At 34.2% G+C, this 72,089-nt stretch overlaps 1 protein-coding gene and 2 long non-coding RNA genes across 3 annotated transcripts in view; 2 read left to right on the plus strand and 1 right to left on the minus strand.

The window, feature by feature from the left end:
• Window positions 1–5,346: 5,346 nt before the first annotated feature.
• Window positions 5,347–7,001, plus strand: LOC148780117 (uncharacterized). The gene is made up of 2 exons (XR_016042758.1): window positions 5,347–5,598; window positions 6,622–7,001. It is a non-coding gene; the product is annotated as an uncharacterized LOC148780117 (long non-coding RNA).
• A 4,998-nt stretch (window positions 7,002–11,999) lies between these two features.
• LOC148780118 (uncharacterized) lies at window positions 12,000–14,453 on the minus strand. Its single transcript, XM_088849699.1, has 2 exons — window positions 13,937–14,453; window positions 12,000–13,654 (listed from the first exon to the last, which is right to left on the minus strand). Exons 1-2 carry the CDS (start codon window positions 14,211–14,213, stop codon window positions 13,188–13,190), a joined length of 744 nt encoding a protein of 247 aa, XP_088705825.1. The 5' UTR covers window positions 14,214–14,453; the 3' UTR covers window positions 12,000–13,187.
• Window positions 14,454–70,438: 55,985 nt separating this feature from the next.
• LOC148780119 (uncharacterized) overlaps window positions 70,439–72,089 on the plus strand; it is a 1,690-nt gene continuing 39 nt past the window's right edge. Inside the window, exons 1-2 of the long non-coding RNA XR_016042759.1 lie at window positions 70,439–70,724; window positions 71,749–72,089. The exon at window positions 71,749–72,089 is cut by the window's right edge and continues 39 nt beyond it. This is a non-coding gene — a long non-coding RNA (uncharacterized LOC148780119). The remainder of the gene's footprint in view (window positions 70,725–71,748) is intronic.

The following is a 72,089-nucleotide window of genomic DNA, read 5'->3' on the forward strand; positions in this document are numbered from 1 at the left end:
TCTATAGGTTGGTTGTATATGTGTATGTGTGTATGTATATGTATGTATATGCATGCATGTATGTATGTATTTAGGGGCGGGATGTGAATACTTGAATACACCTTTGAACTAATTTCTCCAGCATTAGCTGATGGGCAAAAATTCCTAAAAAAAACCCTTTGAGCCCAAATTTTGCGCTCACACTCTCTTGAACCTTGGGGACAAAAAAAAAAGGTTACGCTGGATTTCCTTAAGAAAGAAATTTAGTGGATGTTGGCTCTCCATTTTAGATCTAGGCCTTTAAGAACTTAAAATTATATATATATATTAGAATTATTTATTTAACGATGATAAGATCTAAAGAAAAAGCTTATGATAGAGTACCTCGAGATTTGATTTAGTGGGTGTTGGGAAATAAAGGAGTCTCCAGACACTACATCGACTTGGTGCGAGATATACGAGGGATTGCTAACTAGTATACGAACAACTAGTGGAGAGATGAGTGAGTTTTTATTGACAATTGGTCTACATCAGGGGTCAGCATTGAGCCCATATTGTTGGAACTATGTCCTTTCAAGGCCTTCAAATTCTGACATTTAAATAGCTCTTAACTTTAGTGCGAGTATTAGAGCAACATGACTCTAGTGGGACCAGGAGTCATAGAACCCCGAGTGAGTTATGAGGAGAATTTGTATGGGTTGCAGCTTACTGCTTTGTCAAGATGGGTTGTTATGATTGAGCCTCATAATTGTGTGATGGGCCAAGGCAATGTGATTTATATGATTGATGATATAAGCTCAATGACAAAATAGCCTTGTATGGGAAGGTTGGAGTCGATCAAACGACATTGGCCTAAATCTCTGACTCTTAGAACCTTCTTGTAGCATGTGCATAAACAATCACAATGCATGGAAAGGCGCTCTTCTAGGGATACATTAGTGAGAGGTATGCACTTGCCAAGAGAGGAACCCCTGCACCATGTGTGTGCATTTCCTCTAGGGGGTGCACCTGGAATCCACAATAATTGGGGATTTAAGGTCGCTCATTGATTTGACTTTGATAAATCACATTATGAGCCCCTGATTATACACTGTAGGTGACGAGTTTGTTGGGTCACATCGAGAAGGTGGCTTCAGATTTCAGCTTTAGTTGAGTGGAGTGCTCTGATTCCTAATTCAACTCCATAGGAGACTAATTTCCCTTGGAAATGTTTTATATAGTGTTGAAGCATTTTATTTTGATAGAAAATGATTAAAATGATTTTTTTGGATTTTGGGAATTTTTTTTAACAAAAAAATGAGCGTTTTGGAATTATTTTTGTAAAATAACAAACAATCCCTCTATGAAACACCCAAATGGCCTATGGGTGTGCACGTGGTGCCACGGGGGTCCCACATCAGCCCTGCGTAGAGGTGATGTGGGGGTGACATCAACCCCCCATGGAGACGCCTTTGTCCTTTGTGTATTTGTCATTTCATGTTAAGGGGCATTTAAATGTGTTATTTTGTGATATTTTGAAAAATTAGAAAATTACTTTGAGCACATGTTAGATGTAAAAAGCAAGTGTTTTGTGCATGTGTGAGCCTTCTAGAAGGGACATAGGGTTTGAAATTTCAACTTAAACCCTAAAGGTATTTGGAAATTGTGCACTTAACCAACTAGCTTATATTGCGCGATTTGATTAGCCCCTCTTGCTCTTAAAAAGTGGAGGGAAGTTTCAAATTTGATTTTTGCTAGTTGTCAAATTACCTCAAGGGTATTGCCCTCTAGCTTGGTTTTAAGTTCAATTATATGAAAAGAGCATGGGTATTTTAATATTAGAGAAACTGGAGTAAATTGTGGTTATTAAAAAGGATAATGATGCGTAAATCCATACCACACATCTTGATGGATGATGGTGGATGGTGGATGGTGGGCTAGGATCAAGCCTATCTTTGTAACCATAAGATGATGACATGGAGGGCCTAGATTCATCTATCTTGAAGCATCAATATACTTGGTGGCTAGAGGCCTATAAATACCCTCTTAAGCCATGCATTTCATTCACTTGAGTTCAATCCATAGTTATCGGAATCTCTCCATCGACCTCGCGTTTCTTGTTCCGAAATCTAATTCCGCATTTCCACTAAGAATATTTACGGAAACCGTGTTCGAAACCAAAGAAACTCGATTCCTTAATTTCAGAATCTCGATTCAACACATCTTTAGAAACCATCTATTGGAACCAAGGAAATTCAATTCCTTAAATTCTCGATCCAACGTATCTTTAAATACTTGAACCCATTAATTGTGAGTAGACATTCCCAAACATATTAAATCTAGATTCCATCAAGGATTAAATCTTGATTCTACGTCAATTGGAGTAGCAATCTTCCTTCGAATGCTTCTAATAGTTTCAGGGTTTCATTATTTTACTTGTGCCACCATGGATGGCCTTTACTTTAAATTTAAAATGTAACTAGTAAATACAACACATACAATTAAAAGTAAAACCATGGCATATATATAATCCTATTTTGTCTTTATAATAATGAAGTCAACATCACAATTTAGAAAGGGAAAAGTTTTATTAGAGCCTAGGCTCTAAACAGTCAAGTTAGATCCAACCCCAAAAACTTCACTAAAAGAGATTCTTTTGATGCCCAAATATCCTCAACTTGATCATCTCGCCATGAAGATGCATGGACATGAGAGAAAAAATGGATTTCAAGTTTTGGAAATAGTGTATTTTGTAATGAATTTTTGGATCATCAATTTTCAAGATTTTGAAGTTTTCATTGATACATCGATCTACACTTTTTGAAGCTTTAAACTTTATAAAAAAAGATGAAAATATATTTTAAGGCTATCACAAGGATTTCCGGTGTTGAAACCACATTTCTCGAAACTATTTGAAGGTAGGCTCTAATTTGATTATTTAGAGCCTAGGCTCTATACAAACAGCACCCATTTAAAAATACTTGTATTTTGTATATAATGACCGCAAGTTCAATATTCAACACAGTCACTTTAAAATTTGGGAAGCCTTATAATAAAAAACATCCAATATAGGTTTTAAAGTTGATGGGGCTGAAGATGTGTTTGTGGCTTCCTTCTCCATAAAAATTAAATCTTGATTCCTGGTAGGGGTCGTCAAACGCCTTCCACGTTCCATATTATTGTAAATCTCGATCTCAAACTGGCATGAATCTCTGATACATATACTTCAAAAATTTGATTCCAAATATATTAGAATCACGATTCGAAACAACAACATATCTCTATTCCTTATGTGTTAGAAACTCGATTCCTCATATTAATGAATCTTGGCTCCTGAAGTGTTGATTCCAAGGGCTTGCGAATCTCGATTCTAAGGAGGACGAAATCTCGATTCCATATGTGGATGGAACTTGGATCTATTTCGGTTGAAACACGATTTTCAAAAACTAAGAATCTCGTTCTTAGCGATTCCTATTGTATGGACAACGATACCTAAGATAGGAATCTTGTAGTCGGCCACAATTCTGCGATTCTAGTTCCTGAAACGATTCGGGTTTCAAAGTGTTGCCAACAACTATGGTTTCAATCTCTCTCTTCCTCTCTCTCTCTCTCTCTCTTTAAGTGGCACACCACTCTCTCTTTGGTCACACTTGTGTGGCACACCCAAAGCTATTCCTCTTCCTTTCTCTCTCCTCCATAAGATCAAAAGTGTGTTCAATTCAAGTGAGAGAAAGCTCCATTCATGATGAATTCAAGCTTAATCAAAGCCATGGATGATCTAGTTTTGAAGACCATCAATTGAGTAAGATCTTATCATTTGCTATTGATTTTAGTATTTTCTTCTTGCTTCCTAATTACAGCAAGGTTCCATTATCCATTTGATTATTGATTCATGAATTCTTGATCAAATTTAGTCCATATAGTTGAAGGGATCATCTGTGCATAAATTGATCTAGTTTTCATGACCTTTTCTTTGAGATTTTTGGAGGATAATTGACTGATATTTCTGAGTTTTTCACATCAAAATCAGTCAATTGAATAGCATTTTTGATAGATAAAATTCTTGATTTTATGAGAGGAGACTATAACGAATTTCTATGGCACGGTTTTGTGAACTCTTGAGACTGTTTTGTGATCTAATCTCAAGATTTCTCCCACGAGCTCCACTTATGTTTTTGTTTATTTGATCTCTGCAAATTCTTCCATGTTTCTAGTGTATATCAGTAGTTGATTAGCTTCTCACTCTTGACATGATGAATTTGGCTGAATTTTGAGATATGCCATCAGATGTCACTTTATGGCACATAGCTAAGGCCTAGGGCCGTGAACTGGGCACCCGAGAACTGCGATTGGCTTCCCATGGACATGCTACATTGCATAATTCATTTGAGCATTTATGTATTGTAATAAGGGTGATCATGTTTCGTTGAGTTTTGTGAAGTCATTTGATATATAAATTTGCATTAAAATTGAATGGTGTAGAAGTTTTAAAATCGCCTCATACTTGTCTAGTTCGTTGATATCTATGTGTAGTTTTGTTTTATGTTGGTCATGGGACCCTAATTGAGTTGTCTCCTCTTATTTTTGAGTGTATACTCAGTCATTTGTCTACTGCAATCACAGTTATGCTATTTGTAATTGAAGGTTGTAAGCTCATTTGTGGTGTATTGTACAAGAATTTTGAGTTGTATTCACTTGTATTGTCTCATTGCTTAAGTGCAAGTCTATGTAATTTGGTTTTTTTACAACCTCATATACCTCTTTGTCTTAGTTATGAACAACTTAACTAGGCACCTAAACGATGAGGTATCATGGTACATGTTGTTCGTGGGTGACATAGTTTTGATAGATGAGACCTTAAATGGTGTCAACACAAAGTTAAAACTTTGGAGGAAAGTTCTAGAATCTAAAGGCTTTAAAATTAGCTGGACTAAGACAAATTATATAGAATAAAAGTTTAGTAATTATAGGAGTAGAGATGAGGAAGTAGTTAATATTAACGGCCAAAAATTACCTAAAAGATTACACTTTCGATATCTTGGTTCGATAATCTAGAAAAATAAAAAGATTGAGGAAGATATTGCACATAGAATTAGAGCTGGATGGACGACGTGGAGATGTGCAAACTGAGTTTTATGTGATTGCCGCATACCAATGAATCTGAAGGCAGTTCTATAGGACAGTTGTGATACCACCTGTGATTTATGAGGTAGAATATTGGCAATCAAGAAACTACATACTCGTAAAGTGAGTGTAGTTGAGATGAAGATGTTGAGATGAATGCGTGAAAAAAAAAAATTGGTTAAAAATTCGAAATATGGATCGGTCTTCCAAAAACTTTTGGGTCATGTTGATAGTTTGTTTCATGAGTTTTGGCCCATTAATTAATGCCGCAAAAATTAGCCCAGGGGAGCATGTAATCTTTTACTCCACCACCACCCCCTCCCTTACCCCTCACCCTCTCTCCCTCCCTCCCTCTCTTTCTTTCTAATCTCAGCCATTTCCTCTCTCTCTCTCTCTCTCTCAGCCATTCTCGAGGAAGGCCTGCATCTTCTCCACAGAGACCACAGCAGCGTCTCTCACTCTCTCGCCACACCAGCAAAATCCACCACAGTAGCGTGTCTCCCTCTCGCCACACAGGTGAGTTTTTTGGCTTCACCTCTATTTTCTTTTTTATATGGATAATGGCGTGTTGGCTACATTGATGGACATGCAATCCAAGCATCAACAAGACGAGAGAGATGGGAAGAATCAAACCTCACCCTTTCCAATTAGAAAACCCATCTTACACCAGCTAGTTTTTAGTGAGAATTCCATGGCAGGGATTCTCTTCTGCCTTTGGTAATGACTCCATAGGTTTCCCTAGGTTTCCTCCTAGGTTAGAGAGATGGTTGACAGAGGGGTTGGCCCTGATATCCACACTTATAATTGTTTAATAGGGTCTCTTGGTAGTGGGAATCAATTACAAGAGGCATTAAAATGATGCGAAGCTATGCTGTGAGATGGATGTTCTCCTGATGCTTCTACTTACTCTTTGGTAATTAGCAAGCTTTGTGAATGCGGACTGAACCCTAATAAAGCTATGTTTAGCTCTTACCTAATTAAATTATTTAGATGGTGGAATATGGTAAGATTGGAGATACTACTATGAATTAGATGTTGGAAATTGTACTGAGCCTGAGAAATAAGGATAACTATTATGTTATCCCTGAATCTACTATGAATTAGATGCAAATTGTATGATCTGTTACCCCTGAATCTGTACTATTGCAGTGATAAAAAAAAGTTTTTTGATGCAATGTTAAAAGGAAATGAGGATAACTATTATGTAGTAGTTAGGGAGATATGTCAAATGTTCTATGCCTTATTATCCATCTGCTATTATAAGAACATTTTGAGTCGAATGTTTGAGATGCTAATTGTGAACAATTATGCTACAAAACTGATTTTCTTGTATAATTCAATTTTTTTTGTCTATTAAGATGTTGATCCATGTGTATGGACTTTAGAATTTTCATGATGGACAATGCTCTCCTACACATTCTGTGGTGTTTATTGACTGCTGAAAGTGAACATCGACTGCTGAATTGCCTGTGTATGTTATATGGGGGTTCTAAGTTGTTTATTGACTGCTGAAAATGAACATTGACTGTTGAACTGCAGGTGATTGCAGGCATAAAATATTGGTGAGTCGTCAGAGCAACGATTGAACGAAATCTCAGTTTGGCGTCTTGGCCTATACATAAAATCTGGTTTGCAGCATGAGCTTGGTTGGAAGCATTGATCTGCCCTATTTTCGGGTGAGTGTGATGTAGTTATCTATTGTGCCTGGTTTGATTGTGGTGTTTCCAATGTAATATTTTTCTATGCTTTTGTCATTGGCATGGTGATTGGGTTTAGGAAGAAGTGGTCTAACTTATATTGTGCAGAATTTTTGTTTGGTTTTTGAGGGACAATTGGAGTGTTGCTTGTCTGAGAAGGACTCCTAGATGTACATTATAGAGGGAATTTTTTTATGACAGTTTTTGGACATTTGGTAGAAATTCTCTTTCCCATTCTTTGTTACTTTTTCATTTTATTTTCTATGGCTCATGATTGTGGTATCTGCACATATTCACATTGGCGTAGGATTTGGCTTAATAACTGCATAATGACGGATGTGATGTAATATGCATTTATTTGAGAGTGAAATTTTGTTATTACTTAGCATCATATCATGCCATTATCGATGAGGAAATGAATGCTACTGTTAAAGGACAAGAGTACTCCAGGAGTGTTTCTCGGTCCTTTGTATGCATCAAGGATCCTGTAGATTGCAACTTTAAGCGATGTAGCCCTGTAGGTGACGACTCTATTGACCCCCAGTGTACACTTTTATTTGGAAAGAATGATTTAAGTGATATCTCAGTTTGGCCTCTTGGCCTATGTATTTGGTACAATTTAGTTTCCCTTTTATTTTATTTTTCGTCGTTTGGTCTTTATGCATTTGAAAATGTAGTTATTTTCATTAAATGAAGTATAAATTTTGGCAACAATATAAACAAGGATGTTGAAGGTTTTGATTGAGTTCAATGTGTTCCTGGTACTACTTGTCTTTTACGATGTTGAAGGTTGTGCTACTTGATGTTGCATTCATGGAACCCAAAGATTTGGCTCAATTGTTTGGTGGTCAAAACCAGAGCTTGGCTATTTGATAAGCTACTGGTCCGCTGCATAACCCAAAGATTTTGCAAGAGTAATATTGAATAACCCAAAGAATTTGCTATTTGATGAAGCCTCGAACATCTCTACTATTACTAGCCCAAGAGTAAATATTGAATAACCCAAAGAATTTGCTAGCTCTGTTACCACATGTTCGTCTGCAAGTATATTTGCAGATGAAGTTCCTCATGGGCTTCAGTGCTGATGTTAAATTAGTCATTCTTATGATTATATATTGGCATCAATTTGGAGATCTGGTGGTGCTAGTGGATTCTCCATGTATCATGAATCATTGATCTTCCATTGTAAGAGATGGGAATTTGTTGTGGTTTGTTAATAAAGAACGGTATGCGTTGTTGTTGGTCCGAAGTGGAGGCCAATTGTGTAGCTTTGACAATCAAAGGTTCGTCAACCACAATACTAGAAAATTATCAAGGTGCAATTACTTTTCATGCTAATATCATAGAAAAGGCTTTCCCATAACAAAATATTACTAAAGTTAATATCAACTAGAATAACTGTTTTATGAGTTGCGAAACCAACTCTTTAATCATGTCAAACACTTTTTAACATAAGTGGTACAAAAATAAACGTATTCATTACATACAAAAATAGGAATTGTTGCGTATGCCATAAGGCCTCAACAATTTGTTGTTGAATGACCGGTCAGTTCAGGCATGACCATAAGATGCTCTTGCGATACTTGTGAGTGATTCCTTTGTTGTACATTACAATGCCTCAAGTTCACATTGTAATTCATCACTTCCATATTTTCATTGCACCACTAAAAAAAACTGTTTGGACACCGATAATACATTCTTCCAGGGTTGGATGGGGAACTTGATGCGCTTAAGTTACATGGTATGTCGTGCTGCAGACAAGTATGACGTGGAATGCAATTGACTTTTTTTTCATAAGCACTCAAGTCTCTTACAGAAACAAGCATCCCACCTAGAATAAGGAAACGAAATTCTACTGCAAAAATACATCACAAACAAGCATCCCACATAGGACAAGGAAACGAAATTTTCTAAATCTATAAATCCATAAACCACAAACGACTGTCGCATCAATTCAGTATACCATAATAATCCTCTCATTCTCTTCGTTACATGGGAATTTTTCAGACTCTAACAGTTTGTTTATGGTTGTATGAATATATTGTATTTAATGAACTATATGTCGTTAAGGTTTTTTACTTTCATGAGGCCTCATTAGTATTGGAATTAGTTCTTGGATTAAAAACTCTCTCAAGAAAAACTCAGTGGAAACAATCATTACATCCAGAGGACTTATCTAGGAGTTAACTTTGGGGTGGTCCTATTTGGATTAGGATGGACTTGTAGACCCAAATTAAGAAAATGTTAAGTTTCAAATATGGAGAGGTCCTAGTGTACCTACCTTTCGGCTGCTTTTCACTTTTTTTTATAAAGGAAATGGTTTGATAGGGATGCAGCCCTATCTAAATAAGGAAATAATTCATCTATCCAGCTTGAATATAAAAGTTGTGAAAAAAAAAAGGAGGATTTTAAGCGCTAAAGACAGTGCACATTGCAACAAATCATTTAGACCATCCATTTCACCCAAAAAACAAGTGTTCACATATCCACAAGATTTGTGCAATTTTTTGAGTTTCAAATTTTATTGTTGGTATTGGAAATTAATTTTAGAGCCATCATAAACATTTTCAATGCCGAAAGTACTTTCCGAATGACAATTTTAGGTTAGGCTTTATTTTGTTTTCATAAAGCCTTGGCCCTCTAGAAACTTTATCTTTTTTATAATGGCTTATGTATAGAGAGAAATATATAAAAAAAGAGAGGGAAACCTTGAGCTCAAAAAGAGAAAATTATACATATAGAGAGGTTTTGTAAGAGATTGAGTTTGCTAAGTACCAACTCGTAATTTGTTTTCTTTATTATTAGTTAAAAACTGTCGATTGTCTTTTCTAGTGGATATAGTTACATCTATGACAAATCATGTAAAATCTTAGTGTCCTTTTTGCGTTATTTCTTTCTTGTTTTATTATTATTATTATTTTACTTGTTGCTGCTGGTTGTGGGTTGTATTTTTGCTCACTTTTTATTTACCAAAAATCATCCCGAGTTTCAGAGTTTCTATGCAAAACACTCCATATTCTGCAGGAATACGCACAAAAAGTGAGGAGTAATAACGGAAAGATCAGAAAGTATTGAGAAATAATCAAAACTCGTTTTGTACAATCTACTTTGAATCATAATTGGAAATGATTGAATTGTATGAAAGTATCACATGGATAAGATAACCACTATCAATGTCAGACTACAAGTTAATTTCTTTAGAGATACAAAAGCATGGTTTTGAGTAGCAAAAGGATTAAAGAATACATTTCTTTATATCCTTAAACTCTAAAAGCTTAATTCGATGCTTCTCAATATACTTCAAAAAATTCATTAAGAAAATTCATGCAATGCTCTTGTTACAGTATGTTTGGACCTCTAAACTCTACTGAACATTACTGCAATATGCATATTTTAAAAGAGTACAAGAAGACAAATGCATGAGCATTGGTGTTGCTAGACATCCTAAGATGCCAAAAACCTTCTTGAGACACCCATGTTCAAATAAACAGTCTGCCACAAAAGCAAAGGCTGTGGAAACAAATGCAGCATCTCTATGGAGCGTTTAGCAAGTCTCCAAGGTGAAGGACCTTTTCCCATGGAGCAACCACATAGCAAGTCAACGGTTTATAACATGCGAACTGAAGAAGCTACACATAATGAAATTGACGCCGAATAGAAGGGCGTGGAATTTCTGATCACATCAAATTTTCTAACAAGCTGAAAGAGCTGGGGTAAAGCAAGCCACTCCGATGTTCCTGTACAAACACTATTTGCAGTTTGACGGCATGACTCTTTGAGTCAAGCAAGCCCTTCCACTACAAGTTAAACCTTGGGGAAGAATAATAACATTTATTAACAGAACTTATATATGCAGCATCTTCAGTTTTCCAGACATGGTCTCCATCTATGTGTCCACCCGATCACATCCCAGTTGATCAGTCGAAACAATCTTGCATGGTCCTTTCAAGTTTACCTCAGATTCCAGTTATTTCTTCCTTCCATGCATATCATGGTTTGCTCACAAGTCCATAATGGCAATGCTGTTCCAGCTTTCATATGAATGTTTGAACCAAATTATAAAGGTATCATGACCATAACAAGCAAACTGGAGAAGAATCATTCCTTCCAAACTTCCTAATGAAGTTAAGCAGAACAAGCAATATAGTCCATTATTTCTTCCTCGCAACAAAAGGTATATATTTTTTAAGGAAATAAATGAGGCTAAAATTGATCGCTTAGAAGTTTATCTTCAGTTGCCAATCAATTCAAATATATCTGAAAATTTGATTAAACCTTTAAAGGAGAAGCTCACATTCCAAGGTCCATAGTGAACTCTGGTTTAACTGGGACCCTATACCAATAATTCTCATAACTCTCTATCAAACCATTCTAATGACCCTGATTTATAGATTAAACTTTACTTGGTTGCAAAAGAAATCCTGATTCTGATGTAAAATGAATTCCAATTTAAATTTAAAAGGACATGCCAATTTTATGCTTGATGGAAATTAAAAATTCCATAATAATGGCAACCACTTTTCCAATCTGCAAACAACAACTTAGGAAAGTCGTAACTTTTCACTCTATGTCACCTAGATGCTTCAGCATTACATTCCCAAATATATTCCTTACAGGGGACTAGAGTCACTAAAGTTCTGGCAACATTTTTCTCTAACAGATTCCTCATTCAATTCCCAAAAACAGCTTATCATCACAAGACTCTTCTCACCTTTTCCTCCAAGTAGATGACAATCGGACTAATAATTTGAAGTGACAATTTTTAGTCATACTAGTCAGACTGATTTTTCCATAAGTAACATTTGCTTAGAGCACAGGTTATAGTAGAATTAATCAACCAAGTATGTTCTGGATCTGATCTGATCTGGATTTGTTTCTAAATCCCATATATACTCCGAATCTGGATCCAGGTGCATCCGAACCTGATCCGATCCATTCTCAGCCCTCTCTTTCACTATTCCATTTTTATACTATCTTCTACTGTAGGACAGGTTCTTGGGAACAGGGAGGCTTCAAAGGCCTGGTCTTTCACTATCCCACATACAGTGCAAGAATTTTCTTGAGTGCTGGTATGGAAAAGAGATCCAACAGTAACCCATACAATGCTTTGATCATTTGAGGGTGGAGAGTCAATGAACAGCCAAAAAGGCACTATTGTAACACCAAAATAGGCTTCATAAATATAAGAACAGCACTGCACATGAACTTATAACAAATAAATTGCACAAAGAGAAATTATTCCTTTGCTCCCCATTGCAAAATGGCTGATAATTCATATGTAAAAGCAGAAACAATTCACAAACTAAATACCAGAAAGAAAAAAACAATGGCAAAGTGGAACCAATTCCGTAAACTTAATTACATTTAACAATTTGTCAGCTTAAATAACTTTCAAAAGCTCCATAAACATAATTACATTCAACAATTTGTCAGCTTAAATAACTATCAAGAGCAATGGAGATTTTTCCCAAAACAATTGATAAATTCATCACTCTATACAATAATTTTCCCCGTAGAAAACCACTGAACTGTGATAAAAAAATTCTGCAGGCAAAACCACTGCAATGTTACCCAAAGAATGCTCTCTAGTCTTCCATACCACGACCCCAAAGTCCTCTTTCTGTGGCTTCCCAAACTCCTGAATTATGCCTCAGAGATCATGAAAAGTCTAGATCTCACATAACCAGCATAAGCAGGCACCACCTCCAACATACTTATAGCAAATTTCAAATCCTCATCTTCAATAGGCATCACCCCATTAAGATCCATAGCCCCCATTCTCTCTTCATTCCTTCTCTCTGCTCCTCCATTCTTTCTTTCTCCTCCCAATTCAACTTGAGAACCCATCAACCTCTTTGAAGAATGATGAGCTTTCAATTTGGCTAGAAGCTTCTTTCTGTCAAAAAGTTTCCTCATATGGCCACCTAAAGCCTGACCTGAATTGAACCATTGGTTACACATAGTGCATATATGGCTCCCTTGCCTTTCTGGCGAGAAATTGTCAGGAATTCTGCTGATTTTTGGTCTTTTATTGACAGATACTTTCAAGAAGGCCACTGAAATCTCAGACCCAATTCCAGAAACTTGAACATCCTCTTGTGATACTTCCTCCTCCTCAGAGTTATTAGCGGCAGAGACTCCAATAAAAAGCTTCCTCTTCTTTGAATCATGGCAGTTTGAAATGATTTCACCTTCTTGGGGTGTGCCAGAATTAGCAGCTGTCTCAATAGCTCTCGCCTCCCTCTTCACCTCTGTCTTCTTCTTCCATTGGCCACGACGGTCAACTAAGAAGCTTTCATGGAGGATTTCACTCTTTTTGGGATCCGATTCCAGGCTTTCCTTGTCAGTTTCTTGTTTTTCCAAGAAACCCAATTCCTCCAAATTTCCATGAGATTGAGAAAGAATGGGTTAGTGATGCACAGTTTGTTTCATGCTTTTACTTTCGGACCTGGCAGTTTGGTTCTTTCTTGCTCCAGATCCAGTGACCAACCAATTTGAAAGGGGAGAGAGAGGATAATGTTCTTTCGAGCTCTCTTCTGTTATGGTGCTATTGGTATGGTTTGACAAACTTTCCACTGAATTCATCTGTGCGCCATTGCTGGAATATTTGACCTGCAGGTTCCTCTCATTCTTTCTGGCGAGTACAGGCTTTTCCGGTGGCTGAATCCCTCTCCAATCTCTCTTTGGGTGGTACCTCATGTGGCCAAACAGAGCCTTCCTCGAGGGAAATTTCTTGGTGCACAGAGCACACACTGGTTCTTGTTGGGTATGCTTTGTTGTTTTCTCTAACGTTGTGCTCTTTCTTTCTCCTCTGCAACCATCCTTTCTCCTCTCGTGCTCATGTTTCAAACCTATCTTATCACTGTCAGTGAAACCTGCAAAAACACAAAACCATGAAACTTCAATTTGAAAAAAACCCATACCATAATACTTTGATTACAAAAGAACTGATATCAAAAAAAGTTGATTCAGAAAGACGCAGACAAGGAAGTTATAAGAAAAAATCTTAATTAAAAAAGTACGCAATTCAGAAAGAACGCAGCAGGTAAGAAAAACATTAGGAAAGAACCCACATAATAAAATATTGATTAAAAATGTACCCAAAATATCTTGAGAGAAGTAAGCCATATCTGGCTAAAGAACCTGCAAAAATTTACCATAATTGGATGCATGGGCTTTAACGTGAGCTCCGAGAGATTGCTTCGAGCCTAACTTCAGGTTGCAGAGCTTGCAGCTATAATGGCCTAAAACTCCAGCGAGCTGATCAAATTGAGAAGCAACTGATTCGGGGGAACTGAATTCACATTGAGAGTCTGTTTTCTTGCCCACCTTGAGCCTGATCGTTAACCTTGGGGTCGATTGGTTTCCATCAGTGGAAACTGGTTTGGCCTCAGAGCCAGAGGAATTTGAAAAATCAGCGATGGAGGGTTCCATGGAATCAGATAAGGGAAGATAAGAGAGACCAAGACTTAAAGGGAGAAAGAGGCAGAGGTACGCAATGAACGAGGAGGAGGGGGAGAAGGAAAATGAGAGAGAGGCCTCAACTGTTGGCAAGACTTAAAATGAGAGACAAACAAACGAAAGAATTAGAGAGAGAAATAGAAAGAGAAAAAGAAAGAGAGGGAAATGAGAGAGGGGAAACCGAACTGTTTCTTTCCGCGCAACTGTCAGTCAGGGTAGCAAGACTTAAAGAAAGAAACAAATAACAGAATTAGGGAGAGAAAGGGCGCTCTAATTGTTTTTCTTCCTCAACTGTCAGGATCGACGGATAGGATCCCATTTCCCATTTCTTTATTTATCTCATTTAAATTTTGAATTTCCTGTCTGACGTTATGTTATTTTTCTACTTTTATACTAGAACATAGTATACATACTGTGCTCCTTTGGGAGCACACTTTACTTTTATACCCTCACTTATATGACTTATTTGGGAGGATTTGTTTTCAATCTGAAAATTGGGTAATCACATTAGAATCACTAGATGATTAATCTCATTTTTCTTTTTCTGTTTTTTTTTTTTTTGAAATTTGAGTTTTTTAACACTTAAATCTCACTCTCTCTAAAAATTGGATGGTTTCTATTCAATTTTAAGTTTTTTTTTTTTTGTTTTTTCAAATGCTTAGTTAGTATAATTAGAAAATAATTTGGGGTCCTAAGATTTATCCTAGGCGGGGTTCTAAATCAGGGAGTAAATACATAGTATGCTCTAGTGGGGTTCTATATCAGAGAGTAAATGCATAGTATACCCCCGAGGGAGCAGAAAGCCTTCTGGCTTTATATTATGGATGAGGTTTGTATAAGGTTGTCTGGCGCTTCTAAAATTTACTTTGAGATGTTTTCGTTCGGGAAATCTTATAATAGCTCGAAAATCTATTTTTATCTAAAGCTATAAATTTTATAATTCCAAAAATAGTACATATCAACATATTAATAAATATTTGAAAATTTTGAAAATAGATGGTCCATATAGTTTGGTATAAGATTAATATTTTTTGGATTTGGAATTCTTTTTTTTTTTCTTTATTTCCATATGTCTCAAGGTCGAGATGATCAATTGGATAGTTCTCAAACATCGGAAAACTATAGGTCCAGATAACTCGTTATAAGATTTACTAATTTTTGGATTTGGAATTTCTTGTTTTTATTTATTTCCATACATCTAGATGTCGAGATGATCAATTGGACGGTTCTCAATCATCGGAAAATTATCATCTGAAGGTTGCCTCCTTATATTATAGAAATAAGGCACACCTCTAAAATTTACTTTGAGATATCGTTTGGGTATCAAAACCTTATAATTGCTTGAAAATCTATTGGGTGTGGTTGGTCAAATTATAGCTCACCTTCAAATAGTGTCGAGAAATATAGTTTCAATACTGAAAATCTTTGACTAGCTTTAAATTATGAAAAAAATTTATATAATGTTGCAACCTTAAACTGTAGAATGAAGGATACACCTCAAAAATCTCTGGAACAACGTTGTTTTAATGTTGACAAAACCCTCTATTTGATCATCTCAACATCGAGATATATCAATATGAAAGAAAAAAAATTTTGAGCCTCAAAAATAGAGCATCTTGAAACACATTATCTAGACCGTCCATTTTCAAGATTTTCATATGTTTATAGATCTACTTGATTTTAACTATTTTTGGAGTTTAAAATTTTATAATTAAATAGGAAAATATTTTTTGAGATAATCCTAAGAATATTTTACACGAAAATTACATGTTATGATAAAATTTGGAGGTGCACCTTATTTGGATTGTTTAAGTTTGCAACCTCATTGAAACCACACCCTTAAAATATATTTTCATATTTAATTATCAAATTTAGAGCTTCAAAAATAATGTAGATCGAGTAGATCTATGGAATCATGAATAGCTTAAAAATTGATGGTCCAAAAATGCGTTACAAGGTGCATTATTTCCAAAAGTTGAAATTCATTTTTTTCTTTAGTCCATGCATCTTGATGTCGAGATGATCAATTCGAGGATATTTGGGTATCAAAACAACCTTTGCTAGTGAAAATTTTGAGTTAAGGCTCTTATTTGATTGTTTAGAGCCTAGGCTCTATATAAACTTTTCCAAAATCTATTTTCATTCATAGTTATTAAAATTAGAACTCCAAAAATAGTACAGATCAATCATATCAATAAACGCTTGAAAATTTTGAAAATAGATAGTCCAGATAACTTGCTATAAGATGTATTATTTTTTAGATTTGAAATTCATTTGTTTCTTTATTGCCATATATCTAGAGGTCCAGAAGGTCAATTGGAGAGTTCTCAAATGTCAAAAAACTATGGGTCCCAATAACTTGTTATAAGATGTACTTTCTTTGGGATTTGGAATTCTTTTTTTTTTCTTTTTTTCCATACATCTTGAGGTCAAGATAATCAATTTTAGGGTTTTCAAACATCGGAAAACTATCTATTGGAGGTTGCCTCCTTATACTATAAAAATAAGGCGTGATGTTGTTTGGTGTCGGCTTAAAAATCTATTTTCATCTGTAGTTATAAAATTCAGAATGATAAAACTGATATAAATTTGGATTTGTAATTTTTTTTTTCTTTATATCCATACATCTCGGGGTCGAGATGATGAAATGGGGGTGCTTAATGAAAGAAAAACTATCAATTGGAGGTTGCCTCCTTATACTATAGAAATAAGGGGTACCTCTAAAATTTACTTTGAGATGTCATTTGGGTGTCGGAATTGAAAATCTATTTTCATCCATAGTTGTAAAATTTAGAATTTCAAAAATGGTACAGATCAATCATATCAATAAACACTTGAAAAATCTTAAAATAGATAGTCCAAATAACTTGCTAAAATATATACTATTTTTTAGATTTTGAATTCTTATATTTGTTTATTTCCATATATCTTGAGGTTGAGATGATCAATTGGAGGGTTCTCAAACATCAGAAAAATATAGGTCCAAATAACTTGTTATACGATGTACTTTTTTTTGGATTTGGAATTCTTTTTTTCCTCTTTATTTCCATACATATCAAGGTCGAAATGATCAATTGGAAGGTTCTCAAACATCGGAAAAATATCAATTCGAGGTTGCCTCCTTATACTATAGAATTAAGGCGTACCTCTAAAATTTTCTTTGAGATGTTGTTTTGGTGTCGGCATGAAAATTTATTTCCATCCATAGTTATAAAATTCGGAATTCCAAAAATAATATAGATCAATCATATCAATAAACATTCGAAAATCTTGAAAATAGATGGTCCAGATAACTTGTCATAAGATATACTCTTTTTTGGATTTGGAATTCCTTTTTTTTTTTTTTTTAATTTTCATACATCTCGAGGTCGAGATGATCAGTTAGAAGGTTCTCAACCATCGAAAAACTATAGGTCCAAATAACTTGTTATGAGATGTACTATTTTAAGATGTACTATTTTTTGGATTGAAAATTCTTTTTTTTTCTTTATTTCCGTACATCTCGAGGTCGAGATAATGAATTGGAGGGTTCTCAAACATCTAAAAACTATCTTGTCTAGGAATTTTTAGGTGCACCTTACTTCATTGGTATAAGGTTGCAAGAATATATAAACTTTTTCCTTATACTATTCATGCACTAACACCTTAATATGGATAAAAAGTTAGGTCTGTACCATATAAAAATATACTAATTTCATACTGGTCACAAAATATGGCATATTTACATAGAAGTCTTTTCTCCGGAATTTTTATTTTTTCTAACTCTGCTCTTGCTCATGTTAATTCTAATAATTTTAGTTTTAAATATCCATAGGTCAATCTGAAGTAAAAAATAAAAATAAAAAATAAAATAAACATATGACCGCTCTACACTTGATATTAACCCCTTGATGATTTTACATAGAGAGACAGATTCCACTGACGAGAGAGGGTTTTCTTGCAGGGGAGTAATAAGTAGTGCCGTATTTTAGAGAAAGAGAATTGCTTCTTTTGGAGGCTGGAATAGGTTCTCGAGATCAGTTTTAGAGAGAAGAATCGCTCGTATTGTAATTGTAATGATTTATATAGAGAGTGAGAGAGGAAGATTATTTGAGATTGAAATGGGTTTTTTTGATTTTTTATTTATTTTTTATTTAAAGACATAGATAAGTTTCTTGGAGGTAAAAAAAACAATTACTCTTTTTTTTCCTTTACTGTTTCTTGGTTTTGGGGTAGGGGGTGTAGAACATCCATGGGCGGTCCGATATTTGAAAGTAGAATGTTTCAAATATCGGACCGCATCATAGTATGGGTATAGGGTAGTTGGCTGTTAAATACTAGACCACTCCTATAAATAGAGCAATTTGATTTTTTTTTACATTAGACTGCCCTATGAATATATATAAATAAATAGATAAATAACATTAAAACACATTCCCATGTTTGAAACATGGGGGCAAATTTGGAAAAAATAAAGAAGTGGGGATATATAAATCACATATGTAATTACCCTAAAAAATTGGGTGGCTGCAATTATTCCATTGATGAAACTCAAACTTAAAAAGAAATTTTCTCAAACTTTTTGACACATCCAAGCAATCAACTTTCACATGATTGTAAGGAATTATAATCATCTTGCCTCAAAGGTAAATAGTCTCATGGTATACAATCCCTAATTTTATATGCTACACATTGTAATTTTAAAATTATAATATTCATACAACTTCATATAGGCCAACTTAGGCATGCGTGTCTCTCTATAATATTCATTTGCGAAATCCTATACAGATGTCTCCCTTAAGCACTCACACAAATATTATTTTGGATGGGGTTTCTATAAGTCAACCGACTTATATATACATGTGCGGGCCTCTTTTAAAATTCACTTTAAATTTTTAACATTCATCCTCTAAGCCAAGCTGATCATATGTATATAAAGAGTTTGAACGTTAAAATGTGCTTTTTTTTAATAGGGGATTTTTTTGGCTCCACTCATATCTGATTTGACCATGTACACTTAATACAACATCCATTTTGAAGATACACGTTCAACAGTCATCGAGCTCTTGCACCCACTCACTCATGGAACACTTTACCTATTGCTTCTCCATCTAGATTGTATTTTCTCATACCCCTGTATAAATATTAGTTCTCATTTTGGATTGCTTTCTCTCAAGCTCTTAAGCGGGATTGTCAATGGTTAGGGATAGTGCGGCCATGTGATGCACGGCCCAAACCAAACCACCTAAGTTGCTTCTCTCTTTGTGGCATAAAGCCCAACTAGGAACAAAACCAAATGTCACATTGAGAGGACATACAAATGAATCCCCTCTTAAAATTATATTTTTGAGATGGATTTTTTGACCCAATTTTTAAGGATATATAATCTCAAACGTGGAGATCATATATATATATATATATATATATATGGATTATCTATAAAGAGGCTATTTATCTTTCTTACATAGAGGTCACAATAAGTCTCACTCATTAAATGTCAAATTGGATGGTTTGGGAGAGTCACGAAGTCTAAGAATTTTGTTTTTGGATCGTTGTGTTTATTAAAAGGTACTCTTACAACCACCCAATTTGAAATTCGAGTTGAGTCAGGTTCTAGCTAGAGCAAGGGCTGAAAAAACATTTTTCGGGCCAAGGTTGGGCCGGGTCTAAAGTAATTTGGGCTTTTCCTTGGTTCGGTTTTGGGCTAGCCCGAGCAGGCCCGATGGCGGCCCTACTCTTACGTAAATATTAACATATTACATATTCGATGAAAAATGGCCAAGGCATGTGATTTACTGTAGCAGACCCGTTTTAACTGTAGCGACCCACCATTTTACGACTAAAAAATGCCTATTCGGCAACAAACACAGGCGTTTTCCTATGTTTTGTGAGAATCAACACGGGATGACCGATTCTCGAGTGATTCCGTGCCAACATGTCTTTTTTTAGAACACTGCTTTATCCCACTAGGATGGACCTGCATATATTGTGTTTGCAAAACTTTAATTTATGCATGCAAAAGGAAGAAACATTCGGAGAAAAAACAACAACCGCATATGGAAAATATACCACAGTCAAAGGGACGTTGCATACTACCGACACCAGTAGTTCCTATCGATCTTCGAATGCTACAAGCACCAACAGTTCCTATTGAGAAACAGTTGAAGACTAATTTATAGTGGTACCCACAGGGACATTTCATCAGATCGATGGAAATGGATGGTAAGTATATCCTTGGAAACATATACCATACTCCATTGGACATATTAAATATAGGAAAAGTATACAAAGTGACCATCTATTTTTGGTACAATGAAATCACAATCACTCTTCTCTGCACATTTTAAGTCGGGTGGTTCTAAGAGTGTCATTGACCAAACTCAAAGTTCAATAAAAAGATTTTTCGGACTTTGTAATATATTTTGAGCCATTCAATATGACATCTAATGCCTAAGAGTAATTATGAACTCCTTGTAACAAATATAAATGGTCTCATAGTATACAATTCCTTAAATATACTTAAACCCATCCAAAATAACCTGGTTTGATCTTTTCTTTTAGATGCTTCCACTTTTCTTTATATATATGGATTATCTATAAAGAGGCTATTTATCTTTCTTACATAGAGGTCACAATAAGTCTCACTCATTAAATGTCAAATTGGATGGTTTGGGAGAGTCACGAAGTCTAAGAATTTTGTTTTTGGATCGTTGTGTTTATTAAAAGGTACTCTTACAACCACCCAATTTGAAATTCGGGTTGAGTCAGGTTCTAGCTAGAGCAAGGGCTGAAAAAACATTTTTCGGGCCAAGGCTGGGCCGGGTCTAAAGTAATTTGGGCTTTTCCTTGGTTCGGTTTTGGGCTAGCCCGAGCAGGCCCGGTGGCGGCCCTACTCTTACGTAAATATTAACATATTACATATTCGATGAAAAATGGCCAAAGCATGTGATTTACTGTAGCAGACCCGTTTTAACTGTAGCGACCCACCATTTTACGACTAAAAAATGCCTATTCGGCAACAAACACAGGCGTTTTCCTATGTTTTGTGAGAATCAACACGGGATGACCGATTCTCGAGTGATTCCGTGCCAACATGTCTTTTTTTAGAACACTGCTTTATCCCACTAGGATGGACCTGCATATATTGTGTTTGCAAAACTTTAATTTATGCATGCAAAAGGAAGAAACATTCGGAGAAAAAACAACAACCGCAAATGGAAAATATACCACAGTCAAAGGGACGTTGCATACTACCGACACCAGTAGTTCCTATCGATCTTCGAATGCTACAAGCACCAACAGTTCCTATTGAGAAACAGTTGAAGACTAATTTATAGTGGTACCCACAGGGACATTTCATCAGATCGATGGAAATGGATGGTAAGTATATCCTTGGAAACATATACCATACTCCATTGGACATATTAAATATAGGAAAAGTATACAAAGTGACCATCTATTTTTGGTACGATGAAATCACAATCACTCTTCTCTGCAAATTTCAAGTCGGGTGGTTCTAAGAGTGTCATTGACCAAACTCAAAGTTCAATAAAAAGATTTTTCGGACTTTGTAATATATTTTGAGCCATTCAATATGACATCTAATGCCTAAGAGTAATTATGACCTCCTTGTAACAAATATAAATTGTCTCATAGTATACAATTCCTTAAATATACTTAAACCCATCCAAAATAACCTTGTTTGATCTTTTCTTTTAGATGCTTCCACTTGACAATTGGAAAGTATCATAACTCCACCCCAATAATGTCGACAATAAAATGATTCAGGTGATTAGAGAATACAGTTTACATATGGTACGGAAAGTGGATGACAGTTTAGTGGTTTCTCCCACAAACATGTGGATGAAGATCAATACCCAATGCTATCTGGTTGAATGTCTTTGGGCCTAATCCAATTAATTGATCTATTCATGGGGACTGTCAGAGGAGAAAGTCATGGAGAACCATATAACAGAGTCATTTGATACATAAACTTTCACATATTTAATAATCTCTAGCACCATGGGAAATCCCATGTTATCCGTGTCATCAGCTTAGGATCACTAGGAATGGCTTGTAGGATCAGTTATGAACCCGTCCTTCATGAGTGCCCTCATTTTCCCTCTTACCAATGATCATTTGTCTAATACAAGAAGCAGGAAGGTAACCCACATTGAAATGTTGCCATATTGTACTCTCTTTCTTTTTAAAATAAAATAAGGGTTTACTGCTCATTAAGCATCAATAAAATACAAAAGTGCCACGTCATTAGCATTTTTGAAGCCTTATATTGGTCCAAGTCCTAGTTTTGTCTGATTGCTATAGGTTGTCACAATTTTGCTTTTTTTTACTTCTAGTAGAAAAAAATCTTGGAGTACATTCCATTCTAGCACAGAACTAATGGGTAACTGGTTTGACCAAGCAATCCATTTTTAAAAAAGAAATGTATACAATGTGTTTACACTCGAATTTAGATCGATTTCTGAGTGAGATCAACTCAAATCTCTTACGAAACGAGTTAATTTTTTTAGATTAGTAGAGAGAATGGGGTCGCTCAAATTATAAATTTAGGAACATCACAGATCTTTGCAGATCGAGTTCTCCTCTAAACCTACTGGCAACGCCAGCTTCAGAATCCGTTATTAAACTTTAAAAAGTTTAAATTCTACTTACATTTAAGAAATAAATAAAAAAAACTAGAAAAATAAATTAGAAAAATAGAGATATAAATAAAATAGAGAAATATCACATACCTAGAAAGCCTGAAGTTAGGACCCACATCAGAACTACGGGTTCATTTACACCTTTGAATGCCTTCTCTTGCTTTTTTGATAAATGACTCTAAGGTTTTGGATCTTTTAAAACTTATTCCTAAGGTTTTTCAGGAATTTTTGCTAACTTTCTAGAGATTTTCCCTAATTTTCTTGGGGTTTTAGGATTTTTCCTATTTTCCTAAGTAGTTTTAGTCAAATTGTCTATTTTTCTAAGCTTTTCATGTTTTTTTTTCCCAAATTTTCTTGGAATTTTGTGGGAATTTCCTAATTTTCTAGGGATTTTCAAAAGGATTTTTAGACTATTTTTCGATGATTTTCCAAGGAATTCCCGAAATTCTTATTTTGGAATGCAAACCAGATAAATTATTAGCCCTAGTGAAAGAGCCCTTTGAGTTCAACGGCCAAATCCTTTCATCCTTCTTGTTGGGGTTAAGAAACAAATTGTTACGAATCAGTAGGAGTTGAAATCATTTCATCGTTGTAAGTCTAGCCCGTTATTTTGGAGTTACATACTATCTTTCGATCGGGATTTCTTTCAACCACTGGCTATGTAAATTTCAATATAGATGCTTCACGATCAGATGTGCTCGATGGGAGGCTGGGGATGGAACGACTCTTCCTTTTTGGTATGCGAAGTGGGTTGGGGAGTGTCCTTTGAAATATTCGTATCTATTGATTTTCAATGTAGTAAGTTATTTGTTGGAAAAAATCAGTGATTTGTTTATTATGGAGAGGGGGATTTGGGATGTAAAGTGCTTTTATAATACGGTAAATGATGCCTTTGTCAGCCAATTGACAGATCTGTTAAACTTGCCAGATAAAGTTAAATTTTTCCAAGGCTTTAAGGATGAATTGATGTGGGAGGCAAATGTGATGGTTATATTTCAGGTTAATCAGCTTATCATATTTTGTTGCATAAAATTTGGTCTTAGAGAGTTCCAGAAAAAGTTAAAGTCTTCTTTTGGGTGCTATTTAAAGGAAAAACTTTGGGAGTTGACAAGTTGATTAATAGAGGAAGGATTGTAACCATTATTTGTATGCTTTTCAAGGAATGTGATGAAAATGGAGATCATTTATTCCTTCATTACCTTTTTACCTATGACATTTGGTGTTGGTTTTTAGGTAAATTGGATATTGTTGGTACCTTGCCTCAAAATCATATTCACAATCTTGAATAATTGTCTTTTGATGGATTACCTAAGGTGGGTTGTATGATTTTTCAGATTGGTAAGGTTGTGCTCTAATTGGAGGTATGGTAGGAAAGGAATAGATGAGTTTTTGGAAGTGTTTGTTTCTGAAAAATTAGTGATTTAACAGAGGATTTTACATACCTTATGGAGCTGGTTTTACAAATGAAGGTTTTGGAGTCTGTAAATTGATTTGGAAGTGCATGTTACTAATGTTATGGCACAACGGATAAACCAATCAAGACCCACTGAGCGTTGGGTAGCGCGTTTGGAGTGTGCTATTAAAATTAATTGTGATAATAGTTTGATGGGTAACCGGTACCGAGGGGGATTGGGGGGAGTTGTGAGAGATTATAGAGGGGAAATATTGTTTTGTTATGCAGGTCCATGTGGAATTAGAACGGTTAATGAAGCAAAGTTGCTAGCAACTTCAAGGTTTGAAACTTATCACGGATCGTAATGTTCAACACCAGTGCATTGCCGAGGGGGATTCCTTGAATATTATTAATTGGTGTAACCTCATATCAAGGCTCCCATGGAGATTGAGATTGCAGTTGATGGAGATCATGGATCTGGTGCGTGGGAAGAATGTCACCTTTCAGCATGTGTGTAGGGAAGATAACGAGTTTGCTGATCTCTTGGCAAAGAAAGGCGTTGATTTGCTGAATTTGATAGTTTTGCATGATCTTATTGTATTAGATCCTTGTAATTCTCCTTTATAAATACATTACAGAACATTGTAAAAAAAAAAGATGCGTGTATTGCCATAATATGATATGAGGAAAAAAAAGATGCGTCTATTGCAATAATGGAAAACGTTATTCAAACAGGGGGAAAAGTTAATATAGGGCGGCAACCTTGTCTATAATTAGTTTCAGTAATCTACACCGTTCAACTTAGTTTGACAATATAAATTTGATATCGTCTTAAAAGACATATTAAATCTATATCTTCTAATTAAATAATAAATATAGAACACTGCAACCTTACTTTCACAAAGAACCTAGTCTATCTCCACCTATTCCCAATTTGGATCAGCTACTCCTGATCCAACACATTGTTCTTCAATCAATGCTTAAGTTGAATGATAATTACGAACAGGAAAAAAAGGAGAATCATGGAGCATTGACACACTATGTACCCTTGAAATAAAATATATGATAATATTTAGGTAAGAGTAGGGCCGCCACCGGGCCTGCTTGGGCTATCTCAAGACCGACCCAAAAAAAGGCCCAAATTACTTTAGACCCGACCTGACCTTAGACCGAAAAATGTATTTTCAACCCTTCCCCTAGTTGGAACCTAACTTGACCCGACCCGAATTTCAAAGTGGGTAGTTGTAAGAGTGTCATTTAATAAACACAAAGATCCAAAAACAAAATTCTTAGACTTCGTGACTCTCCCAAACTATCCAATTTGACATTTAATGAGTGAGACTTATTCTGACCTCTATATACGAAAGGTAAATGGCCTCTTTGTAAATAATATCTATTTTTTTTACATCTATGATTTCCATGTTCGAGATTATATATCCTTAAAAATAGGGTAAAAAAATCCATCTCAAAAATATATTTTTAAGAGGGGACTCATTTCTATGTCCTTCTCTCAATGTGACATTTAGTTTTGTTCCTAGTTTGGATTTCTACCAGAAAGAGAGAAGCAAGCGAGGGTGGTTCCATTTGGGCCACTCGTCATGGCTAGACTAGCCTGAAAAGAAAATCCTTTTAAACATGGCCTAGGTCCAACCCAAAGCCTGAATATCACAAAAATATGGGCTGGTATTCGACCCAAACCATTGACAATCCCGCTTAAGAGTTGTAGAGAAAGCAATCCAAAATGAGAACTAATATTTATACAGGGGAATAAGAATATACAATCTAGATGGAGAAACAATAAGTAAAGTGTTCTATGAATCTATGGGTGCAAGACCCCGATGACTCTTCACCGTGTATCTTTGAAATGGAAATTGTGTTAAGTGCACAGGGTCAAATCAGATATGGGTGATGCCGAAAAAATCCCCAATAAAAAAGAAATACATTTTAATGTTCAAACTCTCTCTCTCTCTCTCTCTCTCTCTCTCTATATATATATATATATATATATATATATATATATGATATTATAAAACGAAGCGATTTCATCCACCCTCATCACCGTCCAAAGTTCATCGTACGGTCACGATTGTCCGGTAGTGTTTCATTTTTTTTTACAAATCGGAATGATCTGAAATTTGGAGCTTGTGTTCATAAAAAATAACCGAATCTAAGAAAAATATCAAAAAAATATTTCACATGAAATACTTTCGAAAATTTTTCCTAATGCCTATAGGTGAAAATGAACAGTGATTTTGCCAACCCTCATCACCGTCGAAAGTTCATCGCACGATCACTATTTTTCGATAGTGTTTCATTTTTCATTGTTTTTCTACCAATCGAAATAACCTGAAATTTGGAGCGTGTGTACATCTTAGTAAGGTGCACCTAATAAAAATATAAAAAAAATAATTCGCGGAAAAACAATTGACCAAATAACCTCGAAACATTTCAGGAGTATTTTGATTAATGTTTTATGTAAAATATTTTTTTTGATATTTTTTGTAGATTCAACCATTTTTTATGAACACGCACTCCAATTATCAAGTTATTCTGATTGGTAGAAAAAAATGAAAAATGAAAAACTACCAAACACTTGTGACCGTGCGATGAACTTGGGACAATATATATATATATATATATATATATATATATATATATATATATATATATATATATATATATATATATATATATATATATATATATATGATAAGCTTGGCTTAGAGGATGATTTCCAAAAATTTTAGATCATAAATCCATCTTTAAGGTGAATTTTAAAGGAGGCTTGCACTTGTATACATAAGTTGGTTGACTTATACGTAATAATATTTGTGCGAGTGCTTAAGAGAGACACGCCTGAATAGAATTTCACGACTGAATATTATTGAGAGAAATTTACGATGTGTAGCATATAAAATTAAGTATTGTATAATTAAGTATTGTATACAATGAGACCATTTACTTTGGACATAAGGTGGCCACAATTCCTTACAACCATTTTATGTGAAATTTGATAGCTTGGATGAGTCACAAAGTTCAAGAAAATTTCTTTGAAAGTTTAAGCTTAATCAATGGAATAATTGCAAGTACCCAATTTTTTATGGTAATTATATAGCCCCCACTTCTTTATTTTTTTTTAAGTTGCCCCCATGTTTCGAACATGAGATTACTTTTTTATTTTATTTATTTATAGATATTCATAAGGCAGTCTAATGTCAAAAAAATCAAATTGTTCTATTTATAGGAGCGGTTAAGTATTTAACAATAAACTACCCTATACTAATACTATGACGTGGTTAGATATTTGAAACATGCTACCTTCAAATATCGGACCGCCCATGGATGCTCCGCACCCCCTACCCCAAAACCAAGAAATGGTGAAGGAAAAAAAAGTCATTGTCTTTTTTACCTCCAAGAAGCTTATATCTCTCTAAATAATTAAATAAAAAAATGAAGAAAACCCATTCCAATCTCAAACAATCTTCCTCTCTTACTCTCGTATCAAGCATTACAATTATACTACGAGTGATTCTTCTCTTTAAAACTGATTTCGAAAACCTATTCCAGCTTCCAAAAGAAGCAATTCTCTCTCTCTAAAACACAATCACTACTTATTTCTACCCTGCAAGTAAACCCCTGTCCTCGATAGAATCTCTCTCTCTCTCTAAAATCATCAAGGGGTAGTATAAGTGTAGAGCAGTCTGATTTTTATTTTTATTTTTAATTATATTTTTTACTTCAGAATGGCATATAGATATTTAAAACTAATATTATTAAAATAAACATGAGCAAGAGCAATGTTAGAAAAAATAAAAAATCCAGAGGAAGGACTTCTATGTAAATATGCCATATTTAGGGACCAGTATGTAATTAGGATATTTTTATATGGTGCAGACCTAATTTTTTATCTATATTAAGGTGTTAGTACATGAATAGTATAAAAAAAAAAGTTTATATATCGTTGTAACCTTATAACATTGAAGTAAGGTGCACCTTAAAATTCCTATATAAGATAATTTTTGATGTTTGAGAATCCTCCAATTGATCATCTTGACCTGAGATGTATGGAAATAAAGGAAAAAAAAGAAGAAAGAATTCCAAATCCAAAAAAGAGTATATCTTATAACAAGTAATCTGAACCATCTATTTCCAAGATTTTCGAGTGTTTATTGATATGATTGATCAATATCTTTTTTGGAATTCTGGATTTTATAACTATTGATGAAAATAGATTTTCAAGCCAACACCAAAACAACATCTCAAAGTAAATTTTAGAGGCGCACCTTATTTCTATAGTATAAGGAGGCAGCCTCCAATTGATAGTTTTCCGATGTTTGAGAACCCTCCAATTAATCATTTCAACCTCGATATGTATGGAAATAAAGAGAAAAAAAAAAAGAATTCTAAATAAATAAAAAAAGTACATCTTATAACAAGTTATTCGGACCTCTATTTTTCTGAGGTTTGAGAACCCTCGAATTGATCATTTCGATCTTGAGATATATGGAAATAAAGAAAAATAACAATTCTAAATTTACAAAAAAAAAGAAAAATGATCCTATAGGACCCTCCCCCACCCATATGTGTATGACCTCGATCACCATTAAATTTGGTACAGATCTTTAAAAAGTCAAGTCTCACACCCATGTGATAACTTTTCTAAAGATCCGTGTCAAATTTAATGGTGATCCTTAGGGATCCTACACACATAGGTGGGGGAGGGTCCTATAGGATCATTACTCATCTAAAAACAAGTATATATTCTAACATGTTATTTGGACCATCTATTTTTAAGATTTTTCAAGTATTTATTAATATTATTGATCTGTATCATTTTTTAAACTCTAAATTTTATAACTATGGATGAAAATAGAATTTCAATTCCGACACCCAAACGAGACATCTCAAAATGAATTTTAGAGGTACGCCTTATTTCTATAGTATAAGGAGGCAACCTCGAATTGATACTTTTTCGATGATTGAGAATCCCATTTCATCTTCTCGACCTTGACATGCATGGATATAAGTAAAAAAATAATTCCAAATCCAAATTTATATTATTTTATAAATTCTGAATTTTATAACTACATATGAAAATATATTTTCAAGCCGACACCAAAACAACATCACGCCTTATTTCTATAGTATGCATTTACGACACCAAAACGATATCACAAAGTAAATTTTAGAGGTGCGCCTTGTAAGGAGGCAACCGTATACAAACCTCACCCATGATATAAAGCAAAGAGGCATTCTGCTCCCTGGGGGTATACTATGCATTTATTCATATTAAAAAAAACATTTAGATTATTTACAAGTTTTTTTAGATGGACCACCGGTTTGCATCCCTCTTTAGGATGGATTCTTTATATATCTGGACCGCATATTGTAGAAACGTGGTCCAGCCCGCATGAAACAATTATTTCACATATAATGCACAATTGCACACATCCCCCTCTTCCACGAACATTCGCTCTAATGTGTCAAATGCACACGTGTTGTATATATGTCACGTTGTCTCTCACATCTTCTTTCTCTTTCTAGACCATGCACAAAGGGATTCATCACCTCCTATCTCTCTCCATCACATATCTCATTGGATTTTTTTTTTTTTTAATTTTGAGTCTTGTCAATGACATTCTTACAACCATTTGATTTGAAATCCAAGTGATAAAAATATTTCTAATTTTATTTTCATCTTCCCCATCATTATCACAACCTTTTCTCTAATTATTTGGGGTCAGCTACACGAATCTCGATCTGCCAGTCTGCTCTATTAAATACCATACCCTCAGTGAGGCCATAAGTTCATATATATTTTCGAACTAGTTTCAGTCACATCCGTTTGGACCTACTCCTTGACCTTTCAATCTTTCCATTTGAACTAACTCGTTTCTCCTAACAAGTGTTGTACTAGGTCGGCACCACAAATGGTCAGCCACCTAAGTCCACTCTCTTTCATCTTATCGATGATTGGTTCCACACCAAAATTTTTCCGAATAGATTTGTTTTGAACTTTGTCTGTTTTGTATTATCACACATCCATCTTAACATCCTCATCTCCGTTACACTCATTCTATAGATATATTGTTTATTAACCACCCAACATTCTGCCCCATAGAGCAAAGCTGGTCTCACAGGTGTCTTATAGAATTTGCATGTAGCTTTGATGGACTTCTTTTTATAAAAGATCAATCGTGTAGATTGTGACTTCTTTGTATAAAAAATAATTAGCAATTTTGTATACTTTTCCTTTAGAACTAGGGGTTAAAATAAGGGGTATTTAAAAAAGACAAATTAATTTTTTTATTTAAAAGGTGGCTGCAAATCAAATAATGTTGGGCGAATAGTAAATATAAAATATTGGGAGGTTTCTATATTGGAAAAAGTTATATAAGGGTGAGGCCCTAAATAATCAAATTAAAGCCCTCTTTAAAAATTAATTAGAAAATATTATTTTGATGTTGAAAAACCCTCAATTCGATTATCTCAACCTCAAGATGCATGGCCATGAAAAAAATAGATTCTAAGTCTTGAAAATAGTGTATTAACATACTATCGAGACTGTCAATTTTCAAGTATTTATAGATCTGATGAATCTACACTATTGTTAAACTTTAGACCTATAATTAAAGATGGAAATAAATTTTCAGCCTATTATAAAGATCTTGGATATTGAAACAACATATTTCAGCATTACTTGAAGAAAGAGTTTAAAAAACGGATAGGTGTACCGGATCGGGCACCCAAAAAACCAATCTGGATCGGTGAATCGGCGATTCCGATTGGGAATTGTCTGAATCAGTCAGATTCAGCCTTAAAAAAAATCCAAAAAATTTATTAAAAATCATTATAAATGTTGTTTTTTAGGAATCCAAAAAGAAATGGGGCTACTACATTATTCACTTTCATTTTTTTGCATCAATATGTGAATATTTAAATGATCTTTCCCTATATGAACTACTGTTAACCATTAAATTCACTATAAGATTAATCATCAGAGAAGTCAAATAATAAAAGAATAGATATTTCTCAAAAAAAATAAAAAATAAAAGAATAGATGCAAATATAATTCAAGACAGTATCACATAAAACACAACGTTTAGGTAGGTCCCAAGAATTAAATAATCCGTAGAATGGAGTTTCATGCATTTACTTTTAGTTATGCTCCAAATTTTCAAACAAGTAAGACTTCCAAGCTCATCTAATACTTAAAGATAATATTCCCCGAAAGACGTATATGGAACTTGTACAAGATAATCATGACAAACTTTAGGTGTTTCCATGTAATGAAAACCATGTTTCTTGTATGCAAAACACCACAAATAAATATGAGAGAAAATTAAAATCAAACTGCCAACATTCGATATTACATCCAGAAAATTATGACAAACTTCAAACCACCTATTATTTCATGTGAGCCAATACCAAAAAATTAAGCATGCCTTATGGTTGGAACGCAAGGAGAGAAATATCTTCAACATAACTCAAATTTATTAGTCCACAAATTTCATCACAAGGCTTATGATCAAGTCGGGGCTATGAGATTATTCCCAAAAAAGAAAAAGAGACAAAATCATTAACTCAAAAGCTATAAAATTCAAAAGCACCAAACCCAACAATCCCAAAATGTTACACATAAAGCAAGGGGAAACTAAAAAATTATCAAATATTAAACTATCAGGAACTACTATCAGGAACTACCATGTCCATGTATGACATAGAACTTAATTGTACACCAAGGCTTGATCTAAACAATGGGAAACCAAACCATAACCACCAACAGAGTTCAAACATGGGGAATGCGATTCACATGATGAAAAAACCCAAGAAAATAATTCAACTGCTCCAATAAATAAGGATACATCTAAGAACCATAACAAAATAATACCAAGAAATAGAAATTGTTCATTCTACTAAATGAAGGGAAAAATAACAAGCTACAGACCAAAACAGAGGATAATAAAGATCTCAAAAGAGCAACAGAGGAGAAAGGTTAAGTGCAGATAGCACAGGAGGCCAACCTTAGGTCGCAGAATCTCTATTGAGCAAAACTCTAGACCCTCTCAAAAAAGCATAAATATCACACAAAAAAATCGTCAAAGAAACAAATTATGTTACCTAATTTTGATGTAATCCAGTATTACCATGATCATTCAGCAAAAACAATGGATCAAATTGATGAAGAATGGCCATCAAAATCACAATTTGGCCGAAAACCCTAATCCTCTCAAAGAAAACCAAAATTTCAGTAAAAAAACTCACAACAATGCATTGTTCTGGGTTCGATTCAACCCCAAACAATGTTTTGCCTCCATTATTGATAAAACAAATAAATAAATAAATAAAACATATTTACAGATCCAGCGGCTTTTTTAATGAAAAATGGGCAAAGCACGGGATTTACAGTAGCAGGCTCGTTTTAATTGTAGCGACCCACCATTTTACTGTTCAAAAATGTTTTATCGGCTTTAAACATGGGCATTTTCCTATGTTTTGCTAGAATCGGCATGGAATGACCGATTCCCAGGTTGACCCTGGAGATTCCGTGCTAACTCGCCGCTTTTTAAAACACTGCTTCATCCCACTTGGATGGACCCGCATATATTATATTGCAAAACTCTAATTTATGCATGCAAAAGGGAGAAACATTCAAAGAAAAAACAACAAGCTCATATGGAAAATATACCATAGTCAAAAGGACGTTGCATACATTGTTCGAATGCTACAAACACCAACAGTTCCTATTGACTTTGTAATTCATTTTGAGCCCTTCAGTTTGACCTATAAGTTCTAAGAGTAATTATGACCTCCTTGTAACAAATATAAATAGTCTCATAATATACAATCCCTTAAATATACTTAAACCCACCCGAAATAACCTTGTTTGATCTTTCCTTTTAGATGCTTTCACTTGACAATTGGGAAGTATCATAACTCGTCTCCAATAATGTCTGCAATAAAATGAATCAGAAGATTAAATAATACAGTTTACATTTAGTAGGGAAAGTGGATGACAGTTTAGTGGTTTCTCCCATAAAAATATGGATGGAGATCAATACCCAATGCTACGTAGTTGAATGTCTTTGGGCCTAATCCAATTAATCCATCCATTCATGGGGACTGTCAGAGGAGAAAGTCATGAAGAACCATATACCAGGTCAATTTAAAACATAAACTTTCTCATATTTAATAATCTCTAGCACCATGAGAAATCCCATGTTATCCGTGTCATCAGCTTAGGATCACTAGGAATGGCTTGCAACATCAGTTTGGAACCCGTCCTTCATGAGTGCCCTCATTTCCCTCTTACCAATTATCATTGGTCTAATACAAGAAGCAGAAAGGTGTGGTCATGGTGTGCTCTCTTTCCTTTTGGGATAAAATAAGGAGTTACTACTCATTACGCATCAATAAAATACAAAGTGCCCCCTCATCAGCATTTTCGAAGCCTCGTATTGGTCCAAGTCCTAGTTTTGTTCGAATGCTATAGGTTCTCATGGTTTTTTTTTTTTTTCACTTATAATAGAAAAAAATGTTGGAGTACATTTCATTCTAGCATAGAACTGGTGGGTGACTGGTTTGACGTAGCGATCCATTTTTAAAAAAGAAATGTATACAATGTGTTTACATGCGAATTCAGATCGATCTCTGAGACCGAATTTAGATCGATCTCTGAGACAGAATTTAGATCGATCTCTGAGTGAAATCAACTCAAATTTCTTGTGAAACGAGTTAATTTTTTTAATTTAGTAGGGAGAGTGGGGTCGCTCAAATTAAAGATTTAGGCGCATCACCGATGGTTACAGATCTGGTTCTCCGCTAAACCTACTGGTAGTGTCTGCTTTAGAATTCGTTTATTAAACTTTAAAAAGCTTAAATGCTACTTACATTTAAGAAATAAGAAAACAACCACAAAAATAAATAAAAATAAAATAAAATAATAGAGAAATAAATAAAATAAATAAATAAAAAAGAGAAAAAGATCACATACCTAGAAAACCTGAAGTTATGACCCATAAAGTGCTTGTATAATAGGGTGAATGATAACTTCATCAGTCAAACGACAGATCTGTTAAACTTGCTAGATAAAGTTAAATTATTCCCAGGCTTTAAGGATAAATTAATGTGGAAGGCAAATGTGAGGTTTCCTTTTCGGGTAAATCAGCTTATCATATTTTGTTGCATAATATTTGGTCTTAGAGAATTCCACAAAAAGTTAAAGTCTTCCTTTGGGTGCTATTCAGGGAATAACTTTGACAGATGACAAGTTGATTAAGAGAGAAAGGATTGTAACCAATATTCGCATGATTTGCAGGGAATGTGATGCAAAAAGAGATAATTTATTCCTTCATCGCCATTTTACCTATGACACTTGGCACTGGTTTTGGATAAATTGGGTATTGATGGTACCTTGCCTTAAAATCATATTCACATTCTTGAAAAATTATCTTTTGATGGGTTACTTAAGGTGGGTTGTATGATTTTTCAGATTGGTAAGATTGCTCTCTAATGGGAGGTTTGGTTGGAAAGGAATAGGAGAGCTTTTGAGGGGATTATTTTTGAAAAATTAGTGATTTAAAAGAGGATATTACATACCTTATGGAGCTGGTTTTATAAAGGAAGGTTTTGGATTTTTTAAAGTTGATTTGGAAACGCATATTACTAATGTTATGGAACAATGGAAGATCAAATCGAGACCCATAGGGCGTTGGGTAGCGCCTTTGGACGGTAGTATTAAAATTAATTGTGATGGTAGTTCGATGGGTAAGCCGGTCCGAGCAGGATTGGGGTAGTTGTGAGAGATTATAGAGGAGAAATATTGTTTTGTTAAGCAGGTCCATGTGGAATTAGAACGGTTAATGAAGCAGAGTTGATAGCAGGGCTTCAAAATTTGAAACTTATCACGGATCGTAATGTTCAACTCCCGTGCATTGCCGAGGGGGATTCCTTGAATGTTATTAATTGGTGTAACCTCATATCAAGGGTCCCATGGAGATTGAGATTGGAGTTGATGGAGATCATGGATCTGGTGCGTAAGAAGAATGTCACCTTTCAGCATGTGCATAGGGAAGATAACGAGTTTGTTTATCTCTTGACAAAGAAAGGTGTTGATTTGCCGAATTTGATAGTTTCGCATGATCTTATTATATGAGATCCTTGTAATTCTTCTTTATAAATACATTATGGAACATTGTCAAAAAAAAATGGTGTCAATTGCAATATAAATTTGATATCGTCTCAAAAGACTTGTCCAATCTATATTCTCTATTTAAATAATAGATATTGAACATTGCAACCTTACTAAAGAAAAAGTTATTCACCCAAAAAAAACAAGAAAAAGTTAATATAGGGCGACAACCTTGCATGTAGATAGTTTCAGTAATCTACACCGTCCAACTTAGTTTGACAATATAAATTTGATATCATCTTAAAAGATTTGTCAAATCTATATCCTATAATTACATAATAAATATAGAACACTGCAACCTTACTTCTACAAGGGAATTAAGGGTGACCCATATGACAATACCTTATTTAAATACCATCCCACTTTTAAGCAAACAAATGGCATTCCCAAAGTAATACCTGATAACACAAGGAGCTGACTTGTGAACACTTGGGATGAAGTTACGTGGCGTGCATGAAGTCGGTGTTTTAAAACCTAGATCGGCTGACTTGATAGTACACCTACTAAACCAAATGGGATCAACAAACTAAGCCAGATCAAACCGATATTTTAATGTAGGAACCAATCCAAAAATAAATAAAAATATTTTAAAACAATAAAAGTAAAAAATATTATAATATTCAAATGGGTTGAACCAAGCGATTTAGTCCAATTAAATCCCCCAGTTCTTGATAGTCCTGCTAGTTTATTTGACAAAATTGACAAAGTCTATCAAAATTAGTCTCAATCCACATTCTGGTACCTATTCCCAATTTGGATCAGCTACTCCTGATCCAACACATTGTTCAATCATTGCCTAAAGTTGAATGATAATTAAGAAGACAGAAAAATAGGAGAATTGTGGAGTATCGACACACAATGTACACTTGAAACAAAATAGATGATAATATTTATGTAAGAGTAGGGCCACCACCAGGCCTGCTCGGGCTAGCCCAAGACGGAATGAAGAAAAGGCCCAAATTACTTTAGACCCGGACCGACCTCAGCCTGAAAAATGTATTTTCAGCCCTTGCCCTAGCCAGAACCTGACTCGACCCGACCCGAATTTCAAAGTGGGTGGTTGTAAGAGTGCCATTTAATAAATACAAAGATCCAAAAATAAAATTCTCTGACTTCGTGACTCTCCCAAACCATCCAACTTGACATTTAAAGAGTGGGACTTACTGTGACCTCTATGTACGAAAGATAAATGGCCTCTTTGTAGATAACCCCTATGTTTTTATATATCTATGATCTCCATGTTGGATATTATATATCCCTAAAAATTAGGTCAAAAAATCTACCTCAAAAGTATATTTTTAAGTGGGGACTCATTTCTATGTCCTTGTCTCAATGTGCCATTTGGTTTTGTTCCTATTTGGGCTTTCTTCCACCAAGAGACAAGCAAGGAAGGGTGGTTCGGTTTGGGCAGTGCATCATGTGGCTGCACTAGCCTCAAAAGCAATCTTTTTAAACCCTACCTAGGCCCAGCTCGAAGCCTGAATGCCAAAAAATTCGGGCCGGTATCCGGCTTGGACCATCAACAATTCCACTTAAGAGCTTAAGAGAGCAATCCAAAATGAGAATTAATATTTATACAGGGGCATGAGAAGATACAATCTCAATGGAGAAACAATAGTTAAATTATTCTATGAGTCAGTGGGTGCAAGAGCTTGATGACTCTTCAACGTGTATACTTGAAATGGATGTTGTGTAAGGTGCACAGGATCAAATCAGATATGGGCAGTGCCAAAAAAATCCCCTATAAAAAAAACACACACATTTTGAAGTTCAAACTCTCAAATGATTTGGATCTGTAGAAAAAAAAAATTTAAATTCAAATACTACTGGAAATCCATGATCGTCAGACGGTGGGCTTACCTGTGAAAATACACCAAACGGTTCAGATTAAATATGGGGCCGATCTGATGATCACGGATGTTCGATAGTGTTTGAATTTTTTTTTTTTTTTTTTTTTGTACAAATCCAAATCAATTGAGATTTTAGGTGTGTTTTCTTCTCATCAAGTCGCACTTAATAAAAATATAAAAAAATAATTCACGAAAAACAAATTGACAAAAATATCACAGAAATATTTCGGGGGTATTTTGGTCAATTTATTTCATGTAAAATATGTTTTTGATATTTTTCGTAGATTAACCTAGTTTGAAAAAACACACACCCAAAATTTCAAGTTATTTGGATTTGTAGAAAAAAAATTAAAAGTCAAATACTACCGAACTTCCTGATCATCAGATTGGCCCATATTCAATCTTGGTTGTTTGACATATTTTCACAGGTAAGCCAACTGGCTTACAGGAGATTTTTCATATATATATATATATATATATATATATATATATATATATATATATATATATATATATATATATATATATATATATAAGTGTGGGGTTAGCCCGCACGCGCACCTCTTTGAGATGAGCCAAATGGTTGTGATGAAAAGTTCAAAATCCAACGGTATATTTAGCGAGGTCCACCTTTCACGAAAAAAAAGCGTTGGGCGTTTGAAAAACGAGGTCGCCAGTGGGTATGTTGTCATCACAATGTCTTAAAAAGCACCCCTCTCGCTCTTTCTCTCTTGGATTTTCTCTCTCTTCTACTTCCGAAAAAAGAGAATGCACTCTTTCTCTCTCTCACCCTCACGCTCTCTCTATCTCTTGGGTTTTTCTCTCTCTTCTACTTCTCCCAATTTTTAGATGCCCTCTCTCTCACTCTGCATCGCACTCTCTCTCTACTCGTGCCCTTATCTTTCTCTCTACTTGCGCCTTGCCCTGTGACTGTTGTCGCCCTCTTGCTGCTCTCAGCTCTCTTCACTGTGCTTCTCTGCAGCTCAGCTCTCTTCACTGTGCCTCTATGCAGCCCAGCTCTCTTCATTGTGCCTCTCTACAGCTCACCCCATCTGTAAAGGTTCTCTCTCTCCCTGTATTTGTCAGAGATTTATAGTATTACAAAAACCCCAGTATCTCTCTGCATCAAATCTTAGGAGCTCATTTCCAGGCTCACATCCTACCCCAAGTCTATAATGCATAACTAGTGGAAATAAAAAGGGAAACCGGGTTATACAATAGAAAAAGGGACATGAAAAACCGTCCAATGCTTCACATTAAAAGCATCATTGGAAACTTCAGTATAGTATTGAAGTTTTAGATTCTATGATGAGAAATGCGTCCATCTTTTATTTCTCTGTATTTCTTGTCTATTATTGATGCTACAATTTTTTCCCTGAAAATGCATAGATTAAGCTTCATTTGATTTTCTATTTTCTCTGAGGTTGGTATTCTTTTTTTCCTTTCATACCCTGTCTATTGTTTTTTTATTGTTATTTTCAATACGATCTTTCTCAAAATTGGATAGAATAAAAGAGATGGCTGAGGTTTTCATGTGTGCTGATGTTACCCAAAATTTTATGTTTTTTTATTGTATAATACGAAGTCCCTTTTTTATGGCTGATTTTTCTGATTTTTATGCTGATTTTTCTCATAACATGTCTTTGCTCTTATTTTTGTTTTGAAATTCCAAACTTATTTTTCTAAGAACATATTTCTCTCATAACATGTTTTTGGTCTTATTACCTTCATATACGCTTCCCAAGCTAACCTGATTGTTGTCATCCTCCTATCAAATCCAAAATTAGACTGGGCAATGAATTTTTTTATTTGTCTATAGATTATTGTTAATTGTTTAATTCCCCATTTTACCCTATCCCTACTGAACCTAGGACCATGTTTGGCAAACACAATGGAGCCGCTATCCATACATTCCTTAAGAACAACCCATCAATCCTCATACATTTATCCACTTGCTCTACCATGAGTTCCAATAGGGTATCATCCTGTTGGGGAGTCCATTGGAGTGTCATCCTGTTGGAAAGTTCATACATCACAATTTAACCAACAAACTCCCGTTCAAATGACATGTAAGTGTTCAATGGTATCATGAAATATTATCTAATACGTTTCAATTAGCATTGGATGGCCTAATGCCCTTGGCAATATTTTTCCACAGTTAAGTGCAAAGTCCTATGTTTTGGCTATAGTAGATGTGTATGTATGAGTTTTTTGCTCAGACCTATAAGGAGCTTTTGCTTGCATACGAATATATTTAAGAATATTTGGTCTTGATTTCATAAAACACAGTATATGATCCTGAGTATAATTCTCAACATAATATTTGTTTGTTCAAGAATAAGTTTTTTGCCCAAAATAGGATTTTGCTCAGAATATTTGTTTGTTAAATAATAGGTTTTTTGCTCAAAACAAGTCTTTGTTTAGGTGTTTGCTCATAATATTTCTTTGTTAATTGATATTTATGATTATTTTTCTCAGAATAGGTTTTTACTCAAAATAGGATTTTGCTCAGAGTGTTTGTTTGTTAAAGAATAGGTTTCTCACTCGGAACAGGTCTTTGTTCAAGAATGGGTTTTGCTCAGAATATTTATTTGTTAATTGATACCTATTCTGATTTTTCTCATAGTAGGTTTGTGCTCGTATTTGTTGGTTACTTGATAGTTATGCTGATATTTGGAGGCTCAATAAGTTGGGTAAGTTTAATTTATTGGTAAATGATTGGATTTTACTAAAAAATGAAAATGAAGAGTGGTAAATGCTTTCACAAACGGTGCAATTTGACTAACTTGGTACTTCTTATTTTTTAGAAGAAAAATTGGATTTTTGCTAAATCACTTGTGTTGGTTCAGCTAGGATGTAGGTCTTATGATGTTTGATTTTCTACTTTTTTTTTTTTTTTTTCCCAGATAAGTGGTTATCTATTTGTTCCACTTATTTGGTTATAATTAAATGGACTTTTGTCATAGCTTTTGAGTTGGTTCTATGAGAGTATTTTAGCACATAGCTCTTATTGGTTGATAGTTTTATTGCCATGCCCTTTTCGTACTAGCCACATAATGCTGAATATATAAAATTATGCATGTTGCATAATTTTTTCTCTAAATCATCAGTTTAGACCGATTCCTGTGCTTTGGCCACTTTGGATCCATTTGAAAGTTTGGTATTTTATATCCAAGCTATGATTTGGATCCTTATTGATAAAAAATAGGCTTGTTTAATAGATTTTTGCTCTGTATTCTGTGGTAGAGACACCTGCATTTTGACAATGACTAAGCCCTTTTGAGCTCAAGTTATCTTTTAACTACTAGGAAATTTTAGAAGAAAAACTTGTTTTTTGCTATATCACTTGTGTTGGTTTAGCTAGGATGTGGGTCTTATGGTGTTTGATTTTCTATGTTTTTTTTTTTTTGTCCCAGATAAGTGGTTATCTATTTGTTCCACTTATTTGGTTATAATTGAATAGACTTTTGTCATAGCTTTTGAGTTGGTTCTATGAGAGGTTTTGGCACATAACTCTTATTGGTTGATAGTTTTATTGCCATTCCCTTTTCCTAGTAGCCACATAATGCTGAACACATAAAATTTTGCATGTTGCATAATTTTTTCCTCTAAATCATCAGTTTAGACCCATTCTTGTGCTTCGATCACTTTGGATCCATTTGAAAGTTTGGTATTTTATATCTACGCTATGATTTGGATCCTTATTGATAAAACAGAGGCTTGTTTAATAGATTTTTACTCTGTATTTTGTGGTAGAGACGCCTGCATTTTGACAATGGTTAAGCCCTTTTGAGCTAAAGTTATCTTTTAACTACTAGGTAATTTTAGAAGAAAAACTGGTTTTTTGCTATATCACTTGTGTTAGTTCAGCTAGGATGTGCTTTATATGGTGTTTGATTTTCTATGGTTTTTTTTTTTTTTCCTCAGATAAGTGGTTATCTATTTGTTCCACTTATTTGCTTATAATTGAATAGACTTTTGCCATAGCTTTTGAGTTGGTTCTATGAGAGGTTTTTGCCACATAGTTCTTATTGGTTGATAGTTTTATTGCCATTCCCTTTTCCTAATAGCCACATAATGCTGAATTTATAAATTTTCCATGTTGCATAATTTTTCCCTCTAAATCATCAGTTTAGATCCACTCCTGTTCTTTGGTCACTTTGGATCCATTTGAAAGTTTGGTATTTTATATCCATGCTATGATTTGGATCCTTATTGATAAAAAAAATAGGTTTGTTTAATAGATTTTCTCTTTGTATTTTGTGGTAGAGGCGCCTGCATTTTGACAATCGTTAAGGCCTTTTCAACTCAAGTTATCTTTTAACTACCTGGCAATTTTAGAAGAAAAACTGGTTTTTTGCTATATCATTTGTGTTGGTTCAGCTAGGATGTAGGTCTTATGGTATTTGATTTTCTAAGTTTTTTTTTTTTTTCCCCAGATAAGTGGTTATCTATTTGTTTCACTTATTTGGTTATAATTGAATGGACTTTTGTCATAGCTTTTGAGTTGGTTCTATGAGAGGTTTTTGGCGCATAGCTCTTATTGGTTAATCGTTTTAATGCCATGCCCTTTTCCTAGTAGCCACATAATGTTGAATATATAAAATTTTACAGGTTGCATAATTTTTTTCCTCTAATTTGTCAATTGGCCTCTGTCAATTGTCCTCATCTCTGCTTTCATGGTATATCTTAAGCTGAAGGTTTGAATAACCCATCAATCCTCATACCTTTATCCACTTGCTCTACCATGAGAGGTTTTTGGCACATAGTTCTTATTAGTTGATAGTTTTATTGCCATGCCCTTTTCCTAATGCCCACATAATGCTGAATATATAAATTCTTGCATCTTGCATAATTTTACCACTCTAATTTGTCATTTGTCCTCATCTTGCCTCATACTGTCGCTTTTGACTCTACTTTCATGGTATTGTTAAGCTGAAGATTTGAATACATGTACTTTTCTAGTTTGCAGTTAGACATTGGGTAAGTTAAAAATTTGAGATGGATCCCACGAGTTCAGTCGGTGTGCCATCTAGCACATACCCAAACGTACGCAGCAATGATGAAATCCCGGATGGTGGTTGTTGCTCAGCAAACATAGGCTAAGAAATAGAAGAACCATGTGTAGGAATGAAGTTTGGATCAGAGGATGATGCATATGACTACTTTAAGTCTTATGCATTGACCAATGCTTTTGGTATTCGTAGGGGGAGCACTTATAACAAGAAAGGTAAACAGATCGATAGGGTTTATATTTGCTCGAAGGAAGGGTTTAAATCAAAAAAACTTAATAAAAGTGGAAGGGTTTACCCTGAGTTAAGGTCTGGGTGCAAGGTTAGGATGTGCATAAGTAGCCAAGAATCGATGAGTGGAAACTGACTAGCATCGAGCTAGATCATAATCCTGATCTAGTTACTCCAAAAACAGTTCGTCTAATTCGCACATACTAACCATTGTCGAGTGCTACAAAGTCATTGATAAATTCAATGAGCTCGGCAATGGTTAAGCCTAGACATATTCATGATATATTCATAGAGCAGGCTGGAGGGATCGACAATGTCCCTTGTACACAAATAACTTAAACAAAGCTTACCCTCAGGTTACAATCGCAAGTAAACACTCAACAATCACTCAAGCAAACACTAATCTCAAACACTCAGAAAACTCCAGATTTTCTCTGCCTCTTCCTCTTGGGTCTTGGTTTCTTATATAGAGGAGGGAAGGCCGGATTTCAAATATTCATTTCAAATCCGCACTGACATACCGACACCAAGATGCTTTACAAAAGTATGATTCTTTTCAAAAGTAAAAGTTCTGACAAAGTAGGATGCTTTAAAAAAGTAAAGAAAGATTCTTCAGTAATACTTTCCAATAATGCCTGCTTCTAGCTGTAGATTTGGGGACACGTGTCCTGAATAATTGAGAAGTCGTACCGCCCCCATCTTTTCAGCTACAGCTGTCTTTAGGAAAAGATAATTCCTGCACAGTTGTCACCATTTGATGGACTCGGTATCCGTCTCTTTGTGTGAAATAGACATTTTGTCTTCTTTCGCTTCGAAGGCCTGAAGTAACTTTCGCCTGAGCTCAGTTATAGAGAGAGTTGGGTTCTTTTGTTGCATTTGTGAGACATACTCAGTCATATTTAGAGCAGAACTTGGGGAAGAAGATGGTATATTTTTCATATAAATTTTTTCAGGATTTAGGGAATTATTTTATAAATATCCCACCATTTAACCGAAATTTGTCGGTGTAATTCTGGGACATAATCCCATCTATCCATATCATCTACAGAGAGTTGATATGTCCATTTGAGTATTCAGGGGTCCTGGTATAAGGGTATAAAATATAAATGATAGTTTCTTTTAAAACTATTTTTATTATAGTCAGAGAATTTTCTCTGATAAACCTGTATTTTCTTTGGGAAAATCTGGCTGCATGATCCCCATAATAGGAACCAACCTTTTAACCAGTTTGGAAATTCCACAAGATCAGTTGTTTTAAACTGAATATACCAACTATGAGTGCTCTTGTAATTTTTTTAGGCAAATACCTCATCGCATGCTTTGATATATTCGAAATAATGATAGGATTTTATTTTAAATCCTTTGGTATTCAGAGTCCTTGTTTTTAAAGGATTTAATCCCCAATCTCTATAGGAGATGACTTTATGAATTTGAAATTTGGAATATGCGATCTCAGAATCGTTATTTCTATAATGGTGTACTATGGAAACTTGATAAGTTTCCATAATTATAGTTTCATACCATTCTCTAGATCTTTCTCCCATAGTATAATGCAGGGGGTTTCGTAAGTATATTGCAGCTATTTCAAAGGGATCTTCTTCCCTGTGATCACTTTCAATAATAATGAGAGGTATATATGTTGTTTCAATAAACGACTTTCTTTCAGCACTATGGTCATTTGTGCTTAGCGGGGATTGTTGGGGAGATATATCAATCTCGAGGGTTTGATTTCTTATTAAAGCATTCGAAGTAGATGGTGAAGCCAAGCCTTTTCCTGTGCTGGGATTATAAGAAGACGGGCCTTTTCCCGGTTTATTATACAGAGTCAGGCTTTTTTCCCGACCTAGAATTATCTCATTTTGCTGATTCTGGCTATTCCTTCCCTCCCTGTAAAAATTCTTGAGTCAAAATATCAGGGAGATGGTTATGTTTTCCATTAATATATTTAATATCAAATTCAAACGAAGAAAGAATCCCTTGCCATCTAGAAAAAAAATGTTTCGCAATGAGATTTTTTACATCTTTTTTAATGATATCTTTGGCTACCTTACAATCAGTACGAATAAGGAATTTTTTATTTAGTAAGTCACTCTGAAATTTGGTTACACAGTAAACTGTTCCTAACATTTCCTTTTTAACGGTAGAATAGTTTTGTTGCGCAGGGTTCTAGGTTTTAGAGGTAAAACAAACTAATTGTTCATGGTTATTAATTTTTTGTTTAAGAATACCGCCTAGTTTTTGTTCTGAGGCATCAGTTTCAACTATTTTAAAAGTCGTAGGATTAGACAAAGCTAAACAAGGCAATTCTTTATTTTTTAATTTTAACTTTCTGATGGTCAAGGTATGAGTTTTAGTCCAATCTGGTGGGTTCTTTTTTAACCTTTGAAACATAGATCTAGCATCCAGTGCAAGGTATTTATAAAAATAAAAAATGTAATTCAAACAACCAAGAATCCTTTGAAGTCCAGTTTTATCTTTGATAATGTCAGGGAATTTTGAAGCAAATTCTATTGCCCTATCAATAGGGATTATTCTTCCCTAGCAAATATTATGTCCTAGAAATCTTATTTTAGTTTTAAAAATATTTATCTTTTTTGTTGAAACAACTAATCCAGCATTTTTAACCGTTTTAAAGAAAATATTCAGATATTTCCAATGTTGGTCAATAGTATTGGAATAAACCAAGACATCATCAATATAAACAATCATAATTTTAGTGTTGAAAATATCATTCATTATATTCTGGAATTGAGATAGAGAGGTTTTCAAACCAAAAGGCATAACGTTTCATTTATAATGTCGGAAGGGGACATTGAAAGCAGTTTTATATCTATCTTTTTCTACTATTTGAATTTGCAAATAACCAGATTTTAGATCAAACTTTGAAAATTTACAGGCATTTACTATTCTATCCAAAAGGTCTCTTTTATTTGGGATCGGATACCGAATCCATCTTAGTACTTTATTCAGAGGTTTACAGTTTATGACAAGCTGAGGAGCTCCTCTTTTAATCTCAGAAGCCTTTTCAACATAAAACGCTGAGCAGCTCCATGGTGAAGAACTTTTTTTGATAAGTCTTTTATAAGCAAATCTTCTATCTTAATTTTACATATTTCAAGAAGTTTGCTATCATTTGGATTGGTCTAGCTTTCGATGGGATTTTTCGTTCATTAAACTCAAGCTCGTAGGGAAGCTCGACAATGTGTTGTTTTCTATTCCAAAACGCATTGGGAATGTCAGCACATATTTCTTTCTCAAGAACATTTTTGAAATTAGTGATTTTGCTTTGTTTTTGTGGAGAAAGCAATTTTTCGTCAATGGTTCTGTATTTAATTTCTTCTTTTAAATGGAGAAGAAATTTTTTCTTATTAGAGATTTTATTTTTAGTATTATTTATTTCATGTACTTTAGGCTTATCCAGGAAGTCAAACTTTACTCTGTGCCCTTTAATATTGGCTTCAATTTCTGTATTATCAATTGTTGTAGGATATAACATATTTAAAAAAGGAGTACCAAGTATGACAGGTTGGCTTAAGCCTTTAACCATGATAAAAGGGAATTTAAAGCAGGCACCATTGTTGCAGACTGCCACATCAGAAAGTTTGTAGTTTATTAGCATTTTACTACTATCAGCAGTATTGAGAACTTGTGTTGTTTTTCTAAAATATTTTGTTGGAACTAAATCTTCATTTATGCAATTCAAATCTGCACCTGAATCAATAAGGGCAGTTGTTTGGAAAGAATATTCATTTTGGACAACAATTTTAACCATAGTAAACCATCTCTGAGTTATGACTTTATCTAAAAAATTAACATATTTGTAATTGTTTCCTTTCTTCAGCATATTACATTCTGTTGAAGTTTCAGGTCTATCATTCTCAAAGACCTTGGGTAAGGTATTTTCAATTTCAGGGGGCAGGAGATTATGATTGTAGTCACTGATCAAGTTACTGAATTCTTCTTCTACATTTTCTGTGTAATTTTCTTCTTTGCTAATTCAAGAATTTGAACCCTAGTTTTTAAGGTTATAAGTTCATTACGAACTTCATTGATTTCACTTTTAAGTTCAGAAATCGAAGGTTCCCTTAGGATTTGAGTTTTGTTTTGAACTCTTTTTAAAATGTCATGAAAGCTATAATCTTCTCTGATAGGTATAAGAGAAGGTTTGGGAGTGGTAAGCTCAGAGGGCTCTTTAGTCATGTTGATATATTGTAACAAGGCTTCTTTTTTAGCCTCTGGATTAATAATTTCATCAATTAAGTCAATAATTAGATTTTCTTCTTTTGTTATGGTATTTAAATTTAAACCCTTCATATTTTCCAAAAAACTGCATTCGCAGTTATTACTATTATCAAGATCAAACTCAGAATCTGAGCTAGTAAAAATTAAGTCATCATCATTTACTTCTCCAATTAAAATTCATTATCAGAGGTAGACGAATTATCAGAGTCATCCTTTTTAATTAAGACGATATCAAGTATCTGTTTTTTAATTTCATAGTCTATTTCAAGAGCACTAATTTTGTTTTTAACTCTACATTTATTTTTATAACGTCATATCTTACCATAGTTGTAGCAAACAAGTATCTTCCTTTTTTCCCCTTTTTTAAAAGAGTGATCTTGTAGGAATTTTCTCGGAAAAGTTATATTTTTCTCTAAAGTTTTTATACTTGGTTTTACACAAGTCTTTTATGTTTTTAATGATTTGGTTTGGAAGTAGGCAGAGTATTGAATCCAAATTGTTCACAAAAATCTCTTAACTCTTTTTTCCCTGTCATTCTTTGTATCTCCAATTGTCTTCTAAGTTTCAGGTCTGTACACAAGGCAAGACCTTCGACACATATTTATGTCGATAATTCTCCAAGGGTATACAGAAAATAGAGAATGATTCCACCATGCTTATTTTTAAGCGAATCTTAACCTTCTCAGCAAAAAGATAGGGGAGGCTAGCTATAAACTTCTCTTTCCAATGATCAACCTTACTATCTTCTCTAGATAACAGTCTAGAGTAGAAGACATCCTTATACCACTTAAAGTAAGATCGAGTTGGACATCGTAAGTTAGAAAGTAAATCCTCAGATCTAGCAGATAAGAGGGCCGTACTTCCTACGAAATGAAGTGTAATGGTATATATTAAAGTATTGACAGCGTCTCCTTCATCGACTATGTTTTCTTTGACTTGTCTAGGTCCAATTTTGGTTTTAACTATCCATTGTTTTGTGGCATTTAGAATTTGATCTTTTGCTGATTCATCCATATGGAAATCCCACCATCCTCTCAGCCATCCTGTGAATCCTCAGATAATGGCTTTAGCAATTTTATGGTCCTTATTTCCGCTTGCCTTGCATGCGGTGGCATACATTATCATATGTTTCATAAGATCAAGTATCTGACTTTTTGACATGCCATCTATATTCCAATTTACAATTGACCTTCCTGAATAAGATATTGAACATGTAATAAGGTCTTCTTCTATTTGAAGGTCTACTAGAGTTGGCCTAGGATAATACATTCTGGTTGGGGCCACTGGTCTAGTTTAGTATTCTTAGACAAAAAATTAATAACCATGAATAGTTAGTGAATAATCTTTCTTTACTTTTTAAAGCATCCTACTTTTGTCAGAACTTTTACTTTTGAAAAGAATCTTACGTTAGTAAAGCATCTTGGTGTCGGTATGTTGGTGCAGATATGAAATGAATATTTGAAATCTGGCCTCGCCTCCTCTATATAACAAACCAAGACCCAAGAGGAAGAGGCAGACCAAAACTGGAGTTTTCTGATGGTTTGAAGTGTTTGCTTGAGTGATTGTTGAGCTATATATATATATATATATATATATATATATATATATATAAATACTTAGATTAGCCCACTAGCTCATATGAACATATATGTTCATATGAGCCTAACGAACCATATTGAATTTGGGCCGATTTGACAATCATGACCTCATTTTGCATTTTAATTTTAATTTTTTTTCTACGAATCTAAATAATTTATAATTTTAATTGTGTATTCTTAAAAAATAGGATAATTTATTAAAAATATCAAAAAAATGATTTGTAATAAGTAAATTGACCAAAATACCTTTGAAACGTTTCGTAGGTATTTTGCCCCTTGATGAGAAGAATACACGCCTAAAATTTTAAGTTGTTTAGATTTTTAGAAAAAAAATTCAAATTCATACAAAATAAGGTCGTGACCATCAGATCGGGCCAGATTCAATTTATGCCGTTGGACTCATATTTTCGTATGAGCTAGTGGACTAATCTCAGAATTTTCCATATCTATATATATATATATATATATATATATATATATATATATATATATATATATATATATATATATAAGAGACTAGTAAATGCCTAGAGGCGAAAATGAACAGTGGTTTCGCCTACCCTCATTACCATCTAAAGTTCATCGTACGATCATGATTGTCTAGTGGTATTTCATTTTTAATTTTTTTTCTACAAATCGAAATGACCTGAAATTTTCAACATGTATTCATCAAAAATAGGTGAATATACAAATTATATCAAAAAAAATTTTCACATGAAAAAATTGATCATAATACTCTTGAAATGTTTTGGGGGGTATTTTGATAATATGTTTTTTACGAATATTTTTTTAAATATTTTTTTTAGGCCCACCTCACGAATATGTTCATACGCTTCAAATTTCAAGTCATTCCAATTTATAAATAAAAAATAAAATATTACCAGATAATCGTAACCGTGCAATGAACTTTGGACGGTGATGAGGGTAGGAGAAATCATTGTTCATATATATATATATATAGATAAGTTATGTTGGGGTGCTCACATTATAGAATAATTTAATAACTTATCATTGTACTCAACATTTTTAGAAACTTCTACACATTTGTTTTATACATGGAGTATTTTTTTTAATAAGGGTATTTTTTGTCATTAGGAGGATATGACATTATCAATATGAGTAGTGATTTCATGCAACCGTTGTATAGTAATGTGATGCAACAAGCTTCAAAAACCATGTGAGGACCATTTGTTTGATCCAAACTTTGAAATATACACTCTTTTCATTCTATTAAACAATCATTAAAAAGAAAAATTTGAAAACACAAACTAAAAAGAAATTTTTTAGCCCAATTAACATAGACCATCCATTTGGTGAGATGCTTAGATCAAAGCCTTAGAAAGATTTTTTCTTTCCAATTTTTTTACATGGCTTTATCACTAGATGAACAATGTAAAAAAAGAGAAAAATGATTTTGAGTTTGTAAAGGCTTAGATCTTGAAATTCACCAAATAAATAATCTAGAATCGTTATTGGAGAGGACTCATTTTGACCATATCTAAGGGTCAAATCCAACTTTTATATCTTTTTTAGATTGAATATTAAGATGAAGAGAGTGTGCATGCAAAATTTTGGGTCCTACAAATACCACAAACATGGTGTTTTAGAAGTATGATTGTGTTATACTATGATATAACTGTTGCATGAAATCAATGTTGTGTGTGTGTGCGTGTGTGTGTGTATATATATATATATATATATATATATATATATATATATATGAAAAGATGGGAGTAGCCCACTAACTCATATGAACATATGAGCTCAACGTTCCAAATTGATTCTGGGCCGATCTAACGATCACAGATGTCCGACTGTTTGAATTTTAGTTTTTTTTTTTTTTTTGACAAATCCAAATCACTTGAAATTTAAACTTGTATTCATCAAAAATAGTTGAATATTTGAAAAATATCAAACAAATATTTTGCATGAAATAAATTGACAAAAATATCCCCGAAAGGCTTTGGAGGGTATTTTGGTAATTTCATATTTTGTGAATAATTTTTATTTTTATTAGGTGCGTCTTGATGAGAAGAACACACACTTAAGTGATTTGGATTTGTAGAAAAAAAAAACTAAAATTCAGGCACTACAAAACATCTGTGATCGTCAGATCGGCCCAGATTCAATCTGGGCCATTGGGCTCATATGTTCATATGAGCTAATGGGCTAATCCCATATTATATATATATATATATATATATATATATATATATATATATATATATATATATATATATATATATATATATATATATATATATATATATATATATATATATATATATATATATATATATATATATATATATATATATATATGTAAATCTTGAACCTACAATAGCGAATAATCTTGCATCTCTTTTTCTGTTATTATAAATCAATGGCAAATTTTTTTATGGTGCAGGAACATTTGAGTTTAAAAGCAATTTTTTAATAAAACCGATTGAAGAAACTCTTTTAGTTATGGAAAATCAAGATAGCTTACAACTTTTTTCAACTAGAATGATTGCAAATCATATCAACAGGGGTTATAACTATCTTCATATAGATCTTATACAAATAGTAGAAAAACCATTAACTAGAGAAGGACTAAATAATTTGGTTTTGCTCTGTCTAAGAGATAGTAGACATAGAAGATTCAGTGACTCTCTTTTAGGGATCGTCGAGTCGAGTATCTGTAATGGACCTATATATTTCGACTGCATTCCAAGTTTTTGTGTCCCTATCCAATCCAAATTTATTATAAGTTCTAACTCTTGACCTTAAAACTCAAGGTTTTGACATGGACCTTAGATCCCAAAACTTGGCTTTTGTTTATAGAATTTGTTATAAGGTCATGAATACTCTTTGTCCTAATGCAAGATTAATGGATAAAAAGGGACAAACAATATTTTTTCAATCTAATGTGGAAAAATCCAATCTTAGCCTAATGCTATATGCTGGAAGCAGGTAAACTTACCTTAAAATTGGTCTCTACAAATTGAGACTCGTTTACCTATTCTCGAAAATAAAAATCCAGAACAAATAATTGAATATCCAAATGGAGAAATTTAAATCCAATATTTATCCCTTAGAAGAATCAGATTGTTTCCAAATACTGTTTTAGCTCCTAGGCTGCCTGCCAAGAATATTGTACCTTCAACTTATACTTCTTCTAGAAGTTCAACTTCTTCAATACCTCAATCTAATTATGAAAAAGCGCATGATGACAAAATCATTTTAGAATGATTAAGAAAAACTGAAAACAGGTACAACATCCTGTTTATACTGTAAATACTCCCAACTCTTCTCAGACTGAGCCCGATGAGCCTACCATGTTTGAATTTGATTTCAAAGTTCTGACAATTTAAACCTAAGATAAGTTTGTCATAGATAAAGAATGGGTAAAAAGAGATTTTTTTTCTAAAGAAAATAGACAAATAAGGGAATGGTTCCTCAAAGAATTTAATGAAAGACTGAAATAACTCTTTCATATTAAATTTAATAAATTCATGATACAACATAAAACAAATATAAAATTCTTTAAATGGCTTAGGTATATCCTTAAAAAGAAGGAGTAAAATACCCAGAATATTAATACTGTCCAAAACACCTTTCAAACCTTTCATACAGTAAAAAGAGAAAGGATTGAAGCTATCTATCCTGATGAAACTAGTCTAAACCTAAAAGGAGAAAAACAAAAAATAAAAGCTTCACCTTTCAAAATTGGACCAAAAAATTTTGATAACTAGATGGCTAAAATTGAAGCCATATCCCATATAATAGAACAGAATAATTATACACATTTATTTCTACCGACTATAGGAAAACAAACCAATAGAATAGAAAACTTCTTAAATAAAATAAAACCTCAAGAGAAGAAAGAAGATAAATAAAAGAGTGCATTTTTATTCAAACTACCTCCTAGTATTGCTGCAGGAAAATTTAAACTGCAAGGAATTAAAAAGAAAGTAGACAATAAAGAATTGGTAGATGAGTTGATGAAAAGATTTGAAAAATAAGATATTAAATGAAAATCAGGTAATGTCCAAGTACTGCAACAAGATAAAAGTTTTTCTGATTTTAAAATATTTAAAATAGGAGAAGCTTTTAAACCAGAAAGCTTAGAGCTTAATAGGATTGACTATGAGAGAAAAATTAGGCCTGTAGCCCCAACAAGAATGTATTATCCTAGGCCCACTCCTGTAGATCTACAAATAGATGATAACCTCATTACTACTTCAATCTCCTATTCAAGATGATCCGTAGTAAATCGGAATATAGATCTGAGAATCAAATTCTCGATCTCATGAAATATATGACTATATATGTCACCGCATGTAAAGCAAGTGGAAACCAAGACCACGAAATTGCTAAAGTCATTATATGTAGTTTTACTGGATCGCTTAGAGAATGGTGGGATTTTCATATGGACGAAGAAGCAAAAAATCAAATCTTAAATGCTACTAAACAATGGGTTGTTAAAAATGAGGTAGGACTTGGACAGGTCCTTGATAATATAGTTACTGATGGAGATACAACAAATACTCTAATATATACCATTACACTTCACTTTGTGGGAAGTACAACCCTTTTATCAGCTAGATCTGAGGATCTACTTGCAAATCTTCGTTATTCAGCTCTCTCACATTTCAAATGGTATAAAGATGTATTTTATTCCACACTGTTATCTAGAGAAGATAGTAAAGATGACCATTAGCAAAAAAAAATTTCATTGCTGGACTTCCTCATTTGTTTGGAAAAAAATTTAAGATAAGATTGAAAAATAAGCATGGAGGAATTATTTCTTATTCTTTGTATACTCTTGCAGAATTATCAGCAGAAATTTGTGTTGAAGGTCTTGTTTTTCGCACAAACTTTAAATTGAAAAGACAATTGGAGAAATAAAGAATGACGGGGAAAAAGAAATTGGGATATTTCTATGAGCAATTCGGCTTTAACACAATACCGACTTCCAAGCCCTCTTACAAACCGAAACATAAAGGCTCTAGAGATTCTAGAAAGACAAAGTCTAGATATTCAAAAGGAAAAAAAAATACCTTTCCAAAAAAAATTTTACAAAAGGAAAAAGAAAAATACAAGTTTACTATAACCGTGGGAAAGTATGACACTATAAAAATAAATGTTATAAGATAAAGAAAATAAGTGCTTTAGAGATAGACCTTGAAATAAAGAAGCAATTATTTGATATCCTCTTAATTAAAGGAGATGATTCTGAAGAATCTTCCAACTATGATGAAGAAATGCTCATCGGAGAGATAAATGATGAAGAATTGATTTTCTCCAGTTCAGATTCTGAAACAGGTTCTGCAGATATTAATTGCCAGTGTAATTTTTGAAAGGCCTAAACTTAAATACCCTGACCAAGGAAAAAAATCTCATAATTTACCTAATTGATAAAATAAGTGACCCTGAAGATAAAAGAGAAGCCTTAATTCATTATATCAACATGGCCAAAGAACCTTCAAGTTCTCTTGCTCCTAAACCGACTCTTGTTCCTACTAAAAAAGATTATAGCTTTAGTGATATTTTGATAATAGTTCAAAATAAAATTCAAAACCAAACAGAACCTACAATTCATGATCTAAAAAATGAAATAAATAAGGTTCGAAATGAATTGATAAGTTTAAAAACTAGAGTACAAATTCTTGAAATTGCAACCACTAAAAATGAAAGTAGAAATGACGAAGAAAGTCCTGAAAAAGAATTTAATAATCTGATGCATGATTATAATCAAAATCTGTTACCACCCAAAATAGAAGATACACTCCCAAAAGTGGTAGACGATCCACGAACTTCCAATAACTGTAATATGTTGAGAAAAATACAAGATTATAAATATGTCAACCTCCTGGATAAAGTAATAACCCAAAGATGATTTACCATCATAAAAATAGTGGTACAAAAAGAGTTCACTTTTCAAACTACTGCTCATATAGATTCAAGATCCGATCTAAATTGTATAAATGAAGGACTAGTTCCAACCAAATATTTCAGGAAAACAATACAGGTTTTGAACACTGCTGATAGTAGTAAAATGATAAAAAAATAGAAACTATCTGATGCAACAGTTTGCAATAATGGTGCATGCTTTAAATTTTCTTTTATAATGGTTAAAGGATTAAGCTAGCCTGTGATACTTGGAACTCCCTTCTTAAACATGCTTTACCTCATTAGAATTAATAATACTGGGATAAAAGCTGATATTGAAGGATATAAAGTAAAATTTGACTTCATTGATAAACCAAGAATTCATAAAGTAAATAGTATCAAAAATAAGATTTCTACGAAAGAAATATTTCTCTTTCATTTAAAAGAAGAGGTTAAGTATAAGACTATTAATGAAAAATTAACATTACCACAAATATAAAATAAAGTTAATAATTTAAAAACGATACTTGAAAAAGAAGTTTGTGCAAAAATCCCTAACGCTTTTTGGAATAGAAAGCAACGCATTGTGGAACTTCCTTATGAACCAGGCTTTAACGAAAAGTAAATTCTAACTAAAGCCAGACCAATACAAATGAATAGCAGACTCCTATAAATTTGTAAAATTGAAATATAAGAACTTCTTGACAAAAAACTAATTAGGAAAAGTTCTTCACTCTAGAGCTGTGCAACTTTTTATGTGGAAAAAGCTTCGGAGATTGAAAGGGGAGCCTCACACCTTGTTATAAATTATAAACCATTGAATAAAGTTTTGAGATGGATTCGCTACCCTATTCCAAATAAAAGGGATCACTTTGATAGATTAGTCAATACATGTATTTTCTCAAAGTTCGATTTAAAATTAGAATATTGGCAAATTTAAATATTGGAAAAAGATAAATATAAAAAATCATTTAATGTTTTGTGTCACGAAATTTCAAAGTGACCTGCTTAAGAAAAAATTCCTTATACGGACTAATTGTAAATCAGCCAAGGACATTTTAGAAAAAGATGTCGAAAATCTCGTCACCAAGCAAAATTTCGCTCGATGGCAAGGTATTCTTTCTGCTTTTGATTTTGATATTGAACATATTCAAGGGAAAAATAATCTTCTTCCTGACTTTTTTACTAGAGAATTTTTGCAGGGAAGGAAGGAGAAGCCAACAGCCGATGGATATAGTCCTTAGCTCAAGAAAAGGCCTGACATTATATAATAGCCCAGGAAAACACCTAGCCACAAATAGCACTAGTCCAGGAAATTCCCTGGCTTCCTCATCAAATCCAAATGCTTTAATAAGAAAGTAAGCTCAAGAGATTCAAATATCTCCCCAACAGTCCCCTTTGAGCTCTAATAGTCCAAACCTTGATAGAACTTTATTTCTTGATACAGCTTATATCCTGCTGATCATAATAGAAAATGAACACAGGGAAAAAGACCATGCTGAATTAGTCGCCATATATCTGTGTCATCATCTACACCCTAATATGGGAGAAAGATGTAAAGAATGATGTGAAGCTATTTTAATGGAAACAAGGTTGGTGTCAATAGTACACCACTATAAAATCTATATGGAGACAATTTCGTATTCCTCGCCAAAATCAGATATAGGGTTTTCCGATTACATTGCTCTGATGCAACAGAAAAACCCCACTCTGTCAAAAGCCGAGCTCATAAAAAAAGTATTCCTTACCCTGGAAGAAGAAGTAGAAATTAAAATAATAACTTCCACAAACGATACAAAAACTGAAGATTTGGATTCTCCAAATGAAGATGATGGTATGGGAATATTTTCCCAAATAAATTAGACAAAATATCAGGGACGGTACGACTCTATCACCATTCAGGACACGTGTCCCAAAGATGACAGTAAAAGAAGATTGTCAACACACCAATCACTATTGGTACAGTAAAAGAAGCATTATTGCAGACATAAAAAATTGTTGTTATGGTAAAAAGTCGACAATAATCTTTCCTTTACCTTTACTTTTACCCTACATTTTACTTTTACTTGAAAGAAAATGCTTCTTACCATGTCAGTGCGGACTTAAGAATGTTTGAAGTCCGCCCTCCCCTCTTCGATAAAAGGAGAACGAGGGCTCAAAAGTAGATACCTTGGGATTTTTCTTCTGAATATTATAGCTAGGGTTTTAATACTTTGTAAAGAAGTATTTTCTAAGTTATTGTTGTAGTTTGTTTGAGTGATTATTGTAAGTACTTCAAGTTTGTTTTCTGCCACTTACCTCTGCTTCGAGTTTTCATGTAAGTACCTATCTTTGTTTTACTTCTGTAAATCTTGCACATCTGTTTCTGTTGTTATAAATCAATGTTATTATGTATGAATGCTACTCATTATTCTTTATGAATTTTATTTTATCCCTCATATAAATTATATAAACCAAGCGAAAATTATAGACCATTTTCTGCTGGTTTAACCAATTATATATAATTTATAAACCTCTGCTGGTTTATCAACTTTGAGGTTGATAAATTATAAACCTCTAAATTATAAACCAACATAAAATTTATAATTTATCAACCTTTAAATTATAAGTTGCTGGTTTATCAGCTTTGAGGTTTATAATTTATAAACCTCTGCTGGTTTATAGTTTAAAAGTTTATCAACCAGTTGGAAACCTTCTGCTGGTTTATAATTTATAATTGGTTAAACCAATTATAAGCTAGTTGATAAACGTCATATGAATTATAAACCTCATATAATTTATATGAGGTTTATCAACTCAATTCATATGAGGTTATATGAGGTTTATCAACTTTGAGGTTTATATAACATCCGATCCAACTTGAGTTGATAAAAATTTATATATAATTTTAATTATATATAATAAATGTTACTCATTATTCTTTGTATACTCTTGGAGAATTATTAGCAGAAATTTGTGCTGAAGGTTTTGCTTTATGCACAAACTTAAAATTGAAACGACAATTGGAGAAACAAAGAATGACGGGGAAAAATGAATAGGGAGATTTCTGTGAGCAATTCGGCTTTAACACAATACCTACTTCCAAGCCCTCTCACAAACATAAATATAGAGACTCTAGATATTCTAGAAAGACAAAGTCTAGATATTCAAAAGGAAAAAAAAAATACCTTTTCTAGAAAAAGTATTACAAGATCACTCCCTTAAACAGAAGGGAAAAAAAAAAAAACAATTTGCAATAACTGTGGGAAAGTATGACACTATAAAAATAAATGTCGAATGATAAAGACAATAAGTTCTTTAGAAATAGACCTTGAAATAAAGGAGCAATTATTTGATATCATCTTAATTAAAAGAGATGATTCTGAAGAATCTTCCGACTATGATGAAGAAATGCTCATCGGAGAGATAAATGATGAAGAATTGATTTTCTCCAGTTCAGATTCTGAAACAGATTCTGCAAATATTAATTGCCAGTGTAATTTCTTGAAAGGCCTAAACTTAAATACCCTGACCAAGGGAAAAAATCTCATAATTTACCTAATTGATAAAATAAGTGACTCTGAAGCTAAAAGATAAGCCTTAATTCATTATCTCAACATGGCTAAAGAACCTTCAAGTTCTCTTGCTCCTAAACCGACTCTTGTTCCTACTAAAGAAGATTATAGCTTTAGTGATATTTCGAAAATAGTACAAAATAAAACTCAAAACCAAAAAGAACCTACAATTCATGATCTAAAAAATAAAATAATTAAGGTTCGAAATGAATTGATAACTCCAAAAACTTGAGTACAAATTCTTGAAGTAGCAACCACTAAAAATGAAAGTGGAAATGAGGAAAAAAGTCCTGAAGAAGAATTTAATAATCTGATGCTTAATCAAAATCTGTTACCACCCGAAATGGAAGATACACTCCCAAAAGTGATAGACAATCCGCAAACTTCCAATAACTATAATATGTTGAGGAAAATACAAGATTATAAATGTGTCAACCTCCTGGATAAAGTAATAACCCAAAGATGGTTTACCATCATAAAAATAGTGGTACAGAAAGAGTTCACTTTTCAAACTACTGCTCTTATAGATTCAAGAGCCAATCTAAACTGTATAAATGAAGGACTAGTTCCAACCAAATATTTCCGCAAAATAATACAGGTTTTGAACACTGCTGATGGTAGTAAAAGGATAATAAAATATAAACTATTTGATGCAGCAGTTTACAATAATGGTGCATGCTTTAATTTTCCTTTTACATATATATATATATATATAGGAAAAATATTTCCCAAGCTACTAGCTCCCAACCGTTAGATCTTCATCGTGTGGTTCAAAATTCATATTACTATTTCAATTTTAAATTTTTTTTTCTACAAATCAGATTAAGATAAAATGTTGGGGTGTATATATATATATATATATATATATATATATATATATATATATATATATATATATATATATATATATATATATATATATATATATATATATATATATATATATATAGGAAAAATATTTCTTAAGCTACTAGCTCCCAACCGTTAGATCTTCATTGTGTGGTTCACTATTCATATCACTATTTCAATTTCAGATTAAGATAAAATGTTGGGGTGTATATATATATATATATATATATATATATATATATATATATAGGAAAAATATTTCTTAAGCTACTAGCTTCCAACCATTAGATCTTCATTGTGTGGTTCATTATTCATATCACTAATTCAATTTCAACAGTACCTTTATTCTTCTTTTTTTAACAGTACTTTTTTTCTGCTTAATGAATACTAGATCAAACTTACCTGTACAGTTATTTGTTTGGCACATCCCTTAGTGAGAAGATCTTAAGTTTTTGAAGATGCTGACAATATATTGATGATTATAATTACAAAAAGCCTCACAAGATGTAAAGGAAAGGCCGTCCACATGTTGGGTGCTCTTCATACATAAATAAAGTGTAAAAATAGAGTCCAAAAATAGATATAGGCATCCCACGAGTCGAGTGCTCAAACACTAATGTTTTGGGCATCGAGACATAGTTTCCAATTGAGATCCAGAATCAATTTAGGAATTAGAGGCTCGCAAACACGCGGCTAGAAGATTCCTATTATTGCAATCAAGGTCCATACAATGTGAATTGCAAGAATAGAAATCCTATCTTATGGCAATCACGTTCCAACCCAAATAGAATCAAGATTCTGACCTCTTTGGACTCGCGCACCAACCCATTTGGAATCGAAATTCGTACCTTTTTGGAATTGAGTTTCAAATGAGTTGAAGTCAAGATTCATACCTTTATGGGATCACACACTCAACAACTTGGAACCGCCACAGAAATCAACTGGAAATGAGTTTCATAGTATCAAAGATTCATGCAGAAGAGAAAAATAAAAGAGGGGGGTGGGGAGGGTGGAGATCGAAGGAAGGTAAAGAAGAGGGAAGATAACATAGGAGTAAAAACAGAGATAGTGTTGAGACATGGGATAGACAAATTAAAGAGTAATAGGGTGAGGGAGAAAGCGAGGAAGGTAGACTGTAGGGTGAAGAAAAAGAGAGTCGGGAGTAGAACATAGTGGAGAAAAAGAGGAAGAGTAAAAGATGAAAAAAAGAAGATGTAGGAGTTAGAAGGATAGATAAGTAATTCAATTGATGTTTGGTGCACCCCCTGCAGCCAGGACATCCACCATTGCATTGGCTTTGCACGAAATATGATGGAAGACAACTCGATGATGCATGCATAGGTGAAATACTTATCAAATATTTATGAGAGTCTCCATGGACATTGACTCCCATTGGCCCACAAGATGACATTCTCTGAGTCCCCCTCAACTATGAGATTTTCTCCCCAATCTAGTTTAATCCTCTTTAAGCCTTCGAGCAGTGCGTTTTCCTCAGCCTAGATTGGGTCACCTGTACAAAGGAAGTTCTAGAAAGAGGAGATGGTGTTTGCCTCTGAGGCGTTGAAAATACGCCTGAATACACAAGTGCCGAGATTACCCAATGAGCAACCTTCAATGTTATGCTTAATGGTTCCTATTGGAGGGGTCCACGGGGCTAACTATGGAATTTTTGGAGATGTATTTGATGATCATGGACTAATGGGAGGTGAAATCAGGCCTGGAGAAGTGTTTGACACCTTTGAAGTTTGTTTCCCAGAAAATGGTTAGATTTCTAGCATATTCAGCGATGGCGACCTCGTTCTGTGTTTTGCTCTAAAAATTTTTTAATTTGACTCTCTCCAAGTTGTCCGTAGGGTGGCTAGGCCAGAAGCTCTCTGCGGGCATAGACCTGCTTTGGGATAGGGTGGAGAGTAGAAGACTAAGAGAATTTGTTCAATGGATGATGGGGTCACCACTAGCCATAGTTTCAAAAATCTCTAGGCGGGTCCTGGGTAGCCTGGGGGTTCCAAGCCGCCCAGGCGAGCGCCCAGAACCTGGGCAGCCCATTTGAATCCAAATAAGGATTTTGGAATTCTTCAGTTATGTCAGTATCAGTTATATGTATTGCAATACATAATTCACATTATACTACATATTATTTAGAACAATCTAGTATGAGTTTGATTGCTCAATTAAAAAATAATGCAAATTACTAAAGCAATAAAAAAAAATCACTTACTTTGAATTTGATTGCTCAATCTTAAAACTTCCACCTCAAAGATGCTTCTAAATACTCAAAATCTTCTAAAAAACCCCCTAATAACAATGCAAAACATCAAAAAGTAAATATAATACCAATGAGTGATGTGTTGATCAATTTTTGTTATGTTTGCGTAACCCTTCAATACTAAAAAATTCACCACAATCTAGTTTTTTGTGGGCTCTCTCCCAAAATTTGGCTCCAACAAGTTTTAGGTTTCAAATGAACCTAAAACCCAAATTTTAGGTTTCAGGGCTGGGCACTCCCCTAGGCGGCTGCCTAGGGATCGACCGGCCAGATTGGCCCCCTAGGCCTGGGTGATACACCCAAGTCTTCTGGACCGCCTAGGCGGCCGCCTAGGTGCTGGGCGGTTCGCTTTTTGAATCACTACCCCTAGCCAATTAAACCAAAAAGCTGATGCAAAAATACAATGAAGGAATAGGTGGCTGTGTGTTTTTTGCTTTGACGTTAATCGGTCATCTATTTACGTTTTAACTGGTTGAATTCCTTATTGTTACTTGTTTGATTTGTATATAACTGTTCATGGTTGATTTATTGTGTCAATGTGTTTTGGGAAGTTTGTATTGGAGTTGTATCTATTTTCCACGAATCATCTCATCCAACTTGTATGAATCTGGTATTATAAGATTATGATTGTGGAAGTTGCATACCCTGATGGGAATACTAGATCTGTTTACATATGTTGAGCGTAGACAACACTAAGTGTCTTAAGGGCGCTGAGTGCTCTTGAGGCCAAATCTATCTTGGATTGATGCAGAGTCATCATTAATAGAGGTCACTTGGTCCTTAAGTTAAGTGGCGTTGGAACGCACTATTTAATGCAAATGTCAAGTTTCATCTCCTAAGCTAGGAAGGCATGTTGTTATTATCGACCTAGTGATTCTGCCAGAAATCCTATAAAAAACCTCATGGGGGAGCACCATGACATGGTTAGGCTCATTGCAATTTTTGCGCGCTTGTGATCATTTCCTTCGATTTCTAATGGTGCATGAGGATGAAAATTTCCTTTTGTTTTCCATGATGTCTCAGGCTATGATGAGTATCTTCTCCTTATTAGCCTGCACCTTGCATCTGCATTTCCCTTATTCTTGACCTCCATGGAAGAGGAGCTGAGGCTTCCTTATATTAGCTTTCTGTATCTCATCTCTGCACCTATGGTCGGGGATCTTTACAAAATACTGTGTTGCTGTGTATTCTGGGATAACTTCATCCCCATTAGGGGTGATACACTAAGGAGTATGCAACTGGAACTGTGTGTGACACTCTTGGTTGAGGATTATTCCATTATAATTGGATTCCTGGGTAGCTTTAGGAGTTTGCTTATACTTGAAACTATGTCATCCTTCAACATTGTGGATTTAACAACTTATATACATATAGTACATAAATGCAAGAAAACAAGTATTGCTGAAAATGATTTTGAATCCGAATTATTTTAGGAATAGGAATCGCGGAATTGCGGCCAGCTAGAAGATTCATGTTTTCAGAATCAACATCCATACAAGAGGTATTGAGATACGACCAAAATGATATCAACGTCCCTACATAGATGGAATCAAGATTCCTAGCACTATGGAATCGAGTTTCCGGCCTATTTGGAATTGACCAATAAGGAATCAAGATTCCTTCATTTATGGAATGGAGCCTCCTAGGCATTTTGAATTGAGATTCATACCAATTCGGAATCGAGATTCATAGCAATTTAGATTCTAGTTTCGAGTCATCTGGCAATCGATATGTGTAACCCCCTTATAATCAAGCATCAAGCAGACACATGGATAGTCTTGATTCTTTGTTCTACTTGGCAATAAGTATTACCATACCATTTATAACTTGTTACCAAACCATTTATAACTTGTTACCAAAACAATAGTCTGAGAACGACGTACAAAATTAAATGCAACAAAGAGTTTCACGACCATTTTTTAATCAACTTGGCACACTTGTATGTGCACATTATTACTAAATTTCTCAACTTACAATTTCTCTAATGTATCATTACAATGCACGATAAAGGAAATCAGGCTATAAAGAACATAGGCCACTTGATTTTATTGGTCATTTTCTATAAAAAAAGTAAAGATGATTGCACCCTGTAACTTTAGAATAGGTGTCGAGTAATTTGATGCTTTGATATTGTAAGCATCAGTTGTCCAAAACAAAGAGAGGTTTTACATATAAAACATCACTTCTCCAAAAAATAGTAAATAATAAATGAATAAGAAGATGAATGCAAATCCTGGGCGTATTGAGGGATTTGCGCCTCATGATAATGAGGGTAAAGATGTAGAACATATAAATTTTAATGCTCAATGGACCAAGTTGTCTTGATCTTTTTTACCTGCAAAAGGCATTAGAATCATACATGTTAAGTATATCTTAACTCTAAATATTTGCATTTAAAAGTTGATTCAAGTTACAAATAATTCAGCACTGCGTTCATCGAATTACTATTAAGAGCACCTAACCATGAGAACATTGAGAAGCAATGTCCTCCAATTGGGTTCCAAATAACTGAAATCAGAATCCATAATAAGGGAGGTGAGTTTGCATTACAACGAATTGTGGATTTGTGCATCTATGAACTATAGTACTTGATTTTGTGGAATCAAGATTCCAAAAAAGTTCGAATTGAGATTCTGTGGAGGTCAAAGCAAGATGCCATGTTGATTGAATCATAGTTCTCTGCACCTATGAATCGAGGTACTTGATGCCATGGATTATAGATTGAAAAAATTGAGATTCCTTACATGTGGAATCGGGAATAAACAAATGTGGAATCAAGGTTGAATAAATGTCAGGATTGATATTCGAAAAAGTTCGGATTGAGATTCCATGAACAATGGAATCGAGACTCTGAAAAGGTTTAAAACGAGATTCCTAAATTAATGAATCAGTATTATTGAGTTCCAAGAAACGGGTTTCGTGAAGATTCCTTGTCGGAATTGCCGAATGGGGTTTTGAATCGGAACTGCAACCTTTGCGAAGAGATTCCAATAGCCATGAAAGCAACCATAAAATTACTTAAAAATGGAATAATATAGTTTTTAGTTAATGGTCATGTAATATAGAAAGGAAACATTAATAATGATTTATTAGAGCCTTGGTTGCAAAGGAAGACAAAATTGACTAGTATCTCTTATGAAATTAATGGTTGTTTTTAGGCATGGGGCCACCTTAAAAATATATTCGAGTGAAAAAGGTAGAGATTAGAGAAAAGGTTCAAGGGGATGCCCCAAAGAAGCACCTTCCTCAAGGTTTTATATTTTTTTGGTAGGTTGGCTAGGTTCAAATTCGATAACTCAAGTTTGAAATGAGTGCCTTCCAACATGTGTTGCATGGATTCTTCACTCTTAGACTCTGGACCTGCGTTGAACATGGTTAGACATAGGTATGGTACGGCATGGGCATACCTGTATTCTTTATTCCAAAAAATTACGAAGAGAGAATTCTCGAGACACGTGGAATCCAATGCATCTGGATTCTTTTTTGGATTGATCGGATTCTTCTTCCAGAATAATCCTGTAAAGATTTTCTTTATTCTAAGTCCTAAATATAGAGAAGAGGTGAGCATTCTTGAGACACATGGAATCCATTGCATATGGATTCTTTTTTGGATTTGATCGGATTCTTCTCCCAAAGTAATTTTGTAAAGATTTTCTTTATTCTAAGTCCTAAATATAGAGAAGTGGTGCATATCTCCAACATCTGGCTCATAAACCTAATGTCTCATACTTGTGCCATAGTCAAATGCTTGTGAATTCCTCATTATAACTATTGCTGGATTTTTGGATTCATCATTGGTTCATGTATAAGTATTATATTATTTGATTCTTGTATTTTTTATGTAGCAGTACACCCATGTTGCAATCACTAGCATTTGGACTGAATTAATCTGCTTGTCTTTTTGTTGTGTGTGTGTATGTGTGTGGATAACGATCATATAAGTGGACCAAGCTATTGATTAGTATAAGCTGGACAACTTAGATTAAATATTTACCAAAAAAAAGTGGGGTTCTGATGGACCCTAAATTTGGCACACATGTAAGTCTCATCTATGCACTTCAAAAATAAATAGATACCCTTGAAAATGTAGGGTAAAATATGTCCTCGTTCTTTGCCCATCTAGATTGTCTCTTCTCCTTCAATCTAGGTCGTCCAACCTCAACTATTCTATAGGTTGGTTGTATATGTGTATGTGTGTATGTATATGTATGTATATGCATGCATGTATATATGTATTTAAGGGCGGGATGTGAATACTTGGATATACCTTTGAACTAATTTCTCCAGCATTAGCTGATGGGTAAAAATTCCTAAAAAAAACCCTTTGAGCCCAAATTTTGCGCTCACACTCTCTTGAACCTTGGGGACAAAAAAAAAAAGGTTACGCTGGATTTCTTTAAGAAAGAAATTTAGTGGATGTTGGCTCTCCATTTTAGATCTAGGCCTTTAAGAAAATTATATATATATTTTAGAATTATTTATTTAACGATGATAAGATCTAAAGAAAAAGCTTATGATAGAGTACCTCGAGATTTGATTTAGTGGGTGTTGGGAAAGAAAGGAGTCTCCAGACACTACATCGACTTGGTGAGAGATATACGAGGGATTGCTAACTAGTATACGAACAACTAGTGAAGAGATGAGTGAGTTTTTATTGACAATAGGTCTACATCAAGGGTCAGCATTGAGCCCATATTGTTGGAATTATGTCCTTTCAAGGCCTTCAAATTCTGACATTTGAATAGCTCTTAACTTTAGTGGGAGTATTAGAGCAACATGACTCTAGGATCTTGGCGTGGGACCAAGAGTCATAGAACCCCGAGTGAGTTATGAGGAGGATTTGTATGGGTTGCAGCTTACTGCTTTGTCAAGATCGGTTGTTATGATTGAACCTCATGATTGTGTGATGGGCCAAGGCGATGTGATTTATATGATTGATGATATAAGCTCAATGACAAAATAGCCTTGTATGGGAAGGTTGGAGTCGATCAAATGACATTGGCTTAAATCTCTGACTCTTAGAACATTCTTGTAGCATGTGCATAAACAATCACAATGCATGGAAAGGCGATCTTCCAGGGATACATTGGTGAGAGGTATGCACTTGCCAAGAGAGGAACCCCTGCACCATGTGTGTGCATTTCCTCTAGGGGGGTGCACCTAGAATCCACAGTACTTGGGGATCTAAGGTCGCTCATTGGTTTGACTTTGATAAATCACATTATGAGCCCCTGATTATACACTGTAGGTGACGAGTTTGTTGGGTCACATCGAGAAGGTGGCTTCAGATTCCAGGTTTAGTTGACTGGAGTGCTCCGATTCCTAATTCAACTCCATAGGAGACTAATTTCCCTTGGAAATGTTTTATATAGTGTTGAAGCATTTTATTTTGATAGAAAATGATTAAAATGATTTTTTTGGATTTTGGAAATTTTTTTTAACAAGAAAATGAGCTTTTTGGAATTATTTTTGCAAAATAACAAACAATCCCCCTATGAAACACCCAAATGGCCTATGGGTGTGCACGTGGTGTCACGGGGGTCCCACATCAGCCCTGCGTGGAGGTGATGTGGGGGTGACATCAACCCCCCATGGAGGCGCCCTTGTCCTTTGTGTATTTGTTATTTCATGTTAAGGGGCATTTAAATGTGTTATTTTGTGATATTTTGGAAAATTAGAAAATTACTTTGAGCATATGTTAGATGTAAAAAGCAAGTGCTTTGTGCACATGTGTGAGCCTTCTAGAAGGGACATAGGGTTTGAAATTTCAACTTAAACCCTAAAAGTATTTGGAAATTGTGCACTTAACCAACTAGCTTATATTGCGTGATTTGATTAGCCCCTCTTGCTCTTAAAATGTGGAGGGAAGTTTCAAATTTGATTTTTGCTAGAAGTTGTCAAATTACCTCAAGGGTATTGCCCTCTAGCTTGGTTTTAAGTTCAATTATATGAAAAGAGCATGGGTATTTTAATATTAGAGAAACTGGAGTAAATTGTGGTTATTAAAAAAGGATAATAATGCTTAAATCCATACCACACATCTTGATGGATGATGGTGGATGGTGGATGGTGGGCTAGGATCAAGCCTATCTTTGTAACCATAAGATTATGACATAGAGGGCCTAGATTCATCTATCTAGAAGCATCAATATACTTGGTGGCTAGAGGCCTATAAATACCCTCTTAAGCCATGCATTTCATTCACTTGAGTTCAATCCATACTTACCGGAATCTCTCCATCGACCTCGCGTTTCTTATTCCGAAATCCAATTCTGCATTTCCATTAAGAATATTTACGGAAACCGCTTTCGAAACCAAAGAAACTCGATTCCTTAATTTCAGAATCTCGATTCAACACATCTTTAGAAACCATCTATTGGAACCAAGGAAATTCAATTCCTTATTTTCAAGTTCTCATTCCAACGCATCTTTAAATACTTGAACCCATTAATTGTGGGTAGACATTCCCAAATATATCAAATCTGGATTCCAGCAAGGATTAAATCTTGATTCCACGTCAATTGGAGTAGCAATCTTCCTTCGAATGCTTCTATTGGTTTCAGGGTTTCATTATTTTACTTGTGCCACCATGGATGGCCTTTACTTTAAATTTAAAATGTAACTAGTAAATACAACACATACAATTAAAAGTAAAACCATGGCATAGACATAATCCTATTTTGTCTTTATAATAATGAAGTCAACATCACAATTTAGAAAGGGAAAAGTTTTATTAGAGCCGAGCTCTAAACAGTCAAGTTAGATCCTACCCCAAAAACTTCACTAAAAGAGATTGTTTTGATGCCCAAATATCCTCAACTTGATCATCTCGACATCAAGATGCATGGACATGAGAAAAAACATGGATTTCAAGTTTTGGAAATAGTGTATTTTGTAATGAATTTTTGAATCATCAATTTTCAAGATTTTGAAGTTTTCATTGATACATCGATCTACACTTTTTGAAGCTTTAAACTTTATAAAAAAAGATGAAAATATATTTTAAGGCTATCACAAAGATTTCTGGTGTTGAAACTACATTTCTAGAAACTATTTGAAGGTAGGCTCTAATTTGATTATTTAGAGCATAGGCTCTATACAAACTGCACCCATTTAAAAATACTTGTATTTTGTATATAATGACCGCAAGTTCAATAATCAACACAGTCACTTTAAAATTTGGGAAGCCTTATAATAAAAAACATCCAATATAGGTTCTAAAGTTGATGGGGCTCAGGATGTGTTTGTTGCTTCCTTCTCCATAAAAATTAAATCTTGATTCCTGGTAGGGCTCGTCAAACGCCTTCCACATTCCATATTATTGTAAATCTCGATCTCACACTGGCATGAATCTCTGATCCATATACTTCAAAAACTAGATTCCAAATATGTTAGAATCACGATTTGAAACAATAACATATCTCAATTCCTTATGTGTTGGAAACTCGATTCCTCATATTAATGAATCTTGGCTCCTGAAGTGTTGATTCCAAGGGGTTGCGAATCTCGATTCTAAGGAGGACGAAATCTCGATTCCATAGGTGGATGGAACTTGGATCTATTTCGGTTGAAACACAATTTTAAAAAACTAGGAATCTCGTTTCTAGCGATTCCTATTGTATGGACAACGATACCTAAGATAGGAATCTTGTAGTCGGCCACAATTCTGCAATTCTAGTTCCTGAAATGATTCGGGTTTCAAAGTGTTGCCAACAACTATGGTTTCAATCTCTCTCTCCATCTCTCTCTCCCTCTCTCTCTCTTTAAGTGGCACACCACTCCCTCTTTGGTCACACTTGTGTGGCACACCCAAAGCTATTCCTCTTCCTTTCTCTCTCCTCCATAAGATCAAAAGTGTGTGTTCAATTCAAGTGAGAGAAAGCTCCATTGATGATGAATTCAAGCTTAATCAAAGCCATGGATGATCTAGTTTTCAAGACCATCAATTGAGTAAGATCTTATCATTTGCTATTGATTTTAGTATTTTCTTCTTGCTTCCTAATTACAGCAAGGTCCCATTATCCATTTGATTATTGATTCATGAATTCTTGATCAAATTTAGTCCATATAGTTGAAGGGATCATCTGTGCATAAATTGATCTAGTTTCCATGACCCTTTTTTTGAGATTTTTGGAGGATAATTGACTGATATTTCTGAGTTTTTCACATCAAAATCAGTCAATTGAATAGCATTTTTTATAGATAAAATTCTTGATTTTATGAGAGGAGATTATAACGAATTTCTATGGCACGGTTTTGTGAACTCTTGAGACTGTTTTGTGATCTAATCTCAAGATTTCTCCCACGAGCTCCACTTATGTTTTTGTTTATTTGATCTCTGCAAATTCTTCCATGTTTCTAGTGTATATCAGTAGTTGATTAGCTTCCCACTCTTGACATGATGAATTTGGCTGAATTTTGAGATATGCCATCAGATGTCACTTTATGGCACATAGCTAAGGCCTAGGGCCGTGAACTGGGCACCCGAGAACTGCGATTGGCTTCCCATGGACATGCTGCATTGCATAATTCATTTGAGCATTTATGTATTGTAATAATGGTGATCATGTTTCCTTGAGTTTTGTGAAGTCATTTGATATATAAATTTGCATTAAAATTGAATGGTGTAGAAGTTTTAAAATCACCTCATACTTGTCTAGTTCGTTGATATCTATGTGTAGTTTTGTTTTATGTTGGTCATGGGACCCTAATTGAGTTGTCTCCTCTTATTTTTGAGTGTATACTCAGTCATTTGTCTACTGCAATCACAATTATGCTAGTGTAATTGAAGGTTGTAAGCTCATTTGTGGTGAATAGTACAAGAATTTTGAGTTGTATTCACTTGTATTGTCTCATTGGCTAATTGCAAGCCTATGTAATTTGGTGTTTTTACACTCTCATATACCTCTTTGTCTTAGTTATGGACAACTTAACTAGGGACCTAAACGATGAGGTACCGTAGTACATGTTGTTCGTGGGTGACATATTTTTTATAGAAGAGACCTTAAATGGCGTCAACACAAAGTTAAAACTTTGGAGGAAAGTTCTAGATTCTAAAAGCTTTAAAATTAGCTGGACTAAGACAAATTGTATGGAATAAAAGTTTAGTAATTATAGGAGTAGAGATGAAGAAGTAATTAATATTAATGGCCAAAAATTACCAAAAAGATTACACTTTCGATATCTTGGTTTGATAATCTAGGAAAATGAAAAAGATTGAGGAAGATAGTGCACATAGAATTAGAGCTGGATAGACGAAGTGGAGATATGGAAACGGAGTTTTATGTGATTGCTGCATACCAATGAATCTGAAGGCAGTTCTATAGGACAGTTGTGAGATGTGATTTATGAAGTAGAATATTGGCAGTCAAGAAACTACATACTCGTAAAGTGAGTGTAGTTGAGATGAAGATGTTGAGATGAATGAGTGAAAAAAAAAAAATGGTTAAAAATTCGAAATATGGATCGTCTTCCAAAAACTTTTGGGTCATGTTGATAGTTTGTTTCATGAGTTTTGGCCCATGAATTAATGCCGCAAAAATTAGCCCAAGGGAGCATGTAATCTTTTACTCCACCACCACCCCCTCCCTTACCCCTCACCCTCTCTCCCTCCCTCCCTCTCTCTCTTTCTAATCTCAGCCATTTCCTCTCTCTCTCTCTCTCTCTCAGCCATTCTCGAGGAAGGCCTGCATCTTCTCCACAGAGACCACAGCAGCGTCTCTCACTCTCTCGCCACACCAGCAAAATCCACCACAGTAGCGTGTCTCCCTCTCGCCACGCAGGTGAGTTTTTTGGCTTCACCTCTATTTTCTTTTTTATATGGATAATGGCGTGTTGGCTACATTGATGGACATGCAATCCAAGCATCAACAAGACGAGAGAGATGGGAAGAATCAAACCTCACCCTTTCCAATTAGAAAACCCATCTTACACCAGCTAGTTTTTAGTGAGAATTCCATGGCAGGGATTCTCTTCTGCCTTTGGTAATGACTCCATAGGTTTCCCTAGGTTTCCTCCTAGGTTAGAGAGATGGTTGACAGAGGGGTTGGCCCTGATATCCACACTTATAATTGTTTAATAGGGTCTCTTGGTAGTGGGAATCAATTACAAGAGGCATTAAAATGATGCGAAGCTATGCTGTGAGATGGATGTTCTCCTGATGCTTCTACTTACTCTTTGGTAATTAGCAAGCTTTGTGAATGCGGACTGAACCCTACTAAAGCTATGTTTAGCTCTTACCTACTTAAATTCTTTAGATGGTGGAATATGGTAAGATTGGAGATACTACTATGAATTAGATGTTGGAAATTGTACTGAGCCTGAGAAATAAGGATAACTATTATGTTATCCCTGAATCTACTATGAATTAGATGCAAATTGTATGATCTGTTACCCCTGAATCTGTACTATTGCAGTGATAAAAAAAAAGTTTTTTGATGCAATGTTAAAAGGAAATGAGGATAACTATTATGTAGTAGTTAGGGAGATATGTCAAATGTTCTATGCCTTATTATCCATCTGCTATTATAAGAACATTTTGAGTCGAATGCTCGAGATGCTAATTGTGAACAATTATGCTACAAAACTGATTTTCTTGTATAATTCAATTTTTTTTGCCTATTAAGATGTTGATCCATGTGTATGGACTTTAGAATTTTCATGATGGACAATGCTCTCCTACACATTCTGTGGTGTTTATTGACTGCTGAAAGTGAACATCGACTGCTGAGTTGCCTGTGTATGTTATATGGGGGTTCTAAGTTGTTTATTGACTGCTGAAAATGAACATTGACTGTTGAACTGCAGGTGATTGCAGGCATAAAATATTGGTGAGTCGTCAGAGCAACGATTGAACGAAATCTCAGTTTGGCGTCTTGGCCTATACATAAAATCTGGTTTGCAGCATGAGCTTGGTTGGAAGCATTGATCTGCCCTATTTTCGGGCGACTGTGATGTAGTTATCTATTGTGCCTGGTTTGATTGTGGTGTTTCCAATGTAATATTTTTCTATGCTTTTGTCATTGGCATGGTGATTGGGTTTAGGAAGAAGTGGTCTAACTTATATTGTGCAGAATTTTTGTTTGGTTTTTGAGGGACAATTGGAGTGTTGCTTGTCTGAGAAGGACTCCTTGATGTACATTATAGAG

Source organism: Amborella trichopoda, chromosome 10, assembly GCF_054954075.1.
Source record: "Amborella trichopoda isolate Santa Cruz 75 chromosome 10, AtrichopodaSantaCruz75HAP2 v2.0, whole genome shotgun sequence".
Taxonomy (NCBI): Eukaryota; Viridiplantae; Streptophyta; class Magnoliopsida; order Amborellales; family Amborellaceae; genus Amborella; species Amborella trichopoda.

Bases quoted from the DNA above. Each gene is read 5' to 3' on its own strand.
- LOC148780118 (XM_088849699.1), bottom strand. From the start codon at position 14,213: ATGGAACCCTCCATCGCTGATTTTTCAAATTCCTCTGGCTCTGAGGCC. The intron at 13,655-13,936 runs GTAAATTTTTGC...GTGTTTTTGCAG, and splicing joins AGCCCATGCATCCAATTATG to GTTTCACTGACAGTGATAAG.